Source organism: Tachyglossus aculeatus, chromosome 23 (assembly GCF_015852505.1).
Source record: "Tachyglossus aculeatus isolate mTacAcu1 chromosome 23, mTacAcu1.pri, whole genome shotgun sequence".
NCBI lineage: Eukaryota > Metazoa > Chordata > Mammalia > Monotremata > Tachyglossidae > Tachyglossus > Tachyglossus aculeatus.
The window spans coordinates 21703456-21775544 of record NC_052088.1 but is presented as its reverse complement, the minus strand read 5'-3'; positions in this window follow the sequence as shown (position 1 = coordinate 21775544).

Below are 72089 nucleotides of genomic sequence, written 5' to 3'. Positions count from 1 at the left end.
GTTTTGTGCTCTCCCAAGCACTAACCTCACTTTTCTGCCTACTGTAAGTGCTCAATAAATGTCATTGATTGATTGATTGATTGCCTCTAAGCCGCCACCCCCCCTCAGAGGGTGGCATGACTAGCCAAGTGCTTAAGAAGTGCTGAGGTGGTATTACGGGGGAAATATGGTAGGGAGATGAAAGATAAATCGGGGGAGATTTCTTGGAGGAGATGTGATTTCAGGAGGCCATTGAAGATGGGGAGAACAATGGTCTTCTGGATAGGAATGGGGAGGAAGTTCAGGCTGAAGGGAGGGTGTGAGCCAGATTCCGTGACGAGAGTGACCAGAATGAGGCACGGTGAGTATGTTGGTTTGAAAGGAGAAAAGCATGTGAGCTAGGATGTAGTGGGTAGAGGGATGAGGATAAGAAGCAAGAAGGGAGCTGAACGAGTGCCTTTAAACCAATAGTCAGGAGTTCCTGCACAGTCCAGAGAGAAATGGGCAGCCCCTGAAAGTTTATGAGAAAGAGTGTGAGCTCCTGGTGGACAGGGAACATGTCTACCAACCCTGTTGCGTTGTACTCTTCCAAGTGCTTAGTGCAGTGCTCTGAACACGGTAATTGCTCAGTGAATATTATTGATTAAATTATGTGAAAAATGATGGCAGAAAATTATCTGGGCAGCAGAGTGAAGTTTGGACTGGTGAGGAGAGAGAAAAGAGGCAGGGAGTTCTGAGGGGAGACTGACCCAGTAGTCGAGGCAGGATATGACAAGTGCTTGGACCACTGTAGTGGCAGTTCGAATAATCATTCAATCAATAGTGTTTATTGAGTACCTACTGTGTGCAGAGCACTGTACTAGGCGCCCAGGAGACTAAAACACAATAATATAACAAACACATTCCCTGTCCACGAGGAGTATACAGTATAAAGGTGGAGATGGTAGAGGGATAGAGAGGAAGGGGTGGATTCTGGAGATGTGAAGAAAGATTTGCAGGTTTTGGTAACTTACTGAAAATGAAAGTTTAAAGAAGAAGAAGAGTTAAGGATAATGCCACGGTTATGGGCTTGATAGATGTGGAGGATAGTGGCGTTGTTGACTGTGATAACATATTTAAGAGGATAAAAAGATATGGGAGGAAAAATGAGTTCAGTTTTGACCATGTTGAACTTGAGGTGCCAGTAAGGGATTTATTTAGAGATTGCTTGGAGACAGGAGGAGATGTGAGATTGCAGAGAATGAAAGGGAAGCAGTGTGACAGTGGGAAGAGCTGGGAATCGACGATCTGGGTTCTAATCCCAGCTCTGCCACTTGTCTGCTGTGTGACAGTAGGAAAGGCACTTAACTTCTCTGTGTCTCAGTTTCTGCAACTGTAAAATGGGGATTCAATACTTGTTGTTCCTCCTAATTAAACTGTGAGCTCCAAGTAATACAGGGACTGTGTCTAAACTGATTAACTTGCATCTAGTCCAGTGCTCGGAACACTGCTTGACACATAGTAAGTGCTTAACAAATAGCATTAAAATACCATTAAAAAAGGAATATGTCAGGGTTAGTGAGTCCTACTGAGAGGAGGAAGATGAAGACATGAGAGTGACTCTGGAACGCTGGCAGGAAGATAATATTTGTAGAGTTCTTGAATTTCCTGTCTTCAGTGCTCTGCACACAGTAAGCACTCAATAAATACGACTGAATGAATTGAATGAATGAATAACCTAAAAAAAGTCTGAGGACTAAGGAAAGAGCATTGCAGTGTGTTCAGATTTATCATTGGTGAATAGGAATTAATTAAAAAATCATTTGAATTTCTCCATATGGCACAAACCAAATGCTATTTCAGCTTTTCACTGACAAAGAGAAATAAATATGAAGATACAACTGACCAAAAAGATAGACAGATGGAGAATTTCAGGAAGTAACCAGAGCTAAAGTAGAAAAAGAGAGAACTAAATTTTTCCAGCTCTTTGGGAATGTGTGAGAATGAAAAACAAAAATTATGTAAAATGGGCTAGATTTTCACTTGCCTGGAATAGTTTAGGGCAAGAAGATTTTGCCTGATAGTAGGAAGCCAGACAACCTTTTATAAGGGTTTCAGACAGGAATTGAAAATGGGAGTGGAAGAAAGGTCTTTTTGAAACACTGTGGAAAAGAAAGGTACTCGCTAAAAATTTTCCCTCTATGTTGCATCATCTGGCTTCTGATGATCTTCAGTTATACTTTTATAGATCCACTAAAACAATCACCAACATCAGTAATACAGACTCACGCTCCCCAAAACAGGAACTAAAGAAGAGCAAGATAGACTGTTTCCATACATAGGTATTACAATAGAATTGCTAGATGACTTCTGACCTAAAGTCTTCATTGCTGGAGTTACTGTGTAAAGGAGAATGTAGTCTCAGTTTGTAGATATAATACTGAGTCTATAGTGTTTTTTATCTGATAAAATCAATAAAGTATATTGGCAGTTATTGAAAGAGGGTTGGAGGAATACTGTGTCAGAAGCCATTTTCACCATTCGGGGGCAAAAATTGGTTTTGAGAATGATATGAGGTGACATCCAGTGAAACCCTTTGAACCTCCAAAATGAAGGGTTTCACTCTTAGAGATCAAGTTTCCTTCTCTCCAAAATGTGATGCAAGTCCTTTCCCAATGTAGGAAGAATTGACATGTTTTAGGTCGCCTGTTGTAGTTAGGCACTGACAGCAGGAGTGACAGTCAAATGGTATTCTTATGTAGAGGAAGACATTTTATAACACAGATCTGGCGGGAGTGTTTTCTATAAAATAATACTGTTTCTCTCTAGGTTGCAGAAACTGTAAATGTTTTAGGTCTGGATTCTGATATTTCTTCAGCATATTTAACCTATGGGGAAATGTCATTACATACTTATGACACTAAAAAAAATAACAAGTCAATCATGATTCTCCCAGGGGAGGATACCATTTTAAAATACATACTTTTTCAGTGAGTAAATAAATAGGTGGATGTGAATAACCTCCAGGAGATGTTATTTATCTATGTTAGGTGGAACCGATTCTCCAGAGAAAGCCACTGAATAAATCTTTGTTGATTAAGATAATTTTAATGGCTCAGTTAGATGCTATCCTTTCAGACAGAAGTGTTCTATCCTCCCGGGGGTGAGAGATGGTGGCTGGATGCCTCCTCTATCCCCCTTGTTTCTCCCTTCTCTCCCATCCATTTCCCCTACTTAGCTGTTCATCTCTTTAGCCAGGACTTTGTCTGCCTTGTTAGTGGATCTTCTGGAAACCAGGTGGTAACCATTACACTAAATGCACAGTTGCCAAGAGGAGGTGACTTGGAGTAGAGAAAAAGGAAAATTGTCTGCTTCCTCCTCTACAAACACCTTATCGTAGCCCAGCCAAGGGAAAGTATTTTCCCTCTGACAATCCCAAAGTGTGTGTTTTAGGTGTCATCATGGTCAGTATCTTGATAAGGGAAGGGGAAAAGTGAACTCTCATTGCTACATGCCTTGCTGGTAGTAAAAGTGGGTATCCATACCCACTGCCTCCATTTTCTCTTCTCCCTTTGTCCGAGTGCTCCCTACAGCCTGGAATTTCCTCTCCTTTCATTTACAACAGACCACCACTCTCTCCACCTTCAAAGCCTTACTCAGGTCACCTCTCCTCTAAGAAGACTTCTTCCTCTTTCCTACTCCCTCTCCGCACGATCTGTGCACTGGATCTGTACCCTTTAAGCACTTGATATTCACTGCCCCCCTCAGCCCCAAAGCACTTATTAACATATCCATAATTTATTTATTTAGTTTAATGTCTGTCTCCCCCTCTAGACTGTAACTTCATTGTGGGCTGGGAAGTGTCTACCAACTCTTGTGCTTTCCCAAGGGCTAAGTACAATGCTCTGCACACAGTAAATGCCCAATAAATATCACTGATCAACTGATTGACTGATAGCAAAGAAAAATCTTTGCATGTACCCGTTAAGGGAGTGTCTTCTCAGTCTGCTTTACTGACCACATACACAAAGTTTCACATACATTGGCATCATTCTGAATCCTCGAGGCAGACAGGCATTCATGCACCTTTTGGCGGAGTGTAGCACAGGATATTTCTTTTTCGGCAGACTGACCTGAGGATTAGGGAAATGAATATATTTCCAGATGCATACCCTCTTGTCTGCAAGCTCATATTGGGCAGGGAATGTACCAACTCTGTTACAATGTTATATTGTATTTGCCCACATGTTTAGTACAGTGTGCTGCACGCAGTAATCGCTCAGTAAATAAAATGGATTGATTGATTGCTCGATCTGCATTTGTTTTATGTCTCCCTTCTTCCTACTGCTATTTCTTCTGCTTATCATGAGCGAGTGGCGATCAATGTACCCCAGTACTTTGAACCATCCAGACCACTGATATCCAGTGCTTAGAACAGTAAGCGCTTAATAAATGCCATCATTGCCTGCTACTGTTGCTGTAGTATTGAAACTCTTTTATTTTAATATCAATGACTGAAGACATTCTGTGAGAAGTAAATATGGTTTAGTTAGAAAAGATTTGAATTTTTTCCCTCTCTGTGAGGTCAACAATCAGAGAGAAAAGTCTCGTCATAACTACCAATCTTGAATGCCACATAAATGAAAACATTACCCCCCCAAAACTCTTTAAAGAGTCTTTTTTGAAGTTCATCGCTTCAAAATGGCTGAAATTCATTGTTTATGTAAAATTAGCATTCTAAGCAATAAGGAAGCAAAGAAATGCATTTACATTCAGACATAAGCATCTGATTTCTGTTTTTAAAAGACAGAAAGCCTGCCTGCAAGGCCAAACATTTTAATCAATTAATTCTCCAATTATTTCACGAATTATACCCGTAGCTACAAGTTGTCTTATTCTGAGATCTATTAATATTATACTCATCTCATCTACATTTCTCTTCTCTAATACTAAACATTTACTCTTTTTACTGATTTCATGTGACTGAACGCCCCCTATTGCTAGTTCTCTATTCAACAGGCTCTGCTCATTATTTACTGTACATTTCCAATTAACAGTCTTTTCCCAAGAATTTACCTCTTTTTAAGAACCAACAATTCTCCTCCACGTGTCACACACGCACAGAGTCCTCAAAAAATACACTAAATGTCTTAGAAGAATAAAAAAAAATCTATTCTCCATTAAGATGGTTATACTATCTCAAATTTTGTACTCTTAATGCTTTGGTAAAAACTGACTGAACCCATTTAAAACTCATGGGATGAAAAGGAATAAAACCAAATACCTGTTTTAAGGAATGGGACTCCTCCGTGGAAGAAGTGACAGGTGGCCTATTAATGCTCGGCAAATGACAAAAACAAAATTATTAACATTCCAGGCACTCTGGAGTTTCATCTTTGAACTGAAACCTTATTAGATTTAGTCTCACTCTATGGAGAAACTAGCACATCTCTAAGGTACAGAGAGAAGCTTAGAAGTGATTGCAAACAGACAAGCACTCAATCAATCAGCTTTCCCCTTGATTGGCTTCCTGATTTCCTATTACAACCCAGCCCACACATCTCGCTTTTCTAATGCCAACCTATTCACTGTACCTTGAACTTATCCGCCTCACTACCAACCCGATGCCCACGTCCAGCCTCTGACCTGGAACTCCTTCCCTCTTCACATCTGATGGACAATCACTCTCCCCACCTTTGAAGACCTAATAAAAGCTCATCTCCTCCAAGAGGCCTGCCCAGACTAAGCCCTCATTTCCTCTTCTCTAACTCCCTCCTGTGCCACTCTGGTACTAGTATTTTCACCCTTTATTCACCCCTCCCTCAGCCCCTTAACATTTACGTACATATCCATAATTGAATTCATTTATTTATAGTAACATCTGTCTTCCCCTCTAGACTGGAAGCTCACTGTGAGCACTCTGTTGTATTCATTCAAGCTTCACACAGTTTCCACTCAATAAGTATGTCTGACTGATGGATTGATTAATTGATCGATTGAAGTAACTATAGAATTACTCACTTCTACTAGTAAGGGATACTACTTAGCAATTATCTAATGTCTTCTACAGGGTCTGGAAAAAGTCATCAAACTACCCAACACTGCTGCTCACAAAAGACGGGAACGAATACACAATATTATTTTCAACACCATTAGTAAGGAGGCAGAAAGAGAGAGATAGAGAAAAATGTAAAAGCTTGGGGTTTAAAATTTGAAAGTCTTGCAAGTCCAGCAAGATGAAAAGCTCAGAAAAGCATATTGAACTGATCTTTTTCCTGGGAGTTTCTCTGATGTTCCATGGCTGACATCTCAGGCATCCAGCTGATGACTATAAAGAGTCAGAAGTGCCACCCCCTTTACTCCCCAGTACAACAACAGTCATTCAATGGCTAAAAAGAAGCCCTCTAAAACAAGATCCTTTTAAAAAAAATCTTAATAAGATTGAGAAAGTGTCACATGAAGAGGCAGAAAATAAGTAGCAAGTAACTGAAAGCACTTTTGGATAGTAATGTGTAAGAGCTCTGTGGAGACCCATTGAGGGGAAGCAAAGGAGGGGGTCAGGCTTTGAATGACTTGATTGGCTTCTCATGCTGTTCTTTTCCTTTGCATGGTGGGTACTAAGCTTTTATCTGTTCTGTATTCTTGTTGCTTTATGGAGAAATATTCAAAATATGAGTTTTAAATCTACATTTTTGCTCTCTTAAAAATATTCAGCCAGTTAGAATCATGGGTAGAATGGGGGCGGAATGCAATGCTTTCAAAAATAGATATTAAATAAGGGTTAAATTGGGCACTCTTGAGAAAAAGCGCTCACCAGTCAGAAATAACTTGCAGAAAATTTATCCTTCCTTGGCCTCTCTCTTTTACTCATGTTCTGAGGGTCAGCCACGTACTGGCTTTCTGCTGTGTGAGGGAACAGTAAGTGGAAGGTAAAGGATAAAGGCAAAAGCCAGACAACTTCTTATGTATTCTATGCCTAGGACCCCCAAAGGGTCTACCTGATTTTGTTCTCATCACACCGGTTCTTCCGCATTACAGGTGGTTCAGCCAAATAGCTACTAAGTCCATGGGGGCAGAGGAGGTCACTGTCCCCAGATTTTTGAGCTCAACTCAAAGTTTTGTACATCCGGAGACTCCGGCAAATCTGAGTTTCCAATCAGGGGCTTTGAAGACCGAGGATGTGACTTTCAGGTCCCTTCGCTTTTGGAATCAATCAATCAATTAATGATATTTATTAAGCACTTTGCGTTTGCAGGACACTGTACTAAGTTCTCGGGAGAGCACAATATAATGGAATTGGTAGCTCCTTGCCCACAAGAAGCTTACATTTGAAGGCTCTCACCTTCCAGGCCCCACCCCTCTAAAATCCTTACCCCAATTCTCTCCCCATCAGTGAAAGTGAAAAGTTGGTATCTTCACTTGGCCACCCCAGGAAGTTTATATCCCAGTTTTGGTTTCAGGGGTCACTGGGATATGTAGGACAAGAGAATGTCCCGTCAGGCTCCACAGATGATGCACACCTCTCTGATAATGATGTATCTGTAACCTGATTATAGAGTTAGATTCTCTCTGTTCTCCCTTTAGCCCATTTTCCCTCCATTCTATAAACATTTGTGACCACAGTTTCCAAATTCTCACTTTTCTATTCCTTCCAATATTTGCCCTCAGTGAAAAAAGCAAATTAATAGGACATTTTAAGAGCTATTCTAGTCAGGTTTGATTGGTGCTAACAGGATATCTTCTTACTAACAACAGCAAAGAATTTTTGTTTGTGGTGCTGTGTATTGACACCACAGGTGAGTTAGTAGGGTTTTTCTTCTTTGGAGCCTTTGCAAAAACGTCCATCAATTTGCCCTTGAAATGCCCTTGTTAAGCGCTTAGTACAGTGCTCTGCACACAGTAAGCGCTCAATAAATACGATTGATGATGATGATGATGAAGAGGTCTTTGGTTTGTACCGATTTCTAGATTACTCTCTGAGGTTCAGGTTCAGTGCACAGAGAAGTCGGGTCTCTGTCAAGTGCTTAGTACAGTGCTCTGCACACAGTAAGCACTCAATAAAAACGATTGAAAGAATGAATGCAAAACCAAACGAAGCATGGAATTGAGGCAATTATCCAGATAATTTGCTTTGACTGAGCAGACCTGACCACAGAATCTCTTGAAAAGCATTTACCATTGGAGTTCCCCATTTGCGGCGCCCGTGTCCAGACCTGCCGACCAATCTTCACATATCAACTTTTCCTCCGATTTGGACAAAAGATGAAGATTATTTTGTGGCACCGTACGAAACACTGCCTCCCCGTGATAAAAATAGTATCAAATTGCTCCGATGACCCAGAATTATTTGGCCTGGTCGGCCTGCTACTCTTGGGTTTGTGGGATTCAAGAGGCCAGTTATCGACCATTCAGTCAACCAGGAAATGTCATTATCTACAACAGCACACACTGGTGCAACACTAATTATAAAAACAATTACCAGGCAGGATTTAAAAATGGCAATTATTTTTCCTATTTTGAAACTGCTTTTATTTATAAAATTAAGCTGTGAAGGATAGCAGTTTATTAGGAACTTAATTGACAAAACAATTGATATGAAAAAGATGAAATAGTTTGTTCATGGAAGAACTAATATTAAAAGTTGGAAAGATGAGAAACTAATGTTAAGTTGCAAAGATAATGTTACAATAGTGAATACTAGTTGGCATTAGGGGAATTTTTTTGGTTGAAGTCCGTAATCAGTAGGGCTTGGAGATTCATTTAATAATAGATTTCAGCCGCTGCACTAAAATTAAAATATGAGAGGGTTGGAATGCAAAAGAACTGAAAAACAGAAATTTGAGTGTCAGAGAAAAACAAACGAAAATGATGGACGAATACTCTCAAGGAAATACAGCGTGGGCAGGTGACAATGGGCTGAATTTCACATTATTCACATGACATAGGGAAAAATAATTTCTCTAGGTTCTCTCAATTTTCCCTCCTTACAGGTATTCTTTCAGGACCTCGGTCTTTGGGAAATCATTTCTCCTTTCCCTAGCTTTGGTATAGCAAATGACATTTAACTCTTGCTGTATCACTAGTCTCATGTGTTATTGTCTTCTACGTTCCAGAACTTTATTTTTCCTTCAATCTTAACCATAATTTATCCATCCCAAAGTGCACCTTTGGCAAACCCTGGACAAGGTTATTTTCTCCCCTTGAAAGAAATACAGTAGGTCTTCGAGAAGAATTATTTTCCCTTTTTATGTTAGTGTGCTAGTTTAGTCATTAGCAGCTAAGATGGTCACTTCCTACTACAGATCTTTACTTAGTCTAAGTGAGACTCAAATGAAGAACAACAATAGCAAGGTTATTAGGTTTATTTCATTCTTATTTTTGAAAAATTCAAGCAACTGATGTAAATCTGTGCTATAAATGAAAGTCTGTCATTGCAACTCCCCTGTCCTGGGTTCCCTGAGATTTTCCCCTAAGCTGTTTTGCACCTGACTAGTTGCATGGTGTTAGTCCCATTAAAATAGGGCTGACACTTCAGCACAAAACAAATTGTGCCTGAAATTGGGACTATTAAAATTCTACAGTGCCATCAGGAAATCAGCATTGGTACTGCAGAGGACCCATAAAGAACAAAAAAATAAAAAAATAAAAACATGTAAAATGTGATGTTCCATTCATTGTGGCATATCTAACATTTTTAAGCTCCAGAAGCCTGGTTCATATCATTTTGTCAGGTTATAACTTAACACGCCAAGGTTAGAGCAAACTAGCTTCATGGCACTTACAAGGATTTCTTAGGGAGCCAAAAATTTTCAGCAGCAAATATAGTCTTCTCAGTACTAATCCGTATTCTTCTCGGGCTATTTACAAAGCAATTTGGCCTGGTGAAAGATAATAAACTTTTTCATCCTCTTAAAGTTATCAACCTCCAAAAAATAATCTGCAACAGCAGCTGCATTTTTGCCCAGACATTTCCTATTGGTTAGGGGAATCTTGGTCTTTGCTTCTGGACAAAAACACCCAAGTAGAATTAGTGTGGAATCTCACAGGAAGAAAGAGGCAGAGAAATTTAGGGCTTACCAAACTACCTTTCTTCCACCATTTTCATTAAAGCTGCCATCACTAATCATGTTCTTCAGAACTTCAAATGGCTCCCCGAATGTTCATAACCGATTTACTACTGCTCTTGGCTCTTTCTATGTCTATTATAAACACATTTTACAGCAGCCAACCCTGATCATCCTAACATGCAAAGACACTGACTTCCTGGTATTACCAGGGAAAATGTGTAGGTTATATTTGAAAATGGGAAATTTGATCAAGCTTAATAAACCTTAAATAGCAGATACCTCCGACTGGAAAAGGGTAAGAGTAAACTATTCTCTAGGAATGAAGTTTGCCTTGCTTGGATGAAAACAAACTTTGGGAGAGTCCATTTTTCAATCTGGTTCAACATGGAATTTGGCCAGAGTGAAGTAAACGCCATAGGAGAAGAAAGATCACCAGCAAGGGGCTTGTGAAGAGGAGAGAGAATCAGGAAATTCTGAACCCCAGGGCTGGGTTTATATTTCCACCTACCAATCTACCACCACCTACTTTGGAATCAACAATAAATTGTATTTCTTAGGATAGCTATCCTGGGGTTTGAAGACTCCCACTGCAGAAGGTGATGACCAAATGGGTACGATACAATGTCTGGAAAATTAAAAATCCCCCAGAAACTGAGTCTTCCCCACCTGATGCAATCAATCATTTATTAAGCGGAGAAGCAGCATAACCTAGTGGATAGAGCCCAGGCCTGGGTTCTGATCCCAGCTCTGTCACTTTCATTCATTCATTCATCTGTACCTATTGGGCACTTACTGTGTGCAAAACACTGTACTAAGTGTTTGGAAGAGTAAAATATAACAGACACATTTCTGCCCACAATGAGCTCACTGTCTAGAGGGGGAGATAGACATTAAATATAAATTTTTAAAAAATAAATAGATAAATAAGTAAATGAATAAATTATAGTTATATACAGATATATACGTATGTGCTATGGGGATGGGAGGGAGGATGAATTAAGGAGCAAGTAAGAGCAGCACAGAAAGGAGTGGGAGAAGAGGAGAGGAAGTATCAGGGGAGCCTTCTTGGAGGAGATGGGTCTTCAATAAGGTTTCAAAGTAGGGGAGAACAATTATCTGATATGAGGAGGGATTTGTCTGCGGTGTGACCTTTGGCAAGTCACTTAACTTCTCTTGGCCTCAGCTACCTCATCTGTAAAATGGGGATTAAGACTGTGAGCTCCATGTGGAACTCGCACTATGCCCAATATGATTAGCTTATGTCTACCCCAACGCTTAGTAAAGTGCTTAGCATGGAGTAAGTGCTTAACAAATGCCCTAAAAAATGAGCACCTACTGTGGAACTGAGCACCTACTATGGGCGAGCACTATGCTAAGTACAATGGCGGAGTAATAATAATAATAGTAATGATGGCATTTATTAAGCGCTTACTATGTGCAAAGCACTGTTCTAAGCACTGGGGAATTTACAAGGTGATCAGGTTGTCCCACGTGGGGCTCACAGTCTTAATCCCCATTTTACAGAGGAGGTAACTGGGGCCCAGAGAAGTGAAGTGACTTGCCCAAAGTCACACAGCTGACCAGTGGCAGAGCCGGGATTTGAACCGATGACCCCTGACTTCACAGCCCGGGCTCTTTCCGCTGAGCCACGCTGCTTCCCTACTTCCCAAGCGCTTAGTAGACAGGATTCTGGCCCTCAAGGAGTTTAGACTCTAACGGAGGTGACAGACCCTAAGGTAAATCCCAGACAACCTACACCTGACAAGGAGACTCGTGTGAGCTTCGCAGTCAATTTTCACCAAGCATTATATGATGCCACTGAGAGTTTTGAAGTTAACTACTTGAATTGCAAACTCTCCCTTTTTGAAAACCATCTTCCTCTGTAGTAAAAGCCCATTTGAAAGAGCTTCTGCCACTATAACAAGCTGTTTGATTATGGACAGAAGGAATCAGAGAGCCCGTCGCATTGCGTGTGTCGACAAGTTTCCTCTATCAGAGACTCAGATGGGAGTTGAGTTCTGTCTGCTTGTGAAGTGTCTGAGTTGAACTAGGCAGACCTCTCTGCTTAAGCCAATTTCAAGTCCCGGGCGGATGCGGCAAGGCTTCACACTTGCGCTGGGTAGCCCTGGGAATTGCTCTCCTCGGCAGAACAAACCAGTTGCCCCGGGGGAGAGAAGACCAGATCCTGTAACGGCATATCGTGCTGACTCAGGAATAAGAAGTGGCAGACAGTGATGTTTGGATAGCCCATAATTGCTCTCGTCTGTCCTTCCCAGCAAGTTCTGCCGCACGATATACCTCAGGGAGCTGTGCTCTGGGCTGATGGCTAAGGTGGAAAAGCTGGACAAGCAGTCCATTTTTGAAAAGCTGACTCTTTGTGTACGGATGGATTTAGGAGCTCATCTGGAGTGGAAGGAGGCCCGGGGGGAGGAGTTGACCCACCCAATGTGCAGCCAGAAGATTTCATGCTAAAAGAAGTATTCTGGAGTGATAGGCACCTGAAAAGAATTTGGAAACCCTCCTTTTATTTAACAGCTGAAAAAGGTGGCTGTCCTCAAGCCAAATGGAATTCAAGATTGGAATACTGTAGCTGCAAGATACATTCTCCCTACCTTTATTTTGCAAGTCTATTAGGTGCTGGCATATTTCTTATGCTTTTAATTATCTTCTGTACCTGCGGTATTACAATTCTGCAAACTTGGAGTTCCTGGGACTGTTCCATTAATGGGATGCTCATCCTCAATGGACTGTTATTGCAGGGCATTTCTGAATAAAAATGTGTTTTAAAACGTCTCTCCCTATATCCCACAGCTCATCGCTGTCAAGTCAGTCTTCTCGCTGCCAGGGTCTTCACTGAAGAAGCGCAATAACAATTAATCGATTATAAATTGCCACACAAACCTGTACTACAGTAAACTTATTACTTCTAACAATACAAATAAAGGCATTAGAGTCTTAAGAGAAGAGGCAGACAATGAGTTGGGTCTACCTTAAGTTGAAATCAATCAACTTATTAAACAGAAGTAATTAATACCAAGTCCTTGATGCCCTTTCACACACCATTTCCAGTGTGGTCCTAGGTCAAGATGCACTCCATCGGGATGAACTGATGTAAAGAATGGGCTAAATCTATTCAAAGTATACCGTACCTATATAATCAAAAGAAAACTATCCAATTGGAATGGCCATTTTTAAGGCTTAATGTGATTGTACTGCCGACTGCCGATACACCAAATTATCTGCTACTGAAAATTCCAATATTGGGTAGGAAAAGTTGCAAACAAATATGGAATACGGCCTGAGAAACTTAACATTTAAGGGGTCACATTTAACAACAATTGATTGGACCAGCTCATGGATGCTGATTTAGGTCTATGTCCATCATTTACCTTTGCTTTCTTAATTTTTCTCAAACTAAAAGAACCCATACATTTCTTTGTAAAGTGATTAAAGGGGCTGTAATTAGTAATTATACCTACTTCAAGAAGTGACTGACACATTTTCTACATAAACACTGTACGTACCACTTGAAGCGTGCTTGTTTATGATGCTTTATAGATGCATAATTATTTTCAAATAATTAGGTGATACCTGAGAGTTGGGAAAAATGCAAAAGTAACTCCTGACGAGAGTCAGGGCCCCAAATCCTTGTGAGACCTCCGCTATCTGAGCTAGGTCAATCAGTTCAAAGCCAAGCACACTTAATTCAGACAGCCTTTCAGGCCCCCATAACCACCCTGTTAGGGGGCATATATGCATCTTTTCATCATCAATGGCATGTATTAAGCACTTACTGTGTGCAGAGCACTGTACTATGTGTTTGTAAATTCCTTGAGGACAGGGATTATGTCTACCAACTCTACTGTGCATACAGAAAGCACTCAATAAATACCAGTGACTCATTGATTGACTGTGGGGTAGGCTAAAAAGAAATGCACCCTTTCCTCCCCACCCATATTGCTACCACATTAATCCAAGCACTTATCCTATCCCATCTTGATTACTGCATTAGCTTTCTTGCTGACCTCACTGCGTCCTGTCTTTCCCCACTACGGTCCATACTTCGCTCTGCTGCCCAGATCGTTTTTCTAAAAAAGCATTCCATCCATGTTTTCCCACTCCTCAAGAATCTCCAGTGATTGCCCAACCACCTCTGCATCAGAAATGTCTTACCGTTGGCTTCAAAGCACTCAATCACGTTGCCTCCTCCTCTATTACCTCCCTAACAGGTTCATAATGAAGTTTTAGAAGTAAATGTTAATAACAGTAGCAGTTACAAAATAATCATGAAGATGGATTCCTAGGAGCGAAACCATCACAATGGATCTTTGGTCGGTTACAGAATACTGTCTCAATGGGCCACTGCTATGATGGCAATATTGTTTATGTTTCTGGATTTCCAACATTAAGAAAATTCTTTTGAATGAGTCTCATTAGGGATTTCTTGACTTGTTCCAGAGGCACTTCTGAGCATTCCTGAAATGCTGCTCATGTGACCATTCTTTTTCCTCTTCTGGGCATGCAAACAGGCAATCCTATCCATTCAGCTGACTTGACTTATCTGGATCAGTCAATCAATGATATCTGTTGAGCACATACTGAGTGCAGAATACTGTAGGGAGTGCTTTTGAAAGTACATTAAGCTCATTTTTTTGTTTTTTTTAATGGTATTTTTAAAGCACTTACTATGTGCTAGGCACTGTATTCAGCACTGGGGCAGATACAAGTTAACGAGGTTGGACATGGTCCACGTTCCACATGGGGCTCATAGTCTTAATCCTCATTTCACTAATGAGGTAACTGAGGCACAGAAGTTCATTCATTCAATCGTATTTGAGTGCTTACGGTGTGCACAGCATTGTACTAAGCTCTTGGAAAGTACACATAGCAGACAAGTGGTAAAACCAGAATTAGAATCCAAGTGCTTTTACTTAGGCCCATGCTCTAGCCATTAGGTCATGCAGCTTTTCATTGTGGGCAGGGAACATGTCAACCAACTCTGCTCTACTGTACTCACCCAAGTGCTTAGTACAATGCTCTGCACACAGTAAGTGCTCCATAATACCACTGATTGATTGATTACAATACAAAAGAGGTAGTAGACAGGTTCCCACATCTGTCTGCCAAGTTGGCCCCAAAATAATAACATAGAGGTGAAGAAATCTGGAAGTTTGGCTCACTCAAAGGTCTAGTCATTCATTAAATCATATTTATTGAGCACTTACTGTGTCCAGAGCACTGTACTAAGTGCTTGGGAGAGTACAATACAACAATAAACAGACACATTTCCTGCCCATAACGACATTACAGTCTAGAGGCAGGGAAACAGACATTAATATAAACTACAGATATGTACATGAGTGCTGTGGGGCTGGGAAGGAGGATGAACAAAGGGAGCAAGTCAAGGTGATGCAGAAGGAAGTGGGAGAAGAGGAAAGGGGGGTTTAGTCAGGGAAGGTCTCGTGAAGGAGATGTGCCCTCAATAAGGCTTTGCAGGGAGGGAGAGTAATTGTCCATCAGATTTGAGGAGGGAAGGTCTTCCAGGCCAGAGGCAGAATGTGGGTGAGTGGTCTGTGGCGAGACAGACGAGATGGATGCACAGTGAGAAGAGTAGACTTAGGGGAGTGAAGTGTGCAGGCTGGTTTGTAGTAGGAGAGTAGCAAGGTATGGTTGGAGGGGACAAGGTGATTTAGTGCTTTAAAGCCAATGGTGAGGAGTTTTTGTCAGATGCAGAGGTGGATGGGCAACCACTGGAGTTTCTTGAGGCATGGGGAAAATGTCCTGAGAGTTTCTGTAGAAAAATGACCTGGGCAGGAGAGTGAAATATGGACTGGAGTATAGAGACATGAGGCTCTCCACTTTATAACTTTGCGCTTTCACCATGTTTCCTTATGCGACTTTTGATCACAATTAAGTACAGTTAAGTAAGTACAAAATTGTATGACCTTATATTGGCTCTGATTAGTGGGCGCCAATGGTTAGCTTGGAATGGGCAGAGCTGGTGTGGTTAAGTGGACAGAGCATGGGCCTGGAATCAGAAGGACCTGGTTTATGGTCCTGACTTTGTCACATGTCTGCCGTGTGACCTTGAGCAAATGACTTCACTCCTCTGTGCCTCAGTTACCTCATGTGTAAAATGGGGATAAGAGTGTGAGCCCCATGTGGGACAGGGACTGTGTCCCAGGTGTTTACCTTGTATTTACCCCTGTGCTTAGAACAGTGCTTGGCACATAGTAAGTGCTTAACAAGCACCATAATTATTATAATTATTAGCCCTAAAATGGGCAAATGGGAGCCCACAGCCCCAGTTGTTAATCTCAATACTGCTATTTCAGCTAAAGGTCCATTACAGCGCCGTACTGGGTGGCCTGAAACCGTCTTCATCCTTCATTCCCAATAGGAGATCCAGCACTATGAAATTTAAAACATATGTAATACTCTTTATCTCGGAATCAAAATCATTCATTCATTCAATCGTATTTATTGAGTGCTTACTGTGTGCAGAGCACTGTACTAAGTGCTTGAGCACTGTACTGAGCACTTATGACACATTTCATTGCACCTGCTTGCTATCTTAAGAATGTATTATTGCTCATGGATGCAAAGATATACCTAGTTCACCACACATGCTTGAAGAATCTTCTAAGAAAGTTTAACGTCACTTGGAAGATGGCTGCCTATTTTTATAAGCTATGGAACACACCAAATATATGGTTCTACAACCTTACGTGTGGCAGAATGGCATAGATAACCCTTGTTGGCTTGTTTTATAAAAAAGATTCCTAGTGTCGCGGTTTTCATAAGGAATGATAGCACGATACACCGGGTTTATATGGCCTCCAAAGCAGAACTGTGGCCTCTCCTCAGGAGAGCAGTACTTTTAATGACTCCAGAGACAAGCCAGTTATTTGGAAATCAGCAAGCCCAAGTGGAATTGACAATGTCCTCTTCGTGTTTTTACTGTTTAATATGAACTGCTTTTTTCTCCAATCCCTCATTTTTTCCACCCTACAAATACCGAGCGGGCTCTACTCCACCATCTCTCTGACAACACTGAGATACCAGAATATAGCAGAAATTCTGTACTTATTTGGTACAGGGAGGTCAAGAATATTCTTCACAGAATAAAAATGTCAAGCATCTTTCTTGAAAAGAAACAATAAAATATTTTGAGTGCCTCCTGGGAGAATATGGTAGTGTTAGAAGACACAGCGTCTTTCCTCAAATAGCTTACAGTATGAAGCACATGACCCCTTTGCTGCAACTAATAGGAAACGATGGGCTCATATAGCCATTTGCCTTTTCTGGCAAGAAAAGAAATAGTTTAGATGTTTCCGATCAGGACAATAACATTGAATGACACTGAATAAAGAACTCTGTGTGTCTGTGGCCATCTTGGAAGTATCACTGACAGGAATTTTTTTTCCACTTTGGACCTGTTTTCTCCAGTCTCTTGCTGAACATGGTCCTTGAGGTGGAAACCACTCAGCTGATAACAGACATGCCATCACACAACCATTTTAATCTGGATGGTTCTTTTAGGCACTCTCTATCCTTCTGACAGTCACTTAATTCTCCAGGCAGCACTGTTTCTCCTCCTTTCTTACCCATTGACATTTCTCAACTGCTAAGTTGGTACTGAAAAGGTTGTAAGTAGTGCTTAAGGGACAGAGCAACACTACAATAATATGTTCTAGCGGAACACCAAACTCTTAGGTCCACTAGTCCTCCAGTAAAGTATAAAGAGCTTAAGAGATAAGAGTACTCGTAGTTGGTGCAGCTAGTAAGACAGAACCCTTCCACCTGATAGGAAAACTTTGAAAAGCATATATCTTAAAGTCGTTTGTACTGAGCTCACTTTTAATGCTCTGAAATGACTGCAACCTATGGAGAGACGATCTAATTCATTTTACCTCAGGGTGACTGACCAAGTAGACGAACAGTCCTCATAGTTCAAAAAGCATCTTAGTTCATTTTGTTTCTTTTGGAAAATGTATCTCCAGCTGCATTGCCCTGGTTCTGCATTTAAAAAAAATCTTTGCTTGTACGTCCAGTGGTCTGCGTCCCCCCCCCCCCCAATGGGGAGCCCATGTGGCACAGGAATTGGTCTGTTCTGCCTGTATTGTGCTACCCAGTGCTTAGCACATAATGATACTTAATGAATATCTATTGATATGATTAATTGCACTCTTATTCCCCCATGGGAACATGATTGGCAGGGATGAGAAGAATGAGAGCGGCATTACCCAGCCCACTAGCACCAGAATCATTTCCTTCACACAGGTTCTCAGTTCTGAAGTCTAAGCCCTGAAACACATCCATCCTTCTCACTGAGAGATTCCTCCGTCCATCATCATTGCCTTATATTCACCTTGTTGATTGCTGTTTCATGGCCCAGTGGAAAGAGTCCGGGCTTTGGAGGCAGAGGGCGTGGGTTCGAATCCCGGCTCCACAACAAGTCTGCTGTGTGACCTTGGGCAAGTCACTTAACTTCTCTGAGCCTCAGTTACCTCATCTGTAAAAATGGGGATTAAGACTGTGAGCCCTACGTGGGACAACTTGATCACATTGTATCCCCCCAGCACTTAGAACAGTGCTTTGCACGTAGTAAGCGCTTAACAAATGCCATTATTATTATTATTATTACTAGACCATACAGAGAAGCAGCGTGGCTCAGTGGAAAGAGCACAGGCTTGGGAGGCATGGGCTTGGGAGTCAGAGGTCATGGGTTCGAATCCCGGCTCTGCCAATTGTCAGCTGTGTGACTTTGGGCAAGCCACTTCACTTCTCTGGGCCTCAGTGACCTCATCTGTAAAATGGGGATTTAGACTGCGAGCCCCATGTGGGGCAACCTGATCACCTTCTATCCTCTCCAGCGCTTAGTACAGTGCTTTGCACATGGTAAGCGCTTAACAAATGTCACTATTATTACTATTATTATTATACATATAAGATGATAAAATCTAGAGACTCCCAGGCATATATTTTAGATATTTAGGTAGATGCTTCAGATATGCCCCTTGATCCAAGAGGGCCAATGTCTTGACAGAGAATAATACATGATAGAAAGAAGGGAAATTTTAATTGGTCCCACCTTCCAAGAATTCCAGCTCTTCCACATTACCTACATTTTGAGTTTATAATGAAAAAGTACATATTTACAGATTTTAAGGGAGATCCAGACCTTATATGGAGCAATCTCCAGCTTGCCAACATAATCTAATGTCCCCCGGGATCTTTAAGGAAGAAATGGAAAATATGTGTCGATATAAGGAGAAAGAGTTATCCTCACAGAACTATATTCACCAGTCTGATTACAGTCTCTTGATTATGAGTAAAGAAATGTACTTCTTAATAATAGATTTCCTAATGCAAAACTCCTATTCCTCACATTTCCCCAGAATTGTTAAAATCTCCCATCACAGTAGCTTCTTCTTCTAAAAAAGTTAAGCAAAGGGTATTTGACTGGACTTTGAATGGAACCAGAAGGTGAGAAATCCTCAATATCACAAGCAGACAAGGGAAAATGGTATTTTGAATGAGCAGAAAACTTGTCAAGAACACTTTTTGTTAAATAACATCTCCCCAGCAGAACTGGACAATGCCCAAAGAAAGAAGATATGCATATCAGGAAGCACAATTGCCAGAACAATACAGAGTCCTGAATCTTTCCTTCAATATGTAACCTTCTAACTTTCTGCCTGGATGATGTTATAAAGGCCTTCACAATCAACAAATTTCACTGTTGCTGTGGGGAAGAGAAAGTCTGAACACATCAGCAATTTCTTAAGAACGCGCAAATGGCAAATAAATCAGTGATTCATTAACAAGATGATGCTGACATTTTCAAGGGACTCCTTCAGAATGGTGACACTAGTTTTAATCTAAGAAAATGGCTGTGCTTATGAAAAGTGATTTTCCTTCTCCTCCCCCCTCCATCCTCCCCGTCTTGCCTCCCCTTCCCCACAGCACCTGTATATATGTATATATGATTGTACATATTTATTACTCTATTATTTATTTTACTTGTACATATCTATTCTATTTATTTTATTTTGTTAATATGTTTGGTTTTGTTCTCTGTCTCCCCCTTCTAGACTGTGAGCCCACTGTTGGGTAGGGACCGTCTCTATATGTTGCCAATTTGTACTTCCCAAGCGCTTAGTACAGTGCTCTGCACACAGTAAGTGCTCAATAAATATGATTGATTGATTGATTTAGTTTAGCATTTTTGAACAGGATCAGGCATAGGACATTCAAATCCAGAGGTTCTGGTAGAATATTGGGCATGACTTGTAGCAGCTCAGCAGGTAACAGACTTTCCACATCTTAATCCCACGTCATACCCTTTGCTAATCTCTGGCTGGAGATTCCGACCTGACAGATTATCTGCTAAAACTTCCAGGGGCCCAAGCCACAATAAAACATGATTTTTTAACTCTCTTTACTTTTAGCTATAGATGAGCTGTGTCTTTTTTTCAAATTAGAGTGGTATGCATTCTACAATTTCCTCCTCTATTAGGACCGCTCCACGGAATCAAAGTCTACGCTAGCAATCTGTAAACAGCCAGGCTAAACAATAAGCAAGTGGCTACTGCTTTCTGTTTATCATATGAATAGATGGTATTCTGGCCACAGTAGGCGGCCTTAAAAAGAGGACAATGAGGATATAAAATGCACACACACAGACACACACACACACACACACACATTTTCTCTCTCTCTCTCTCTGTCTCTCTCTCTCTCTTTCTCTCTCAGCCAGTCAGCATGGGCTAAAGCAAGCAGGAAGAGATTGTGAATAACTGAGACCAGTCAGAACTATTTATTTTATTTTGTTAATATGTTTTGTTTTGTTGTCTGTCTCCCCCTCCTAGACTGTGAGCCCGCTGTTGGGTAGGGACCGTCTCTAGATGTTGCCAACTTGTACTTCCCAAGCGCTTAGTACAGTGCTCTGCAAATAGTAAGCACTCATAAATATGACTGAGTGAATGAATGAATGAATCAAATCCAGTAAGGATAGCTAAAAAAAAAAATCCCACTCTGGCTTTTGGGCAAATACATGGAAAATGTAAATGTTCATTTCACTGGACCAAATTATAAAAGATAGGCATAGTCCTTCTACCTAACACTCAGTGTGCAACAAATTCCCTCTTCTGGAGGACAGAATAGATGCACTTTAAAATTTGACTCAGTTGAGATTTTTAAGAATAGAATGAGGACCTACCTTCCTTAATGGTTGGACAGGGGAAAAGGTTGCATAACCTCTGTATAATCTCTTCTTTCTACCAATGCTAGACTCTTATTAAAAACTCCAAGTCTCAGTTCTTTGCTCTGATGGTAGTCACTCTTCTTTATGAAACTTGGACATCACCTGCAAAACGACAAAGTGCTTTGCGCACCTTTACAGGAGAACTATGGATCTATTCTGAGAAAAGACCAAATCCTCATCCTTTTTTCAACTGCTAGCTAAGTAGAGGAAACCTTATAAAAGCACAAACTAGCCAATTTCACCTGTGTGTTCATTAATTGGGACTTTCAATATGTGAGGAACTGTCATCCACCAAATTCAGGAAGGAGAAATTGTGTTTTAGGTCAGAAAGCAAAAGAGAGGTTCTTTATGAATGATCTAACCTCAAAATATGCAACAGTTAATGCAAAATTTTGATTTATGTCTATAATTTGACAGTAGATTTTTATTTGTAAAGATTTTTTTACAACAGAGACTTTTCTAAAAACGTTGAATACACCTAACGTGCTTGCTTTAGTCTCCCTTAATTTCACTGGACAGTCTTTAAAAAGAAGTATAAGTAAATATTAATACACTTCCTTTAAATAGTTTCTGACCTTGCCTACAACGTGTTTTCTATAAGCTATACTTTCATAACTAAGCCACAAAAATGCATTTAGAACTGGATGTATTTGGTATAGCTATGCATTATTTAATTACAACAAACAACTGAAATCACAGTGTAGTGTATGCCTAGTTCTGAATTTCAGATGTTATTTTTAAAATAAAATATTTTTAGGGCAATCCATTCAATATCCTTATCCATCTCATAGTAGTTACAGCCCCACCTGAGACAAATATAATCACTGAAAACTGAAAATCAGGATTATATCTGAGTATGGAGTTTAACAGTTTCTTAGAGTGTAATAGAACAGATATTTTTATTATTTATTTTACTTTGACACTGCTTACCTTTTCATAGGAGTATATGAGCTATCATCTCACAACATGGAAGAGCAGAGTAGTCATTTGGAATTTTAAAAAGAGTTACCTATGGCCACATGAAAGAATTCAATGGAGAATATACTGAATGAGCCTTTCTTCTATGTGCCAATAAAAGATTCCAATTTTTTTAATTTGCTGTCAAATGACTTTGGTTTTTAGAGGCTTGTGACAGATATAAGCATTGGAACTGTTGAATTAAAAACTGGCCTTGGTGGTAATAGTAATAATAATAATGATGATGGCATTTTAAGTGCTCACTATGTGCAGAGCACTAAGTGCTGGGGAGGTTACAAGGTGATTAGGTTGTCCCACGGGGGGCTCACAGTCTTCATCCCCATTTTACAGATGAGGTCACTGAGGCCCAGAGAAGTTAAGTGACTTGCCCAAAGTCACACAGCTGACAATTGGCAGAGCTGGATTTGAACCCATGACCTCTGACTCCAAAGCCAGTGCTCTTTCCACTGAGCCACGCTGCTTCTCTCAGGAGTTTCAGAAGTTCATTCATTTGTTCAGTCATGTTTATTGAGCGCTTACCATGTGCAGAGTACTATACTAAGTGCTTGGGAAGTACAAGTCGGCAACTTATAGAGACGGTCCCTACCCAACAACAGGCTCATAGTCTAGAAGGGGGAGACAGACAACAAGCAAAAGATGTAGACAGGTGTCAAAACCATCAGAATAAATAGAATTATAGCTATATGCACATCATTAACAAAATAAATAGAGTAGTTAAGCACCGTTCTCACCACCGGAGTAAATGCAAGCTACTCAGGTTGGACTTAGTCCTTGTCCCACATAGGGCTCGCAATCTTAATCCCCATTTTACATATGAGGGAACTGAGGCACAGAGAAGTTAAATGACTTGCCCAAGGTCACACAAAAGACAATTGGAAGAGCCAGGATTAGAACCCAGGTCCTTGTGACTCTGAGGCCCGTGCTCTATCTTCAGTAGGCCACGCGGCTTCTCCAGTGAATATGAGAGCTGAAAGGAATTTGGTAATAGAGGATGACGCCAAGAGGGCAGGCCTCTGGAACAGGGAGGATGCCGGTTAAAGGAAGTGAGGGTTTAGGAGAAAAAACGAGTAATTCAGTTTTAGACATATTGAGTTTGAGGTGCAGTCCAGTACATCCACCAAGAGATATGCTGGAGACGAGAGAACATAGAGGTGGAAAGAGATCAGAGTTTGAGAGATCGATTTAAGAGTTATCCACAGACTTGACGGCTGATGAGCACTGGGATAGTGAGTACAGGGAAAAGTGTAGTTGGCTCAGAACAGTCTTGTGGAACACCAATGGTCAGGAAATAAGAGGAGGAAGAGGAGCCAGTGATTGAAACTAATAGATAGCCACCTCGAAATATCCCCAGTTCCCCGTCCGCATCCAGGGAGACCCCAATATTGCCAGCTGATGGAATTTTCTTTCAGGAAGACCTCCCCGCTCTTTGCTAATATGAATTTGACATCTTGTTAATCAAATACTCCAATTAATTAGTGGCATTTATTGAGCCCTTACTATGTGCAGCACACTGTAATAATAATAAGAAGAAAAAGAATAATAATTATAGCATTTATTAAGCGCTTACTATGTGCAAAGCACTGTTCTAAGTGCTGGGGAGGTTACAAGGTGATCAGGTTGTCCCACATGGGGCTCACAGTCTTAATCCCCATTTTACAGATGAGGTAACTGAGGCACAGAAAAGTTAAGTGACTTGCCCAAAGTCACACAGCTGACAAGTGGGGGAGCTGGGATTTGAACCCATGACCTCTGACTCCAAAGCCCGGGTTCTTTCCACTGAGCCATGCTGCTTCTCAAGCACTGTACTAAGCGCTTGGGAGAGTACAACAGAGCTGGCAGAGACATTCCCTGCCCACAGTGAGCTTACAGGCTAGAGTCAGAGACGGGTAATAATAATAATAATACTTGTGGTATTTGTTAGGCACTCACCACGTTCCAGACACCGTACTAAGTGCTGAAGTGGATACAAGCAAGTCAACTTGGACAAAGTTCCTGTCCCATGTGAAGCTCATAGTCTCAATCCCCATTTTACAAATGAGGGAACTGAGGCATAGAGAAGTGAAGCAAAATGCCCAAGGTCACACAGCAGACAACTGGCAGAGCCAGGATTAGAACCCATGACCTCCTGAGTCCCAAGCCCGTGCTCTATCCAACACGCTCTGCTACTTTTCTAATAAATATAAATTCCAGTGGGAAACACATTGAGAACACTTTGACTAATCTACTACAGCCCAGTCCACACACTTTGCTCCTTTAGCTCCAGCATACTCCCTGTGCCCCGATCTTATCTATCTTAAGACCCACCCTTTTCCCACTTCCTCCCTCTGACTTGGAACTACCTCCCCCTCCATATACACCAGACCACCTTCAAGGTATTATTAAAATCACATCTCTTCCAAGAGGCGTTCCCCGGCTTTTCCCCGGCTCCCTTTCCCTTCTGAGTCATCTCTGCCCTTGGACTTGTACCCCTGGGACACTTAGTATTTGCCCCGCCTTCAAGTCCACAGCACCAATGTATATATTCATAAAATGATTTATTTACATTAATGTCTGATTCCCCTCTGATTCTAGAGACTGTAAACTCCTTGTGGAAACTCAAACTCAGTATGTCTAAATTTGACTTTCTCATTTTCTCTCCTAAACCCTCATTTCCTTTAACCATCATCCTCCACGTTCCAGAGGTCTGCCCCGTTGGTGTCATCCTCTATTCATTGTGTTACACTGTACTCTCCCAAATGCTTGGTACAGTTCTCTGCAACAGTAAGCGCTCAATAAATACCACTGATTGATTGACTGATTTTCAAGAACTAATGAACTAATACAGCAGTGCAAGAGAGTAGTCAATGTAAGAAAAATTAACAACAATAAACAACACAATACTACCCAGAAATGAAAGACATTAGGAAAATGGCTTTTCTTCTGCTAAAGCTGGACAGTTTGATGAAGATTTCCCCAGTTGGTCCCACTTCTGTGATTTTGGAATAACTGTGATGGCAGAAGAGGCTTTTCCCCAAAAGACTGGGCTGAGTTGTGTTTCCCCTTAAACCCGACCATGGGAGTAAAGCAAGAGAAAGATAGATTAAGAGAGCATCAAGGTGGCCAAACAGCTTGATTTACTCTCACATCTCAGAATCTTCCATTAAGATTTACATCATGATGCTGACCTAAGTGGCAAAGCAATTTTTTCATAGCTGAAGAAAAAAGCTAATGGTCTCTTGTTGGGTCAGGTAACCTTTTTCTTGCTCACAGCAAGTAATGGAGTTTGCTTCATGTGAATGAGACTGACCAAAAGACATGTATCCTTGCATTTTAGGGTGGGGAGAGGAGTGTTTTCCCTATGAGGAAATATCTCTACCCCACTTGAGATTGAAAAAAACCCTAAGACAAAACCCTGTTCTCACTGTACTCATTTGTCTTAGCGAAGTCAAACAAAAACTGAGTAAGTTTAAAGGTAAGGAAAGCTGATAAACTCTGGATGTGATTTTCAAAAGGCACCTAAAAATGAAAACAGTAGAACAGTGGCTCATGAGTCAAATTCCTTATTCCACCTGCAAAAAAGAGCTCCCTTTAAAAATAAACAAAATCGGATTTGAATGGACAGAACAAAAGACAGGCGCAAAATAATTTGCAGTATCATTCCTAATGATTGGCCTCAGAAAAACTGGTCCAAGCAGAAAGATTAATAGTATGCTTTTACAAGTGAGAGGGAAAGAAATCTCATCATATTAACTATGCTACGGCCAGAGCCCAAACTTTTAAGGCTGGTAATTATAATGAACCCTGGAACTAGCAGCTTATCATCCCAATAACCCCTTTGACAACAATGCTCTCTCATAAACCAACAGTGAATATAATTAGACATGTGCTAACCAGGATACACTGTGTTGTTCAAATCTAAGGGAAAATTGGCCCCAGGATAAATTATTTTCATGATTACAGCTCTATCTGTGATACCTGCAAAAAACACCACTCAACTAGTAAATGGGTTTCAAGTACTAAATGGAAACATCTTCTATTTGTCACTTGACTGGCGTAACTCCAAGGGTCTCCATACAAACATGACAGATAAATATCTTTTTGAAGTTTTATTACACCTGGAAAGCCATAAGAGACTAATTATCAATGTCTTTCTGCAGCCTGATATGCATTTCCGATGTTTAAAAGGTACACACCTGCCAAACTGGAATGTCAACAAAAAAGGGGGAAAAAAAAACCAAAAAATTTGGGCAAAAACTGCTACAAATTTGACACTCCCCAAATAAATGGGTTTTCGACATCTTAGGCATCAACCATGTCATCATGGTCTTTGCAAACAGCTCCAGTGGTTTCAAAATCTGTGATCTTTTGCATTTTTAGTCAGAAAATGAGCAGTCTTTGTAATCTTCCCAAGGCAGAACCAAGTTATTCATTACACTGCGTCCTAGAGGGTGCCATCCATCCAGTTTTTAAATACCTTAAGCACTCTCTTGGAAGACCTATCCACCAATTAATAAATCATTATTATTACTACTACTACTATTAATTGACATATTGTGGGCAGGGAATGTGTCTACCAACTCTGTTATATTTTACTCCCCCAAGCAGTCTGCACACATTAAATGCTTAATAAATATGACTGATTGAGTGATTGATAGACCTATTGACTTATAATGCTCAAACTGCTGCCTGGACATAAGAACTGGATCACAGGGGCCTCAAAATTCCCTTCTTCTCTTGCTTTTTTCCCCTTTTCCTACCCCTTCCCCTTATCTCTATTTTCCTTCTCTAGTCTTCCTTCCCAACATCTATCTCCCGTTCTCCTTACTTCATTTCTCCATCTTCTCACCTCTTCCCTTCTTCTCCACTCCCTCTTCTGCCCTACTCTCTTGCTTTTCCCATCCGTTTCTCTCCCCTTTCCCTTCTCACACCTCTGTCTCTTCCCTCCTCTCCACTTCTTCCTCTATCCTCTCTTTCCATCTCTCGCCCTCCCCACTTATTTCACTAAATTACCTATCTGATCCAGGTAACAAATACATGACTATATTTCAAGGCATTTCTCATCCCTCTCAGCAGTATACCCAGGGGCTATACACCGCTTAAAAATAAAAAAAACAATAAAATTAAAAAAGGTTTCAACTGAATACATCCTTTCTTCATAATCTTTTGTTTTCCTTAAAGAAAACAAGCCAGACAAGAAAATTCAGTACTTCAGCTACATGATCTTATTTATCAGGACTTCTGAATGAACCACGTAACACTGTCTCTGACAATAAAGCTCATGAGCTGACATGCTTGTGAAAGGAGATACAGTGAAAGAGCCGGAGTCAGACGATGGAGGAAGTATTTCAGCCAGCTTTCTTGGCTAGGCTTGTCAACAACGTGACCGGTTAAGTGCTCAGATAAAATATCCTGTCGGCTGGCACCTGTAGAAGAGGGTAATTTTGCCAAATTGACTTCTAAGAACTATAATGAGGAAAAATATGAAGGATTACTCCAGATGAAAAATCCCCGGTGGATCCCTTCTAGACTGTGAGCCCTGTTGTTGGGTAGGGACCGTCTCTATATGTTGACAATTTGTACTTCCCAAGTGCTTAGTACAGTGCTCTGCATACAGTAAGCGCTCAATAAATACGATTGAATGAATGAATCCCATTTGCATATCCCAAAAGAGAGCATGCAGCAACAGAAAATAGACTCGGCTATGTATTTCAGTGGATCCCTTGGCCTGGAGGTGATCAAGTCAACAAGGATTCTTCTGAATCCAGTGGTGAGGGGAGGGGAGGAGAACTTCCTGCTGGAGACCATCAGGATTTGATTGCCAGTGAATCGTTACATTTGTCTCCCTGTGATGCCTTGGTTTCCACCACGGTCACCCTCTTCTAGAGTGGTATTGCAGAAGAGACTGTAGGGCGTTAAGCCCTCCTCATAGAAGAAGGGCATATTAGTCTGCAATCTCCTTGTGCACAGGGAAAGTGTCTACCAACTCTGTTGTACTGTACTCTTCCAAGTGCTTAGTACAGTGCTCTTCACCCAGTAAGTGTTCAATAAATATCATAGATCAAATGCTTGATTGGACAGGTAAACCTTATGGAACAGAGAGAGAGGCGCGTAAAAGAGTGTGCATATGTTTGTGAGAATATGTATCAGAGTATGTATGAATGGTGATTTTGGCAATAATAATAATAATGGTATTTATTAAGCGCTTACTATGGCAAAGCACTGTTCTAAGCACTGGGGAGGTTACAAGGTGATCAGCTTGTCCCACGGGAGGTTCACAGTCTAATCCCCATTTGACAGATGAGGGAACTGAGGCACAGAGAAGTTAAGTGACTTGCCCAAAGTCACACAGCTGACAATTGGCAGAGCCGGGTTTTGACCCATGACTTCTGACTCCAAAGCCCGGGCTCTTTCCACTGAGCCACGCTGCTTCAAAAGATGAAATGTGTACTGTGTGGGTAAGGAAGAAGTGGGCAACATAGCTAGGACTTAGTGAGGTGACCAGATACATGAAAGCCCTCCCAGTGTGAGCATCCAAGGGGGAAAGCCACAGAGAACTTGTCTTGTCTTATGTTGTGGAATCGTGCCCGACCCATAGCGACGCCATGGATACATCTCTCCTAGAGGGCTCCGCCTCCATCTGCAATCATTCTGGTAGCGTCTCCATACGGTTTTCTTGGTAAAAATGCAGAAGTGGTTTACCACTGCCTCCTTCCGTGCAGTAAACCTGAGTCTCTGCCCTCGACTCTCTCCCACGCCACTACTGCCCAGCACAGTTGAGCTTTGGGTTGTAGCATTCATTCATTCAATCGTATTTAATGAACACTTACTATGTGCAGATCACAGTACTAAGCGCTTGGAAAGTACCAACCGGCAACATCTAGAGACGGTCCCTACCCAACAACGGGCTCACAGTCTAGAAGGGGGGACAGACAACAAAACAAAACAAGTAGACAGGTGACTTCCACTCCCTAGGCACTGCCCAAGCTACGACCGGAATGGATATACCTCTGCTTGACTCTCCGTCGCATAGTTGAGACTGGTAAATTATTGGAAATTCCACACGTGTGACCCTGAGACGGGAACAAAGAGATTAGAGGGAAGATAAGGAGAAAACAGACTGCAGAGCCCAGACAAGGTCCTTTTCCCCTTCCTCTCCCTTCTCCTCCACCTCAAGCACTGGGCCCTGACCGGATTCCTGCCCACCTTGGCTCGCAAGGAGACCACGGCAGTACTCAAGTGCTAGAGAAGCAGCGTGGCTTAGTGGAAAGAGCCCAGGCTTGGGAGTCAGAGGTCGTGAGTTCTTATCCCACCTCTGCCACTTGTCATCTGTGCCTCAGGTTCACTTCCCTGTGCCTCAGTTACCTCAACTGTAAAATGGGGATTATGACTGGGAGCCCCACGTGGGACAACCTGATTACCTTGGATCTACCCCAGTGCTTAGAACAGGGTTTGTCACATAGTAGGCACTTAACAAACATTGTTATTATTATTATTATTATTATTATTATTATTATCATTATTATTATTATTATTATATATAATTAAATCCCCTGGGCCTGGAATGCCCTCCCTCCGCACATCCGCCAAGCTAGCTCTCTTCCTCCCTTCAAGGCCCTACTGAGAGCTCACCTCCTCCAGGAGGCCTTCCCAGACTGAGCCTCCTCCTTCCTCTCCCCCTTGCCCCCCCATCCCCCCATCTTACCTCCTTCCCTTCCCCACAGCACCTGTATATATGTATATATGTTTGTACATATTTATTACTCTATTTATTTATTTTACTTGTACATATCTATTCTATTTATTTTATTTTGTTAATATGTTTTGTTTTGTTATCTGTCTCCCCCTTCTAGACTGTGAGCCCACTGTTGGGTAGGGACTGTCTCTATATGTTGCCAACTTGTACTTTCCAAGCGCTTAGTACGGTGTTCTGCACACAGTAAGCACTCAATAAATATGATCGATTCATTGATTATTATTGAGAAGCAGCATGGCACAGTGGATAGAGCATGGGCTGGGAGTCGGAAGGTCATGTGTTCTAATCCCAGCTCCACCATTTATCTACTGTGTGACCTTGGGCAAGTCACTTAACTTCTCTGTGCCTCAGTTCCCTCATCTGTAAAATGAGGATTAAGACTGTGAGCCCCATGTGGAACAGGGACTGCATCCAACCCAATTTGCTTTTTTAAAAAATAATAACAATAATGATGGCATCTACTAAGCGCTTACTATGTGCAAAGCATGGTTTTAAGCACTGTGGAGGTTACAGGGTGATCAGGTTGTCCCACGGGGGGCTCACAGTCTTCATCCTCATTTTCCAGATGAGGTAGCTGAGGCCCAGAGAAGTGAAGTGACTTGCCCAAAGTCACACAGCTGACAATTGGCAGAGCCAGGATTTGAACCCATGACCTCTGACTCCCAAGCCCGTGCTCTTTCCATTGAGCCACGCTGCTTGTATCCACCCCAGTCAGTACAGTGTCTGGCACATAGTAAGCACTTAACAAATACCATTATTATGATTATTTAATTAATTCCCACTGGACTGTTTCACAAGGTGACACTGCCAGCCCATTTTCCAGTCCCTAGTCCTGATCCCTGAGGGCTCACCTGGCAAGGAGCCCATGGCAGTCTCACACCCTTTGAGCCCATTCTGCAGGACATTCTCCCCGACCCACCCCTCCGGGCCTCTCCAGCCCCTCACCCACCCATCACTAACGGTATGCTATTTCTTCCAGGCCAGTGCCCCCCTGCCAACCCCTTCCTCTTCAACTTCTCTTTCTGCCATGGTTGGAGATGTCCAAAGTGAGAGAGAGGTGAAAGTAACACTAATTTTAGGAACTGTCTCCCTTAAATTGGGACATCTGGTCTCCTTCTCCCCATTTCCCCACCCTATCTCCTTTCCCTCCCCACCTCACCTGTATATATGTTTGTACAGATTTATTACTCTGTTTTACTTGTACATATTTAATATTCTATTTATTTTGTTAATGATGTGCATCTAGCTTGAATTCTATTTGTTCTGTCGACTTGACACCTGTCCACATGTTTTGTTTCGTTGTCTGTCTCCCCCTTCTAGACTGTGAGCCCGTTGTTGGGTAGGAACCGTCTCTATATGTTGCCAACTCGTACTTCCCAAGCGCTTAGTCCGGTGTTCTGCACACAGTAAGCGCTCTATAAATACGACTGACTGAATGAATGAATGAATTTAGGCATAGGGAACCCAGAGCCATAAGAAAAGGGAGAAGATTGAGTCAGTCAGTCAATCAACCATATTTACTGGGAGTTTACTGTGCACTGTACTAAGCGCTTGGGAGAGTACAATATAACAATAAATTCTCTGCCCACAATGAGGCCTGGAACCCACTTTCCTGTCAGCCCACCAATGTTGTGAGGAACAGAGGACAGTGAGAGAATCCCAAAGTAACAGCGTCACTGGGCCTACTCAGTTAAGCGTTCAATAAATACGATTGATTGATTGATTGATTCTCAACATGGGCCTAGAGTCTTAAAGACAAAACTCTGAGGACTAGAGTTCTTCTTTTCCCACACCCACCGGCTGCTGCCCCGAGGAAACTCTGCCAGAGCAGGCAGCAAGAAGAAGCAGGTCGTCACCCAATGCTAGTAAAAAAAAGGTGCTCCCATTCTCCTATGATCTTTTCAATTTTGAACTATTAATAGTTTCCTTTTTCTTGTGTTTTTACTCCCCGACATAGTTTTCGAGCCCTTTCTAGAGCAGGGTCTAACTCCTAAACTGCTTTAGTTCTATTTTCCCCAGCACACAGTAGGCACTTAAAAAACCATCTTAACGGACGAATTAACCATCAAGGGGCTTTCTGCTTGCAAAACCCCACACTAGGGCAAACTCATGCTTCTATCTTCATCTGTTCCAAAGCCAGTGCATGTACCCTGCATGTATCTTCTGATCAACAGGCTGGCATTGTAGCATAAATTTTCCCTAATTCCGTAAGTGCACTCTAGACAAATGCAGAGTGGAAAGATTTGTGGCCTAGTGAGAGGCAGTGGGGCCTAGTGGATAGAGCATAGGTCAGGGGGTCAGGTGGTCATGAGTCCTAATCCTGGATCCGCCACAAGTCTGCTGTGTGAACTTGGGCAAGTCACTTCACTTCTCTGGACCTCAGTTACCTCATTCGTAAAATGGGGATTAAGAGTGTAAGCCCTATGTGGGGCAGGGACTCTGCCCAATCTAACTTGAATCTACTCCAATGCTTAGAACAGTGCTTGGCACATAGTAAGTGCTTAACAAGTACCATTATCATTATTATTATTATTATTATTATTATTATTATTATGGCAAAACTGAGAATACATTCACTCAGGGCCCAGTGAGTCAACATGAGGGCCCCTGCTGCACTCTCTAGTATGTAGACATTTGCTTCCATTTTCTTGCTCTTATTTTTTCTCCCTGTTGAGATCAATTCTTAGAACAGTGTTTGACACGTAGTAATGTACAAATACAATAATGATAATGACGCTAATAATAATAATCATTCTGAACTTGGATTTCAGGACTTTAAATTTTCTAGGGAGCAGAGATAGGTCCAATTTGTTTCTTAAGGTACTTGGAAGTACTTACTAGGTGCCAGGTACTGTATTAAATGCTGGGGTAGAAACAACCTATTCAGGTTGGAAACAATCCATGTCCCATTGGGCTCACAGTCTTAATCTTTATTTTACAGATGAGGAAACTGAGGCACAGAGAAGTTAAGTGACTTGCCCATGGTCAGACAGCAGACAAGTGGCAGAGCCAGGATTAGAACCCCAGTCCTTCTGATTACCAGGTCTGTGCTCTATCCTCTAGGCCATCCTGTTTTTCTAGGCCTTGCTGCTTCCCTTATATTATTCCTTATATTTTCATCAAAATCAATGCTCTATAATTTTGTTCTTCTTACTTAGGCTTTGAACCCCATGTGGACCATGGACTTTTTCTAACCTGATGATTCTGTAGCTACCCCAGCGCCTAGTACAATGCCTGTAACACAGTAAGCTCTTAACAAATACCATAATCATTATAAAAGGGACTGACGTGGGATAGCCCTAATTCTTTTCCTGAAATACCTGCAAGGTTAAGTAAGAGATGACGATGAGCCAACGGAGTCTCTCACCGGAAGGACTCTCGAACCTGAAGCTGTGTGAAAGAATTGACTATAAATCTAGTGGGTTGTGAGGCACCATTCACACGCCCTTGTCCCTGCCAGCCAAGTTCCTGCCTGCTGGGAACTGGGGTTCATTGTGCAAGGAGGCAGACATCGATTTGCAGCCAAAGCGAAGGCAGGTTAGTGCCAATGTCCTACTGTCGTGCCAAGTTTTGCGAGCAGCTGCGGTCTTTATCGACCACATTGGCCAGGTACACTTCGGGATTCCGGCTAGGCCTGGGCACCTCACAGCAAACCCTTGGGGGTTATTTGACAAGAAACCTTTCCCACTGGTGACATAGTCCCCGCAGGCAGAACCAGGGCTAGAACTGGGTCTTTCTATTCAAAGAGAGGTGTTCTTTCCACTGGATCAGACCTGGGACTCTGTGAGTTAGAGAAGAAATAGTAGTGTAGGGACATAGTGCCCACACACTGAGTGCGATGCTCCATGCTAGGTGCTTTGGAAAAATACAACTATAATAATTATAATTGCAGTATTTGTAAAGTGTTTACTATGCTCCAAGCACTGTTCTAAGCCCTGAGGTAGAAAGGAGCTCATCTCATGGGACACAACCCCTGACCCACAGGGGGTTCACAGTCTAAGTACATACATATCTACATATCATACATGTGTACATTTACTTGTACATATCTATTCTATTTATTTTATTTTGTTAGTATGTTTGGTTTTGTTCTCTGTCTCCCCCTTTTAGACTGTGAGCCCACTGTTGGGTAGGGACTGTCTCTATATGTTGCCAACTTGTACTTCCCAAGTGCTTAGTACAGTGCTCTGCACACAGTAAGTGTTCAATAAATATGATTGATTGATTAAGTAGGAGAGAGAACAGGGATTGAATCCCCATTTTAAAGATGAAGAAACTGAGGCACACAGGAGCTAATTCACGCAAGCAAGCAAATGATGGAGTCAGATTAGAACCCTGGTCAACACTCATTTATTCAATTGTATCTATTGAGCACTCACTGTGTGCAGAGCACTGTACTAAGCACTTGGGAGGGTACAACACAACAATGAACAGACATATTCCTTGGCCACAATGAGCTTACGGTCAACAGAAGCATGAGTCACATCACTTACCCAAAAGGAGCTCACACTCTCATGGGGAAGACAGACTTACAAATATTTCAGAGAGAAGAAGTTCCGGTTCAACAAGTAGACTGATTGTCGACTAGGATCCTACAATTTGAGAAAATGCTTTAAACTCAACCTTGAACTCCTGATGTCCTATTCTGATCTTTGATCTTGGCACTCCTAAGTAAAAAAGTGGAAACTTTGCCTGGCTTTATCCCTTTTTGATATCTAATTAAACCTGATTTAGTAGGGAATTTATCAGTATGCCTTTTGCCTCATATTTCATTTATGGATATGGACTACCACCCATTTTACCATGCACCGTACGTTGAAAGATCAAATACATAAGCATAATTTAAATAAATCCTGAGCCCTATAAATTCCCACTGGATGCAAGACCACAAATGGAAACAAGAGCAAGGGCATGCTCAATGACATTAAAACACGACTAATTTAAAACAGAAAGGAAATACATTTCTATGGAGTGTCTAATAAATCTATGGTACTCACTTCCACCAGATTCTGGTGAGGCAAATAGCTCAGAAAGATTCAAGGAAAAATTATACATTCAAAGTTTGGGAACAGAAATAATATTTGTGGCTATGAAGAAATAACGAATAGCCATCTTACCGTTTTAGGTGAACATCTTAAAAGTCTATTCTGCACACACTAGCTGAAGATTAATCAATACCCAACAAAGTCAGAGTTGCTTCATCTGTAAGGCATCATGCACAATAAAATATTTTGGCTTGCAATTTTTTTTTTAATTTGGTAGGTTCTTGTTTGACTCTCCATCGACGGTTTTTACTGAGTGTGCACTGTTGGCAGAGTATTGTGCTAAATCTTGGATTTTATTTTAATTTCTTATTTAACTTGACACTCAACCAAAGCCAAGCTTGACACTGGGCTCATTCTGTGGCTTGGGAAATCAAATCAATACGCCCATGTTGGCAAATAGAGGAAATTCTTGAGGGCTGAAAGGAAGATTATTCTTCTGTTAAGAAGATGAAACAGATTTTGAATTAGAATTAGAATTATTGCTGGATGTTTAGGCTCTTGGAAGGGCTATCTTTGGATTGAGTATATATTTTCAAAATTGTTTTCATTGATTTATACCTGCTCACCTAGGTTTACCCAACCACGAAATTGGGTAGTACAGATACCAAAGTTACTGAAGTTACCTTCTCCTCAACACGCTATCCAACCTTGGCTTCACAGACTCCGTCCTCTCCTGGTTCTCCTCTTATCTCTTCAGCTGTTCATTCTCAGTCTCCTTTTCGGGCTCCTCCTCCCCGTCCCATCCCCTTACTGTAGGGGTTCCTCAAGGGTCAGTTCTTGGTCCCCTTCTGTTCTCTATCTGCACTCACTCCCTTGGTGAACTCATTCGCTCCCACGGCTTCAACTATCACCTCTACGCTGATGACACCCAAATCTACATCTCTGCCCCTGCTCTCCCTCCCTCCAGGCTCGTATCTCCTCCTGCCTTCAGAACATCTCCATCTGGATGTCTGCCCGCCATCTAAAACTCAACATGTCCAAGACTGAACTCCTTATCTTCCTTCCCAAACCCTGCCCTCTCCCTGACTTTCCCACCACTGTTGACGGCACTACCATCCTTCCCGTCTCACAAGCCCACAACCTTGGTGTCATCCTCGACTCCGCTCTCTCGTTCACCCCTCACACCCAATCCATTATCAAAACCTGCCGGTCTCACCTCTGCAACATTGCCAAGATCCACCCTTTCCTCTCCATCCAAACCGCTACCCTGCTCATTCAATCTCTCATCCTATCTTGACTGGATTACTGTATCAGCCTCCTCTCTGATCTCCCATCCTCCTGTCTCTCCCCTCTTCAATCCATACTTCACACCGCTGCCCGGATTGTCTTTGTGCGGAAACGCTCTGGGCATGTTACTCCCCTCCTCAAAAATCTCCAGTGGCTACCAATCAACCTATGCATCAGGCAAAAACTCCTCACCCTTGGCTTCAAGGCTCTCTATCACCTCGCCCCCGCTTACCTCACCTCCCTTCTCTCCTTCTCCAGCCCAGCCCGCACCCTCCACTCCTCTGCCACTAATCTCCTCACTGTGCCTCATTCTCGCCTGTCCCGCCGTCAACCCCTGGCTCATGTCCTCCCCCTGGCCTGGAATGCCCTCCCTCTGCACATCTGCCAAGATAGCTCTCTTCCTCCCTTCAAAGCCCTACTAAGAGCTCACCTCCTCCAGGAGGCTTTCCCAGAATGAGCCCCCTCCTGCCTCTTCTCCTCCTCCCCCTCCCCATCCCACCTGCCTTACCCCCTTCCCCTCCCCACAGCACCTGTATATATGTATATACATTTGTGCGTATTTATTACCCTATTTATTTATTTATTTTACTTGTACATATTTATTCTATTTATTTTATTTTTTTAATATGTTTTGTTTTGTTGTCTGTCTCTCCCTTCTAGACTGTGAGCCCGCTGTTGGGTAGGGACCGTCTCTATATGTTGCCAACTTGTACTTCCCAAGCACTTAGTCCAGTGCTCTGCACACATTAAGTGCTCAATAAATACGATTGAATGAATGAATGAATGAATGACACAGTGGGCAGAAAGAAAACGATCACTAATATGACATGAAGAAGAGGCTCAGAGTACACAATGAAGCACGATCAGTAAATTGATAGCATTCGTCAATCAATAATATCTGAGCACTATCTTGTGCAGAAATTCTAAGCACTTGCATTAAGCATTTACTCCAAACACTTGGGGAAAGTACAAGAGAAGTAGAAGACATGATACCAGACCACAAAGAAGCCTACACTCTAATGGGAGAGACAGCTACAAAAAAATTTACAGATGGGGAGAAGTGCTTAAAAAACAGAACGTGTAAATCGAGATGGACAAAAGTGCAATGGGAGGTTGTAAGTTCAAAAAGTTCTGAGTGGATACAAGTACTGGGATGTTACTTGGAAGACTGTAACCTGAGGAGAAGAACAATTAAGAGGGAGAAACTGGAAGGAGGAAGAACAGTGAAGAAGCTAAATCCTATTTTCTAGCTTTTGGGGTGGAGAAAAAATCATGGGGCAGGGAAATGTTTTGGAGGAAAACCAACAGAACTAGTGACAGATCGAGTGTGAGAGTTGAAAGAGTGAGGAATCAAGGATTATACCAAGGTTGCCGGCTTTGGAGGCATAGAGGATGGTGTTGTTACCTACTGTGAAGGGGAACTGAGGTTGAAGGTGAGGATTTGGGAGGGAAGTTTTCTATTTTTGAAATACTCATCTTACAGCAAGGTTCCCATGTGGAGATGTCCTGCAGGCAAGAGGAAATGTGAGATTGCAGACCAGGAGAAAGGTCAGGGCTATAATTGTAAGTCATCGAAAGAAAGGTGATAGCTAAAGCCATGGGAGAAAATGAACTACCTGAGTGAGTGAGTATGAAGTGAGAAGGTAGGGGACCAGAAACAGAGCTTAGAAGCACATCTATAGTTAGGGGCTGAGCGGTGGAAAGGAAACAGTGAAAGAGCCTGAGCAGGGGTGGTGGCCAGAGAACCAAAAAGAAAATCAGTTTAGGACTGTACTTGGGAAACAAGATGAGGTAGCATTTGGAGGAGGAAGGAGTGATTCAGGGTATCAGAGGTGCCTGATGGAATAAGGAAGATTAGGATTGAATAGAGACCATTAGATTTGACAAGGAGTCGGTCATTGGTGACTTTAGAGAGTACAAGTGCAGTGAAGTGAAGGGGGCAGAAACAACCGGAGAGACTGCTCCCAGGTGTAAGGGTAGGCCCGCCATTTGTCCGATTCTCAGCTGGTCTGTTCCCTGGCTGGTATATCCATATGGCACCAGGCACCATTACATTGAATATTTTTATTTTAACCTCCTCTCTTTCTTCCACCTTAGCTCCAGTCACGGAGTTATGGGGCTCAGAAGGGGCACCTAACATTCACAGGGATGCGGGAAGGGGATGCAAACCTATGAAAGAAGTGGAGGGACGTAGGGGAGGGTCACAGGGGCTCCCCTAGAGATAGGTCTGGGGGGTCTTGGATGGACTTCTCCATCATGATGTTTATGATGAAATGACGTTACCTTTCATGTCTGGCATAATTATTATCATCGGTGGTATTTATGGAGCGTTTACTGTGTGAAGAGCACTGTACTAGGTGCTTGGGAGAGTACAATACCACAGAGTTGGTAGACACATTACCTGTCTACAGTGAGCTTATTGTTTGGGCCGTCCCGTGCGTCAGTGTGTCCTGTATCAGCGACGATCTTTCCTGGCTTCCTCATCAATTAATCAGTCAACCAGATTCATCGATTATGTTAGAAGTAGGGGTAGAAGGGAACAATTAAGGGCCAGTGTTAGCAGGCTGCAGCGATGAGGGGGCTCCACTGGACTCTATCAATCAGTGGTATTTATTGAGCACTCACTGTGTGCCAAGCATGGTATGAAGCGCTTGGGAGAGTACAATACGAGAGTCGACAGATGTGATCCCTTCCAATAAAGAGCTTTCAATCTACAGAAGAGACAGGAATTGAAACAGATTGGGCATAGGAGAAATCATAGTATAGAAGAATATTTACATAAGTATTGTGTGGCTGGGCAGGGTATCAAAGTGCTTACGGGGTAAACAGACAAGTTCACAGTCAATGCAGAGATGAGGCCCAGTAGGGGAAATAGAGGACTTAGTCTGGGAAGGCATCCTGGAGGAGATGCGATTTTAGGAGGGTTTAAAGGTGGAGAGAATGCTGGATTGTCAAATATGAAGGGGAAGGGAGTTCTAGGCCTACGAGAGAACATGGGTGACATGCCGTTGATGATATAGATGAGATTGAGGTTTATAGAATATGTTGGTGTTAGAGGAGCAGGTTGTGTGCCTTGGATTGTAGTAGAAACTACTGTTTGGAATGCTATAAGGATAAAACAAAAAGAATGAATGTGCGCCTCTATGGAAGAATTAAAAGCAAAAAAACCCCCAAAATTCAATGGATGATTATCCGTTGCATTGATTTAAGAACACATTTACCATTTTTGCTCTATTGAGAAACGTAGTTCCTTTTATGGTGGATGGAAAACTTCAAGAAAAGAATTATGAATAACCTCATATGAGATTGAGCAGTCACATATCTCAAACAAAGGGAAGACATTATGTGTATACATTAATGCAGGAATATTCAATTTTACCTGAATAAACACAAATATACCTCCCAAAACGTCATATTTTCTAAGCGTCTACCCTATCAATGCCTCGGAATTACCCACTTTTTTCAAGTCTAATTGGGATATCCTATGAAAGCTAATGGTTAGTGCTTTATTTATAGCTGGGTGCTCACAGTTATGCAAATGGAGAACAAATCCTGAAGCATCCTTTTAAAAATAAATAAATAAAAGATCTGATTGAATCTACAAAAGCACAGTCGCAGACCCTTTAATACATTCTTCCTTGGGAAGCAAAAAACAGGAACAATAATCACAGGCAAAACTTGGCAACATCAATTGCCTTGAAAAGGAAACAAATATTTCTTACACACACAAGAAAAAATACTGTCCATTCCTGTCAGCCTTTTCAACCTCTTTTGTGTTCCAAGAAATTGCCAGTAATGAAAACAGGCCAGAGCCAATCAAATGGTTGTGTATACTACTGCACTGTGAGAGTTGAAAGCTCTGCATTTAAAATAAGGCTTATGCATAATTCATGCACCATGTATGTTTATGTAAATTATCAAAGGCGGAAGTCTATACCAAGCCAGAACCTGAGGTAGAATGACGATGTTATAATATGGTATCGGACTCATACCCCAACAGTTCAATATGCCCATCTTTGAAAATTACATCATATGACATTCTGCCTAAGGAAATCCAATATAATTTTCAAGACCTAAGAGGTGGCACGATTTTTCAAAATTCTCTCAGAGAAAATGCACGGAAGGGTTTCATTTTCAACCACACGCAATTTTAACTACCTGAGGATACAAACATAGGTACCCGGAGCCATTAACGGGGATTCTAGTGGGTTTGGGAAGGTGAACCATCTAGGGAGGTGGCTGATTTTATGGGAACGTTGAATTTTATCGAAGGAAGGCCTGGGGATTTCCAGCAAGTGCAAGCAAGACCCTTTCGCCTTGGCAGGAATTCCTCCCCCTCCTCCACCCACTCTCCATCTCCAGCATTTGAAAGGCAAGTCAGGGCATTTGGAAGGCAAGATTGCACATGAAGTGAAGAGTTGGAGAGACTCCCAGACTAGTAGAATTCAGGGCACAGACATACATGCGGTTAAGGCATTCCATCAACTCAGCCACTCTGGGCAGTAAGCGCTTAACAAATGCCATCATTATTATTATTATTTATATGAGCTCTCCAGCTCCTGGTCAGCTTTGCCAATCTTGGCAGCTAGCACCACAATCAGCGGAGTTATTATTATTATTATTATTTTTAATAAGGGCTTCCAAAGAAAACCTTTTCATTGAATTAAGCCCAAGGCACCTGAAATTCACTGCTCAATTATTTTTCAAATTGCTATAAATATAGCAAGTATTTTCAAGTCGTCGCTGTTCATTCCTTTCCTAATGTACTGTGGGCATCATTTTTCATGTATGTTAATGTACTATATGCAAATGGATTTCAACGTATTTATACACCGAATACATTTCCAAATTATTTTGTATGTCATTAAGTGCTTGCTTTTTCCTTCTCTTTGCATGTGGAGAGGAGAAGGAGTTGGTCTTTGCATTTAGAAAGTAGGGAGAAATTCAAAAGAGTAGCTGGGAGGAAGATGGGGAGATAAAGGGAGGCTCCGTGGATGCTATAACAGAAAATCCCTCCCAGATTTCCAATTCACCTGTTATAATTCCATTTCATCATTCTTACAGGCTCCAAAATTCTGGTTGTTCAATCCCTTCCCCCAGTATTTTAAGCACTTGTCATTTTGAAACAATTACCTTCCATTATGCTCTCAGTCCTCGAACACATGTATTGTTCATCCTACGTATCACAAGAAAATCAAAGCTCAGAAAATCAAACACTATTTTAAGTGAGGCAGAAAATGAATTTAAATATTTGTGCCACATTTAATCCTTCTGTAACTGAGAGTATTTCCTGACACTTATAATCATCTCTTACATATTATTCTTGGCATTAAGGGAAAAAAACACCTCAGGCTTTCCAAGAGGCCATTCTGAAAATTAGAAATAGTGACATTTAGAAAGATAGTCTGTAAATGTATCTGGGGTACTTGGGGACATGTGAGGTTACCATTCGGTGTCCTATAAAGTATTTATAAAATAAGGTATCAGTGCACTCTATACCCCCACACATATATCATCAACGCACTCTACACCCCCACACATATATCATTTATATGCAACACTAAATAAATGGACAGCATAATGCTTTATTTCTCCAGGATACTAAAGATGTAGGGTATCACTCTAATCATGAAAAAGTAGCATCTGACTACACCCAAAGCAGAGCTGTGCGGGTCTAGAAAATATAGATTTACAGAAATCATTCCTCAGATGGACTCACTCGCAAAAATCCTGGCAAACACTCTGTGAAGGGATCTTTGCCCTGGCATGAAGCTCTAACTGATTTGCATGAACTATTGTTGGGAATGAAGCCCTGTGACATACAGAACATCATCAATGTCAGGATTTCGCATTGCCAACTGTAGCAGTCCCACAAACGCACACTGCCACTTATGGATCACAGAGAGTGCTGCTACTGTAGCCCAGAACGCTGAAATCATACGAGCGCACTCTTCGAATTTTAACGATGGGATTAAACGTTGGACTTCTACAAACATCAGCATCACTTTATTAGGTGAACTAAGGAATCTGTTCATAACTGTATTACGAAGACATGTTTGTGTTTAGCTGGGCTGTCACATTTTTTTCTCCCCCTGGAGAGAAAACCATGGCATCAGGAAAAAATGCTTTGGTAGTTGACAGCTCCAGGAAACAACCTGGGGTCGATCGTGCAAGGTGCTGGCAGATTTTTTGAAAGGATTTTTTGTCTTTCATTTTTGACCTGAATCTGCATAGGGGTGAATCTAACCCTCAGGGCCAAACAAACATTTCATGGAATCATAGACAGAATATCGGGACTGGCAGGATCTCGAAAAATCAATCTCCTGCCCCTGGGACAGAGGGCTGTCTATTTTCATCTTGAAGATCATCACGGTTTGAAACTCTGATTCTTGCCTTAGTGGCCTGTAAAACCTTGGTGGTCAAGATGAGTCTTTCCTCTTCCCCAGCCAAAAGTTCTTTAATTGAAACCCATTCCTTCCTGCTTCCTCTGGAAACAGGTCAGCCTCCTCTTTCATGTACTTGGCTAGAAGACCTTTTTACCTGGGTTTTCTGTCCTCCATTCTCAATCTTCTTCCTTTTTCCCATCCTGTAATTCTCTCATTGCCTCCTGCCTGTCTCTCCTCTCCTAATAAGCCCCACAAGTCTTCTGTAGGTCTCACTGTCAGTTTCTCCCTCCTTTTATGTTTCTCTCTGACCTCTAAATCTGTCTTTCTGACTAAACTTGAGTTCCTCTCTCTGTCAAGCTGGTCTCCTCTCGGTGCTTCTCAATTCCTCCTTTGCATTGTCCTTTTTGCCAGTCTGCAATGCTCTTCTTGGGCTTTCCCTGATCCTGTATATTTTTTTAAATCTCTTTCAGATACCAGTTCTTCCCTGTTCTTGCAATCGTCTTGCAGTCTCTTCTCCCCACTTCCGTCCCTTTCTGTCACACTCCCCATATATCCTTGGTCCTTCAGGCTCCCTGTCACTATTTTCTCTGTCCTCTCAGCACCGCCTGTCTTTTCCCTCTTCCCATTATCCTCCCTGTCCCAGCAGTTTAGAACTTTGGTATTCTCCTTCTCATTTACTGTAAGCTCGCTGTGGGAAGGGAATGTGTCTACCAACTCTGCTGAATTGTACTCTCCCAATTGCTTAGTACAGTGCTGTGCACACAGTAAACGCTCAATAAATACCATCGATTGATTGATTGCTCCTGGATGGTCTAGTGCAGCAGCCTCCTCATGGTTATCCCTCCCTTCAGGCTCTTCCGTTTCCCCTCCACACTTCATTCTGCTGCACTAGTCAAAAGCCTCTAATCAAAGTCATTAACTTTCAGGCACTCCAGCACATCTCTCTTTCTCTCTCCCACTCTCCTTCTCCCTTTCTCTCCCTCCCACCCTCCCTCTTTTTCTTTGTCTTCCTGCTTGTCTCTCTCTCTCATATATTTCAATATATTTCAGTTCTCATCTCCCACTATAGCCCAGCTTGTACTCTTCATTCCTTCCAGGCTAAGTGTAACTTGCTCTTGACTCTCTGACCTATAATCCTTTGCTCAAACACCCACCCACAAATCTTTGAAGCCTAGGTCCACTGTCTCGTTTGCTATTTCCACCCCTAACCTGGATTATGTATATAATTCTACTTATTTATATTGATGCCTGTTTACTTGTTTTGATGTCTGTCTCCCCCCCTCTAGACTGTAAGCCTGTTGTGGGCAGGAATTGTCTCTATTGCTTTATTGTATGTTCCAAGCACTTAATACAGTGATCTGCACATAGTATGCACTTAATAAGTATGAATGAATGAATGATTGCCTGGCCTCCACCAATCCCCACCACTCTGCACACAGTAAGTGCTCAATAAATACAATTGAATAAATGTCTCTAGAAGACCTGCTGGCTGTTCTGGTTGTAGGGTTTTTTGGGGGTTTTTTTGGTCTACAGCTCTCAGACATTTTATATTTTTGGTCTGTGGCTCTTCAGTTCATAATAATAATAGTAATAATAATGATAATTATGGCATTTGTTAAGCGCTTACTATGTGCCAAGCACTGCTCTAAGCACTGGAAGGTTTGGCCACCCCTGCATTCTACCTCTTCTGGCCTTGTCTCAGTTTTCAAGCTGGCCTACTGATACACTCTACTTCTGGGAAGTCTTTCAATCAATCAATTGTATTTATTGAGTGCTTACTATGTGCAGAACACTGTACCAAGGGATTTTTGTTCAAGAGGTGTGCCCCTGCACTCTACCTGTTCTGGACTTGCCTCAGTTTTCAAGTCTATGGATACACTACTTCTGGGAAGTCTTTCAATCAACAAATTGTATTTATTGAGCGCTTACTATGTGCAGAACACTGTACTAAGGGATTTTTGTTCAAGAAGTGCGTATGCCTTTTCCCAACTGTTAACCATCAGTTTGGTTAGTCTGTCTTGGCATCACCCATCATATACCAGCAGCCTGGCCTATGCCAGCAGTTTGGCCTATCCCAACTGGAGTGTCAGGAGCCTAGCATGGGCTTCTAGTCCCTGTCTATTACTTGATCGTATTTCGTAAGTACCTACTATGTGTGGAGCCCTGAACTAAGAGCTTGGGTGATTATAATAGAGCTAGAAGACATGACTCCTGGCTTCAAAGATCTTACAGTCTAATTAACAGCCCTACAGTCTAGTTCCAGTACTCTACCTGCTTGCTGTGTGACCTTGGGTCAATCATTTAACCTCTCTGTGTGACTGTTTCTTCATCTGTAAGATAGGAATAAGGGGCCTGCTTTCCCTACCTCTTCGACCGTGAGCCATGTGTCGGGTGGGGTTGCTTACGATCTGATTATGATCGAGAAGCAGCGTGGCTCAGTGGAAAGAGCACGGGCTTGGGAGCCAGAGGTCATGGGTTCTAATCCCGACTCCACCACTTGCCAGCTGTGTGACTTTAGGCAAGCCACTTAACTTCTCTGGGCCTCAGTTACCTCATCTGTCAAATGGGGATTAAGACTGTGAGCCCCAAGTGGGACAACCTGATCACCTTGTATCCCCCCAGTGCTTAGAACAGTGCTTTGCACATAGTAAGCACTTAAAAAATACCATCATTATTATTATTATTATGTGTCTCTATCCCAGCATTTAGCACCAGGCTTAGCACAAGGTAAGTGTTTAATATCACAATTATTAGTATTATCCCTAATAGTCTCGGTAGTAATAAAATATCCTCCATTCCTTTAACCTTCACTTCTAGGACCTACTTTCAACTCCCTCAATGACCTTGGCCTCTCTTCTTCAGACTCTTTCTGTTTTTATTAATTGCACTCATCAAAACTGGGCACAGCAATCTAATAAAACTCTGAGCAATGCAGCACACACTGGAAAGATTGCTTTTTTGGCCCTCACACAGCAATTCTGCAGGGCATTTCTTTCCTAGACTTTCTTCCCTGATCTTTATTTTTTATTGCTATGGGCTCTTCACAGCTTCTGCGGCAGGAGTCTAAACTATTTCAATCCATTGGAGTTGTACTGTGAGTTTCTCTCCTTAGGGGAGGGATCATGTGTACTAATTCTATTTTCTAACCCAAGAGCTTAGTACAGTACACTACACAAAGTATTTATTCAATCGTATTTACTGAGCGCCTACTGTGTGCAAAGCCCTATACTAAGAGCTTGGGAAGTACAATTCGGCAACATATAGAGACGGCCCCTACCCAACAACGGGCTCACAGTGCTACTAATTGATGGATTGTTTTTCTTATAGAAAAACTATCCCTGACTCAGTTGACTCTTTATGGGGAGAGTACTGACCAGAGACACAGCAGCATGGCCTCGTGGAAAGGGTTCTGGACTGAAAGTCAGAGGATCTGGGTTCTAATCCCAGCTCTGCCACTTCCCTGTTGTGTGACCCTGGGTAAGTTGCTTAACTTCTCTGTGCCTCCGTTTCCTCAACTGCAAAATGGGGATTTAATTCCCGTTCTCCCTCCCTCCTCGTGTGCCTGGCCTGATTAACTGGTATCTACCTCAGAGTTTAGAACTGTGCTTGGCATGTAGCAAGCACATAACAAATATAATAACAGTAATAATAATGATAATGATAATACCAGACAGTGATTTGGGACTCATTGATCTCTGAAACTCCCTCCCTGGAAAACCCAATGGTAGTGGGTCTGCCGAAAGGAAAAAAGAATGGGGGAGCCTTTCTGTTCCCTAATATTGGTCCCCTCACCAAAGCACTTCTCTGAAGGCCCTGATGGTCAGTCTTCAGACCCCAGGAGGGCTTATGATGAAGGGAGGGGAAGAAGGAGAAGGGGCAGAGTTTTCAGCAACCCTCAGTAGCAATTTAAGGAAAGATGTTCTCAGACAATCAAGATGACAATTGCATGGTTAAGAAACAAAAAAAAAATAACCTCTTGACTGTAAGCTTGTAGGGAACGTGCCCACCAACTCCGTTATTTTGTATGTTCCAAACACTTAGTACCATGCTCTGAACACATTTAGCCCTCAATAAATATGATTGATTAATCTTTATGGCCTCAAACATCCAGCTTTAAGACAGTCTATACACATGATATAAAGTCTGTATATAAAGAAGCAGCTTGGCTTAGTGGAAAGAGCCCGGGCTTGGGAGTCAGAGGTCGCGGGTTCTAATCCTGGCTCTTCCACTTATGAGCTGTGTGACTTTGGGCAAGTCACTTGACTTCTCTGGGCCTCAGTGACCTCATCTATAAAATGGGGATTAAGACTGTGAGCCCCACGTGGGATGACCCGATTACCCTGCCCCAGCGCTTAGAACAGTGCTCAGCACATAGTAAGTGTTTAACAAATACCATTATTATTACATTATTATTATTATTATTAGTAGTAGTAGTAGTAGTAGTAGTACAGTGCTCTGCACACAGTAAATGCTCAATAAATATGATTGAATGAATGAATAGTAGTAGTAATATTTATCCAACTTGCACTTAAATATCCAATATTTTCCAACTTGTACTTCCCAAGCACTTAGTACAGTGCTCTGCACACAGTAAGCGCTCAATAAATATGATTGATTGATTGATTTATCATGTATAAAAACACCTAGTTACAAACTCCCCTTTTCTTTGATGGAAAATACATCTGAAAGCATTTGTGAATTGGGAAAAGTGTGTGTTTTTTTCAAACACTGATTGTGCTCCATGTAAATGAGGCCAGTTTATGATCTTCATTTAACCAAAAGGGAGAAGAGGATACTGACTAAAACTTGGAAGAGGGAGAGGAAAATCAAAACTTGGAAGTGACTGACTAAGAAGGAGGCTCAAGTTAACCAGAGTTCATGAAAATGGTCCATTTCTTGGCACTGTGCTGCACTTATTCACGTTTGTAAAATGGAAAAAAAATAATAGTAATGATCTGGTTATTTTAGGGAAAGATTACTGTATCTTCCCAACAACATACATAGGCACTGCTACTGAAATAAAGTTTATTAGATGTTAATCAAATGACCAGTTGGTTAGGTACTTTGATGAATTGAATGTTGACAAATCACAAAAGGGAAAAATTATTTTACCAAAATGAAAACTTAAAGAAAGAGAGGGAAAATGACAAGTGTGTAAAATTTATATCTGTCTAAGTGCCTTCCACCATCAGTGCTTAACTACTGGGGCATATAGAACAGGTATGCATGGAAGTATAATTTATAAAGTGTGCTTATAGAACAATATTTCTGTAATGGCAACCAGCCATTAGCCTAGTGTCCTCCAATTTTTGCCTGACTTCAGCATGCATCTCATTTTCTATTTAGTGGAGAAGCTGAGTGATAGGTTACGGTCGACAAGAGAAAAATCAGTCAATTGTGGACAAGGCTGGCCTGATATGACTGAAATGAAGTATGCTTTTCTGGTGTAATAATCTCCAGTGGTGTTCTAGTTTAAGAAAATGTCCAATGAGAAACTCCCAGTCAAATTCAGCCTTGTTTTTTATACAGTTAGTGTTGGAATCACTGTCTGCTTCATCTTCACAAACTACCAAAAATATGTGACCCACAAATTTTCTTTTCCAGTTCACCTCTCCTCGGGAGGTACACAGGTAACAAGTAAAATCAAATGAAATCAGCATTCTCGACTATTCTCCTGGCATAAATCACTCCCTACCCTTAACGATGCCCTTAATGTCAAATTTTTTAATATCAGCTATTATTAAGTACAGATAATCAGTCTAAGATAAAAACTACTTTTAAGAGTAAAAAAAAAAAACCTTTCAACAAAGAAAGTTCACCTTTCAACTAAGTACTTTAGACCCAAATAAAAACCTTAAAGGTTATTAATACAATAATATACAGGCTTGTAATGGAAAACTTTCTCCAACTTAGCTAGACTTGCCATATGAAATTCTGACTAAGGATAATAATAGGATATCAGTCATTAGCAAAAAGTCAACATTTTGTAATAAAGCTTTCAGTTATAACCTCTTCCAACTACTGGCATTTAACAACTTGAGTTTTCAGAGTCTCTTTGCTGCCAGAACAGCTCATTTTTCTGCAGTGTCCATTGTAGAAAGTCAATTCCTCTCAACCAAATCTTATCTCTCTGTTCTGTGTGAAAAACAACAACAGAAAAAAAAAACCCAAAATAAAACAAAAAGCATATAAGGGCAGGAGATAGTAAAGTATTTATAAGTCCTTCATCATTTTTAGAGATAAAGTACTTTCTGCAGACTATAAGGGATGAAGTATACAATTTATAAAAAGCCAGTTAGAGATAAACTGAGGCCTAGCTTTATGATTAATCCATTTCCAGGGTGAAGGTACAGAATCCAAACTCCAGTTTGTAGAAAAGGAAGAAGACAGCTCAAAGCCATACTCAAGGCAAGGTAATTGAAAGTCAAGAGGTTTTATTTCTTTTATCATCATCATTATCATTATGAGCCTTCTGGTGCCAATAACTCCACATTTAATGTATTGAGGAAGTCAGAAAAGATCGTCTAAAAAGTAAAGGAAGATGTATGGCATTGAAAACATTACCAAAGGCCAACGGATCCCCTTTAAGACTTTGGAGTGCTACCCCACAAGTAAGGTCAGAATAGCCCCTCCCTGGACTACCTCCATGTTCATTTTCAGTCCAGAGCTCCTGTCCCAGGAAAGACATAGGTTCACGGTGGATAATAATAATAATAATAATCATCATCATCATCATCATCATCATCATGGTATTGGTCAATCGCTTACCATGTGCCAAGCACTGTACGAAGTGCTGAGGTAAATACAGGGAAATCAGGTTGTCCCACATGGGGCTCGCATGGGGTTCTGATGACTTGACATCTGTCCACATGTTTTGTTTTGTTGTCTGTCTCCCCCTTCTAGGCTGTGAGCCCGTTGTTGGGTAGGGACCATCTCTATATGTTGCCAACTTGTACTTCCCAAGTGCTTAGTACAGTGATCTGCACACAGTAAGTGCTCAATAAATACGACTGAATGAATGAATGAATAATCCTCATTTTACAGATGAGGTAACAGGCACAGAGAAGTTAAGTGACTTGACCACTGCATCAGCCTTCTCTCTGATCTCCCATCCTCGTGTCTCTCCCCACTTCAATCCATACTTCATGCTGCTGCCTGGATTGTCTTTGTCCAGAAACGCTCTGGGCATGTTACTCCCCTCCTCAAAAATCTCCAGTGGCTACCAATCAATCTGCACATCAAGCAGAAACTCCTCACCCTCGGCTTCAAGGCTGTCCATCATCTCGCCCCCTCCTACCTCACCTCCCTTCTCTCCTTCTCCAGCCCACCCCACACCTTCCACTCCTCTGCCGCTAATCTTCTCACCGTGCCTCGTTCTTGCCTGTCATCATCATCATCAATCATATTTATTGAGCGCTTACTATGTGCAGAGCACTGTACTAAGCGCTTGGGAAGTACAAATTGGCAACATATAGAGACAGTCCCTACCCAACAGTGGGCTCACAGTCTAAAAGGGGGAGACAGAGAACAAAACCAAACATACTAACAAAATAAAATAAATAGAATAGATATGTACAAGTAAAATAAATAAATAAATAGGGTAATAAATATGTACAAACATATATACATATATACAGGTGCTGTGGGGAAGGGAAGGAGGTAAGATGGGGGGAAGGAGAAGGGGACAAGGGGGAGAGGAGGGAAGGGGCTCAGTCTGGAAAGGCCTCCTGGAGGAGGTGAGCTCTCAGCAGGGCCTTGAAGGGAGGAAGAGAGCTAGCTTGGCGGAGGGGCAGAGGGAGGGCATTCCAAGCCCAGGGGATGACGTGGGCCAGGGGTCGATGGCGGGACAGGCGAGAACGAGGTACGGTGAGGAGATTAGCGGCGGAGGAGCGGAGGGTGCGGGCTGGGCAGTAGAAGGAGAGAAGGGAGGTGAGGTAGGAGGGGGCGAGGGGATGGACAGCCTTGAAGCCCAGGGTGAGGAGTTTCCGCCTGATGTGCAGATTGATTGGTAGCCACTGGAGATTTTTGAGGAGGGGAGTAATATGCCCAGAGCGTTTCTGGACAAAGATAATCCGGGCAGCAGCATGAAGTATGGATTGAAGTGGAGAGAGACACGAGGATGGGAGGTCAGAGAGAAGGCTGATGCAGTAGTCCAGACAGGATAGGATGAGAGCTTGAATGAGCAGGGTAATGGTATGGATGGAGAGGAAAGGGCGGATCTTGGCAATGTTGCGGAGCTGAGACCGGCAGGTTTTGGTGACGGCTTGGATGTGAGGGGTGAATGAGAGAGCGGAGTCGAGGATGACACCAAGGTTGCGGGCTTGTGAGACGGGAAGGATGGTAGTGCCGTCAACAGAGATGGGAAAGTCAGGGAGAGGGCCAGGTTTGGGAGGGAAGACAAGGAGTTCTGTCCCGCCATCGACCCCCGGCCCACGTCCTCCCCCTGGCCTGGAATGCCCTCCCTCTGCCCATCCGCCAAGCTAGCTCTCTTCCGCCCTTCAAGGCCCTACTGAGAGCTCACCTCCTCCAGGAGGCCTTCCCAGACTGAGCCCCCTCCTTCCTCTCCCCCTCGTCCCCGTCTCCATCCCCCCCGACTTACCTCCTTCCCTTCCCCACAGCACCTGTATATATGTATATATGCTTGTACATATTACTCTATTTATTCATTTATTTATTTATATTACTTGTACGTATCTATTCTATTTATTTTATTTTGTTAATATGTTTGGTTTTGTTCTCTGTCTCCCCCTTCTAGACTGTGAGCCCACTGTTGGGTAGGGACTGTCTCTATATGTTGCCAACTTGTACTTCCCAAGTGCTTAGTACAGTGCTCTGCACACAGTAAGCACTCAATAAATACGATTGATTGATTGATTGACCAAGGTCACACAGCAGACAAGTGACAGAAGCGGGATAAGAACCCATGTCCGCTGACTCCCAAGCCCGAGTTCTTTCCACTAGGCCACGCCGCTCCTCGGGGCAGAGGGAAATGAGGTGAAGAGGGAGGATGAGAAGGGCTAGTTTTGGACACGCAGGAGTCCTGAAAATAGCCACTGGACCCTTTCCTAGTTGTCCTGATAAGAAGGAAAAATTATTATGCTATTTTTAAGTGCTTATTATACTTGTTCTAAGCATCAGAGGTAGATACAAGTTAATGAAGCTGGATACAGTCTCTGTCCCATGTAAGACTCACAATCTAAAGAGGAGTGAGAACAAGTGTTGAATCCCCATTTTACAGATGAGGGGACTGAGGCACAGAGAAGTGAAGTGACTTGCCCAAGGTCACTCAGCAGGCAAATGGCAGAGCTGGGATTAGAATCCACTAGGCCAGGCTGCTTCTCTACACCTCATGGTTAAAAATTTTAGGGAAAGATTATCATCTCTTTCCAAGAGCATACGCAGACACTGCTACTAAAATAAGGTTTATTAGGTGCTAACCAAATTCATTCATTCATTCAATCATCAATCGTATTTATTGAGCGCTTACTGTGTGCAGAGCACTGTACTAAGCGCTTGGGAAGTACAAGTTGGCAACACATAGAGACAGTCCCTACCCAACAGTGGGCAAAATTCAATCGCATTTATTGAGTGCTTACTGTGTGCAGAGCACTGGACTAAGCGCTTGGGAAGTACAAGTTGAGAAGCAGTGTGGCTAAGTGGACAGAGCATGGGCTTTGGAGTCAGAGGTCATGGGTTCAAATCCCAGCTCTGCCAGTTGTCAGCTATGTGACTTCGGGCAAGTCACTTAACTTCTCTGTGCCTCAGTTACCTCATCTGTAAAAATGGGGATTAAGACTGTGTGCCCCCACCGTGGGACAACCTGATTACCTTGTAATCTCCCCAGCGCTTAGAATAGTGCTTTGCACATAGTAAGCGCTTAATAAATGCCATCATTATTATTACAAGTTGGCAACATATAGAGACAGTCCCTATCCAACAACAGGCTCACAGTCTAGAAGGGGGAGACAGACAACAAAACAAAACGTGGTCAGATGTCAAGTCATCAGAACATCATCATCATCATCAATCATATTTATTGAGCGCTTACTGTGTGCAGAGAACTGTACTGAGCGCTTGGGAAGTACAAGTTGGCAACATATAGAGACAGTCCCTACCCAACAGTGGGCTCACAGTCTAAAAGGGAGAGACAGAGAACAAAACCAAACATACTAACAAAATAAAATAAATAGAATAGAACAAACAGAATTAAGGCTAAATGCACATCATTAACAAAATAAATAGAACAGTAAATATGTACAAGTAAAATAAATGGAGTAATAAATCTGTACAAACATATATACAGGTGCTGCGGGGAGGGGAAGGAGGTAGGGCCGGGGGGATGTGGAGGAGGAGAGGAAAAATGACAAGATGGTTAGATAACATGAAGAATAGAAAGTTGATGAATCTCAGAAGGGAACAATTATTTTACCAAAATGAAAACTTTAAGAAAGAGAGGGCAAATGACAAGAGTGTAAAATTTCTATCTGTCTGTGTGCCCTCCACCATCAGGGCTTACCTGCTGGGGCATATAGAACAGGGCAGGGCAGAGCAGCTGGTATGGCACACACCCAGGATGTCTCACACGATGGGCAGGTTCAACAGGGCTTCTGAAAATAGCTGGGTCATTTGAACGGCACAGACCCTGGTGACTCCCGCTGTCCACCAATCCATCGGTGATATTTCCTGAGCACTTACTATGAGCACAGCCCTTTATTGAGCACTTGGGAGAACGCGATAGAGTTGGTAGACATGTTCCCTGCCCACAAGAAGCTTGCAGTCTAAAGGGGGAGAAAGACACAAAAATAAATTCTGGCTATGTACGTAAGTGCCGTGGGGCTCAGGGTGGGGTGAATATCAAGGGGTACAAATCCAGGTGCAAGGGTGATGCCAAAGGGATAGGGAATACCGAGTGCTTATTGTGTGCACTGGGACTTTGACTGTAAATGTGCTCTGCAAGTAAAATTTCTGCATGCACTTTTCTGCACTCTTGCCCACCTACCCCCTTGTTGCATCCCAATATTCAGCAGGAACATATCCAGGAGGATGAGAGAATGCAAGTGCCACACAATAATAAATTATTTCACCCAGGACCTGAGTTCTCCATCAATGGGCCAAGGCCAAGGCTGATTGGCCATTGACTTCAGGAGTCTCCATCATCATCATCATTATCATCATCAATCAATCGTATTTATTGAACACTTATTGTGCACAGAGCATTGCACTAAGTACTTGGGAGAGTACAATACAACAGTTGGTAGACACTTTCCCTGCTCACAACAAGCTTACAGTTAGACTGTGAGCCCACAGTTGGATAGGGACTGTCTCTATATGTTGCCAACTTGTACTTCCCAAGCGCTTAGTACAGTGCTCTGCACACAGTAAGCGCTCAATAAATATGATTGATTGATAGAGGGGGATGCAGACATTAAGATAAATTAAGAATCAGCATGGTGTAGTGGATAGAGCATGGGCCCGGGAATCAGAAGGTCATGGGTTCTAATCCCAGCTCTACCACTTCTCTGTTGTGTGACCCTGGGCAAGTCATTTCACTTCCCTGGGATTCAGTTACCACCTCTGTAAAATGGGGATTCAGACTGTGAGCCCGACGTGGGACAGGGACTGTGTCCAACCTGATTTTGCTTGTATCCACCCCAGCACTTGGTACAGTGTCTGGCACATAGTAAGTGCTTGATAAATACCACAATTATTATTATTATTATTAAAGTGCATCATTATCATCATGCTATGTGAGGATTAAAGGGCAAAATGTGAAGGAGTCTAATACCTCCTGTCTTGTCTTATGCTGTTGAGTCATCTCCGACCTATAGCGACTCCACAGACATATCTCTCCCAAAACGCCCACCTCCATCTGCAATCATTCTGGTAGTGTATCCCATGTTTTTACCCAGAAAACTGTATGAAGTGGTTTACCATTGCTTTCTTCCACCCAATACTTTTAAGACTCCTTTATTTCAAAGCAGAAACGGGTCATATAAAACACCAGGTAGAACATGCCAGCTCATACTTTTATGTTAGTGTTTCTAGCAGGGGTAGTTATAAGCAAAGAGATTCACCAGGTTTGAACTAACTGCCTAATTTTTGACTTAAATATGAGCTAAATAAGCTAAATAAGTTATAAATAACCTATAGCCCAGGTTCTCAGCTCATATTTTAGTCCAGAGTTAGGCAGTAAGTTCAAACTTGGCACATTTCTTTTTATTCCCTTCTTATACTTTTATGCCCCATCCCACTCTCCATCTTTCCTCTCACAACTGCCAAGCAGGTAACTAATCTCTTTAAGAAAATAAAAGGACCCAAACAGCCCTCAGCTCCCCCTCCTCCTCCTAACCTCCATTCCTATAGATACACATAAACCAAAAGATTTGTAAAGGAAGTAAGCACAGGGAAAATGAACTCTTTATAAGACACTGAAAAGTCGACAAAATAACTTTCTTTCCCTCAAATGATCCAAGCAGGAAGTATGTGCATGACTTACATTTATGTCTGTCTCCCTCTCTAGACTGTAAGTTCATTGTGGGCAAGGAACCTGTCTACCAACTCTGTTGTAGTCTTCCAAGCACTTAGTACAGTGCTCCGCACACAGAAGGAGCTCAATAAATACTACTGATGAGGATGATTGAAAACTAAGGAAAATGTGACAGGTGCAGTCAGTGTGGCCACTACTCCAAAAGCTGTTGTCCCCGAATTACAGAAGATGGAGCTACCCTAAATATCAAATTACTTTACTGAATTTTGAGTCTTCTGAATTCCACAGCAAAGCTTAGAAGAAATTAGGCAAAGAAGCAGAGATTCATTGTCCACATTTCTGGATCAGAACAGAGGTCAAGTAACGGAAATCAATTAACAATAAATAATTGGTGAGGGGGAAAAAGAGACAAAGTCCCTCTACATTTTTTTTCTTTCAGTGGCATTTTTTAATACTACATTCATTCAATCAATCGTATTTACTGAGCGCTTACTGTGTGCAGAGCACTGTACTAAGTGCTTGAAAAGTAAAATTCGGCAACAAATGGAGATTATCTCTACCCACCAATGGGCTCACTATCTAGAAGGTTTACTATGTGCCAGGTCATGCTGATTCTCGTGTCTTATGCTGCCTTAGTCTTTTGTTTCATCTCTCCTTGTGCACCTGCTGCCAGTCCCGTCTTCCCTTTTTTCAAAATTTTTATATATTGATCCCCCCCCCAAGGTCCAGAGACCTTTCCAGGTCCTTGGCCATCCCTCTGCTCTTCCGCAATCCTCTAGTGAAAAGTCAGGTGCTTCTGCAAACTGGGAAGGGTTCTTCCCGCTTACCTGGGAAGCAACATGGCCAGGTTCTAGTCATGCTCTACCACCTACCTCCTTTGGGATCTTGGGCAAACCACTAACCCCCTCTGTCCCACATGGGGTTCACAATCAAAGTGGGGTGGGGGAGAAAAGCTATTTAAACATGATTTTACAGATGAGGAAGGGGAGGCTCGGAGAAATTAAATAACTTGTCCAAGATCGCAGATAATAACAATCGTGGTACTTGTTAAGCGCTTCGTATGTGCCATTCACTGTTCTAAGTTAAGGTCCGGGCTAGATACAAGTTAGTCAGGTTGGACACAGTCCCTGTCCCGCATGGGGCTCACATTCTTAATCCTCATTTTACAGATGAGGTATCTGAGGCACGGAGAAATCAAGTGACTTGCCCAAGGTCACATGGAAGACATATGAGGGAGAGACTGTGAACCTGCTGTTGGATAGCAACTGCCTCTATACGTTGCCAACTTGTACTTCCCAAGTGTTTAATACAGTGCTCTGCACACAGTAAGAGCTCAATAAATGGATTATTCATTCATTCAATAGTATTTATTGTGTGCTCTCCTCTCCCCCTGTCCCCCTCTCCATCCCCCCATCTTACCTCCCTCCCTTCCCCACAGCACCTGTATATATGTATATATGTTTGTACATATTTTTTTACTCTATTTATTTATTTATTTATTTAATTTATTTGTACATATCTATTCTATTTATTTTATTTTGTTAGTATGTTTGGTTTTGTTCTCTGTCTCCCCCTTTTAGACTGTGAGCCTACTGTTGGGTAGGGACTGTCTCTATATGTTGCCAATTTGTACTTCCCAAGCGCTTAGTACAGTGCTCTGCACATAGTAAGCGCTCAATAAATACGATTGATGATGATGATGATGCAGAGCACTGTACTAAGCGCTTGGAAAATACAGTTTAGCAATAGAGACAATCCCTGCCCACACCGGGCTTAGAGTCTAGAAAGGGGAGACAAACATAAAAACAGATGAACAGGCATCAATATGAATAAACAGAATTATAGATATATACACACTAAAACAAGTAAACAGGCATTAATATAAATAAATAAATAGAATTATAGATATGTACATACACAAGTGCTGTGGGACCGGGAGGGGGGTAGAGAAAAGGGAGCGAGTTGAGGTGACCTGGAAGGGAGGGGGGCTGAGGTACGGGGGGGCTTAGTCTGTGAAAACCTCGGAGTAGGTGAGCCTTCAGTAGGGCTCTGAAGGGGGGAAGTGTGTTTGTTAGTTTGGCGGTTGTGAGGAGGGAGAGCATTCCAGGCCAGAGGTAGGATGTGGACCAGGGGTTGACGGTCGGATAGGTGAAAACGAGGCACGGTGAGAAGGTTTGCACTAGAGGAGCAGAGTGAGTGGGCTCGGATGGAGAAGGAGAGAAGGGAGTTGAGGTAAGAGAGGGCAAGGTGATGGGAGAGCTCTGAAGCCAATAGTGAGGAGTTTTTGCTAGATACAGAGGCAATCACTGGAGATTTTTGAGGAGTGGGGTGACACGCCCAGAATGTTTCTGTAAAAAGATAATCCGGGCAGCAGAGTAAAGTATGGACTGAAGTGGGGAGAGGCAGGAGCTTGGGAGGTCAGAAAGGAGGCTGATTCAGTAATCCAGTCGGGATAGGATGAGTGACTATAATAATAATGATAGCATTTATTAAACGCTTACTATGTGCAAAGCACTATTCTAAGCGCTTGGGAGGTTACAAGGTGATCAGGTTGTCCCACGGGGGGCTCACAGTCTTAATCCCCATTTTACAGATGAGGTCACTGAGGCCCAGAGAAGTGAAGTGACTTGCCCAAGGTCACACAGCTGGCAATTGGCGGAGCCAGGATTTGAACCCATGACCTCTGACTCCAAAGCCCGGGCTCTTTCCACTGAGCCACGCTGCTTCTCTATACTATACTAACATGGTAGCGGTTTGGATGGAGAGGAAAGGGCGGATCTTGGTGATGTTGTGAAGGTGAGACCGGCAGGCTTTGGTGACGGGTTGGATATGTGGATTAGAATCCAGGTCCTTCTAACCCCCTGGCTCGTGCTTTCTCTAATAAGCCATGCTGCTTCCCAGATCAGACAAGGGCCAGAGCTAGGATTTACACCAGGCCCCTGCCTTCCACTCCCGTGGGTTTTCCACTACTCTACGCTTCTATTCTAGATAGGGCCGGACACCAGCAGGTGATACAAAAACTTCACCCTGGCAAAACTGCTGGAGTCAGAGCAGAGGATTGGCTGAGGATGGCAGGAAACCCAAAGGACACCAGTAACAAAACTAGTAAGTGCTCCATGCCTGCGTTTTTTTTTCTCTCTCTCCTACCTCTTCTTTCTATTTTCCCTACCTATCTCTTTAATAATAATAATAATGTTAGCATTTATTAAGCACTTACCATGTGCAAAGCACTGTTCTAAGCGCTGGGGAGGTTACAAGGTGATCAGGTTGTCCCCCGGGGGGCTCACAGTCTTCATCCTCATTTTACAGATGAGGCCACTGAGGCACAGAGAAGTGAAGTGACTTGCCCAAAGTCACACAGCTGGCAATTGGTGGAGTCAGGATTTGAACCCATGACCTCTGACTCCTAAAGCCTGTGCTCTCTCCACTGAGCCATGCTGCTTCTTTAGGCCCCTCTCCCTGCTTCAGGTGTCCATATTTCTGATCACCTTATTTCACAGAGCTCACAGTCCGGTGCAATAAACCACATAGACAACTGTAAACTATCTTCAGTGATAAATCCAAGGATTAGACGGTAAACTCTTTAAAGGAAGGGAATGTGATCTGCTAGTGTACACTCCCAAAGTGATCTTATCTCCACAAGAGCTCAGTAAATACCATTGTTCAATACAGTGAAAAGAAAGCCTTCAGGGAAGAGATAGGTATTCAAGAGGCCTCTCTTGGCCACCTTTTTCTCTTAACCTATGGACAGAATTCCTAGGCTAAATTTTCATAAATTGCTGCCTTGCTGGCATTAGAGCATTAAGAAGCAGGCTCAGAACAAGGTGCCTGCAGCATGGTAAGAAAAGAGAGGTGAGAGAGGCTCTCTTTTAAGTACTTAAAACCCATAAATAAAGGAGTTACATGTTGTTTAATAAACCAAACTGGGGTAACCCTAATCATCCATGTAGCAGTGTATGCTGCTCATGCTAGCAGGAGGGGATCGGCACCCTCATATAATAATTATGGTATTTGTTAAGCGCTTACTACGTGTCAAGCATTGTTCTAAGCGCCAGGGTAGATACAAGGTAATCAGGTTGGACAGCCCCTGTCCCACCTGGGCTCACAGACTCAATCCCCATTTTACAGATGAGGAAACTGAGGCACAGGGAAGTGAAATGACTTGCCCAGGGCCACACAGCAGACAAGTGGCAGAGCTGGGATTAGAACCCATGATCTCTGACTTCCAAGCCTGTGATCTTGCCACTAGGCCATGCAGCTTCTCTGCTTTTCATATGCATGGAGAGGATGGCCCTGAAATTCATGCCATCCTCATAATCAAAGGACCCCTAGTCCAACTCTATTGTACCCTCCCAGGCGCTTGGTAAAATGCTCCACATACAACAAGCACTCAATAAATACCATTGATTGACTGACCTACTCCTACTTACCAGGGAAAACACACAATAACTCCTTCCCAACTTGAAAATAGACTAGAGATGGCACCACTGGTCGGTCACCATCAGGCTGCTAATTCTGTGGTATTGGACTCTCCCAAGCATTTAGTTCAGCGCTCTGCAAATAGCTCTCAATAAATACCACTGATTGATAATAATAATAATAATAATAATAATGCCATTTATTAAGTGCTTACTGTGTGCAAAGCACTGTTCTAAGCACTGGGGAGGTTACAAGGTGATCAGGTTGTCCCATGGGGGGCTCACAGTCTTCATCCCCATTTTACAGATGAGGTAACTGAGGCCCAGAGGAGTTAAGTGACTCGTCCAAAGTCACACAGCTGACAATTGGCAGAGCCAGGATTTGAACCCATGACCTCTGACTCCAAAGCCCGTGCTCTTTCCACTGAGCCATGCTGCTTCTCTCTATATATAGATTGATATATGTATATATATAGGTAGATATAATATAATGTTGAAGGAGAACTAGACTGATTCATTTCATCTTATCCTGCATAGTTATATTCATACTAGTTGATCAGCAAAGTTTTCTTCCTCCCACACAACGGTTAATAATAATAATACCCTTCCCCACAGCACCTGTATATATGTATATATGTTTGTATGGATTTATTACTCTATTTATCTGTTTTACTTGTACGTATCTATGCTATTTATTTTATTTTGTTAATATGTTTTGTTCTGTTTTCTGTCTCCACCTTCTAGACTGTGAGCCCACTGTTGGGTAGGGACCGTCTCTATATGTTGCCAACTTGTACTTCCCAAGCGCTTAGTACAGTGCTCTGCCCACAGGAAGCGCTCAATAAATACAATTGATGATGGATAATAATACTGGTATTTGTTAAGCACTTACTACGTGCCAGGCACTGTACTAAGCGCTGAGGTGGATACAAGTAAATCAGGTTGGACAAAGTCTCTGTCCCATATGGGGCTCACAGTCTTGATCCCCATTTTACAGATGAGGTAACTGAGGCAGAGAGAAGTGAAGTGATTTGCCCAAGGTCACACAGCAGACAAGTGGTGGAGCAGGGATTAGAACCCATGTCCTTCCGGCTCCCAGGCCCGTGCTCTATTCACTACGCCATGCTGCTTTCCAGTTGTTTCTGTTATTTCAAACTTGGTATACTAAAAAGGCATCTAAAGGTATCTAGTATGCACAGAGCAATGAAATAGTTAAAAGTTTTAAATGATTACTAATGCGTTCTCTAAAGCAATTATTCTATCTGTCACTAAGAGATAAATGTACTATCACAAGAGAGATGAAAACACACAAAAGTGCTCTTCTGGACTCTAATACTAATTGCTACAAGACCACCCCACTTAAAATCTACTTCTTCTTTAATGATTTTCTTTAATATACACACTAGAAATCATCCAGGATGGGAGCTTTGGAGTTAAATGTATTTTTTAATGCTATAAATAGTCTATAAACCAGATTTTAGAAATTCTGTTCTACATAAAAAAATCACAGGAAACAGAATAATTAAGTGGGGGAGAGTCAGGTTATATGGGTGGAGTTTGCAATATCTGTTCTGGGTCATGGATGTATATGTCATTCATCCAATAAGATATGTCAAATCCAAATTCAAGAATCATAACAGTATCAGAGACAGAATCTAGATAGTAATAATAAGAATAATAATGACGTTTATTAAGCTCCCTTTGATAGCTCAGCTGGCAGAGTGTAAGGCTGTAGATGGTGATGTAATGGTGGTGATCCTTATGTCGCTGGTTCGATTCTGGCTCGAAGGAAGGGCTTTTTTTAAGCGCTTAGTACAGTGCTCTGCACATAGTAAGCGCTCAATAAATACGATTGATGATTTATTAAGCGCTTACTATGTGCAAGGCCCTGTTCTAAGCGCTGGGGGTATACCAGGTGATCAGGTTGTCCCACGTGGGGCTCACAATCTTCATCCTCATTTTACAGATGAGGGAACTGAGGCCCAGAGAAGTTAAGTGGCTTGCCCAAAGTCACACAGCTGACAAGTGGCAGAGGCAGGATTCGAACCCATGACCTCTGGCTCCAAAGTCTGTGCTCTTTCCACTGAGCCACGCTGCTTTATCCAGACACTTCAGTCAGATCAATCAATAATATTGACTCTGCTCTTTCCTTTATGCCAAGCAGAACATATGCATTGGTACATACATTCATATATGTATTTCCATGTCTGGCATCCATAAAACCACCAGTGGCCACTTTAATGCCAGTTCGGCCACTGGCCTTGTAATGTGACCTTGGGTAAATCATGATGATTATTTATAGGGGCTTATTCCCTATCTGTAAGATGGGGATGGCACCTGCTCTCTTTCCCTTTGAAATTGTGAACACCTTTTGAGACGGGGACTGGATCTAATATGATTCTCTAGACTGTAAGCTTGTTGTGGACAGGGAACAAGTCTACCAACACTGTTGTTTCCTACTTTCCCAAGCGCTTAGTACAGTTCTCCTCACCCAGTAAACACTCAATAAATCCCATTGATGATGCTTATATTTATATTTAACATGGGTCAGGTGAAGAGCTTGGGACACAGAAAGCACTTAATATATACCAGAACTACTAGGCACTAAAACTGAGTTCTGCCAAAATGCAGGTTTCAATCTAGGCATTTTGCATGTTTTTCTATTTTTATGGTATTAGTTAAGCACTGGTTAGGCACTGTACCAAACACTGGGGTACATACGAGCTAATCAGGTTGGAAACAGTCTGCGTCTAACATGGGATTCACAGTCTTAGTCTCCATTTTACAGATAAAATAATTGAGGCACAGACAAATCCCATTGATGATGCTTATATTTATATTTAACACGGGTCAGGTGAAGAGCTTGGGACACAGAAAGCACTTAATATATACCAGAACTACTAGGCACTCTAACTGAGTTCTGCCAAAATGCAGGTTTCAATTTATGCATTTTGCAGGTTTTTCTATTTTTATGGTATTAGTTAAGCACTGGTTAGGCACTATACTAAACACTGGGGTACATACGAGCTAATCAGGTTGGAAACAGTCTGCGTCTAACATAGGATTCACAATCAGTCTCCATTTTACAGATAAAGTAATTGAGGCACAGACAAATTAAGTGACCTGTCCAAGGTTACATAGCAGACAAGTGGCAGAGCAGAGATTATAACCCAATTCCTTCTTACTCCGAGGCTCGTGCTCTACCTGCTACTAATAATAATTGTGGTGTTAGTTAAGCACGTACTATGTGCTAGGCACTGTACTAAGCACTGGGATAGATAGAACCTAATCAGCAGCTCCCGGTCTCAATCCCTATTTTATAGATGAGGTAACTGAGGCCCAGAGAAGTGATTTGTCCAAGGTCCCGCAGCAGACAAATGGCGGAGCCGGGATTAGAACCCAGATCCTTTTGATTTCCAGACCCATGCTCTATCCACTAAGCAACACTGCTACTCACATTTGTCTGGATTAATGTGCTGCAGTACAACAGTAATGGTTTTGCACTTATACGGTTTATTTCACCCAGTGTTTTGGGGATCACCAGGTCTTCGGATACACAGCTCTTCAATTGTGACCACTGTTGGGTAGGGACTGTCTCTATATGTTGCCAATTTGTACTTCCAAGAGCTTAGTACAGTGCTCTGCACATAGTAAGCGCTCAATCAATACGATTGATGATGGTGATTCATTATTTTAATTAAACTCTCACCTGATCTGCCACAAAAGTCAGAATATTCTATTATCCATTGCCCCACAGTTTATTCGAAGACCACCTAACCGCCCTGGCCTGACGTTTCTTCCTCTGGAAACCGTCACCGTCCTCTAGGAATTCCTAATGAAATATAAATCCGATACCTTACTCTAGAGATTTTCTAGGAAAAGATGTTAACACGGAAAGGCCCAACACTCTAAGGCTGAGAGACTATGCTAACCAACTGAAGAACAATATGATTTTTGAGTGAGGAAAGGGGGTGGGTGGGGGCAGGAGGGAAGGGAAGGAGGTAAGAAGAGAGAGGTGGGGAGAGAACACACACAGCCTTAAAGCAGAGCCATCCTGAGATCAGTGAGCCGACATCTGGGGACTTTCTTGACCTCTATCACTCCCTCTAGTCTACCTGCTGCCTTTATGCCCCCAGAAGGGCCTTATTTGGAGCTTCACGGCGGGAGGACCCCTTTGAGGTCACTTCCCAGAGTCCTCCTGAGCGAAGCAACAGGCTAGTTTAAATAGGAAGAAAGCATCCTTCGATCCCTCTCCTCTTTTCATCAAAGCAGCCCACAAAGAGATCTCATCTGCGGCCCTGCTGCTCGGTCAGACCAGCTCCAGACCAGAACAAGTAAGAAGGGAGGGAAGATAAATGACTTTTGAAAGCAGAGTGGATCCAAATTCAACTCGGTGGGGGAATTCTGTTCACTTTTCTGAAAAACAAATGTTCTGAAAATTACCTTGTTTAAAGCTATAAACACATCAGGCATCCCCAAGGGTCCCAAACATTGAGTTTCATTTTAATCGAAGCAAATTGTACTGCTTACGTAGCTTGGGTTTTTCAACGTACGTCTGACGAACGGAAGTGTCCTATGCATCAAATTTTCTCCTTTGTCGTCATCGATGTAATTTATTGAGTGCTTACTGTGCATTAAGGGCTTGGGAGAGTGCAACAATAATGCCGATTCAGTTCTTAGCAAATAATATGCTTGTTACAAGATGGAACTTAAAATCCAAACCACTCACTTCTACGTGGCAAAGTTTTACATGAGAATATGAATGATAGTGTACTGGATCAAACCAATGAAGTATCCAGTCCGGGATTTTGCCTATAGTAGCCAAACCCAAGGATGGCTCTCTAAACTGTAAGCTCACTGTGGACAAGGAACACGTCCACCAACTCTGTTGTACTCTCCCAGGAGCTTAGTACACAATAAACATTCAATAAATACCACTGATTGATTGATTGAGCTTTATGTAAATTGTCCTTCTTATCTATGCTTTCCTGATGAACCACCTAACATCCTTTGCTTTTCCTCTAAAAAGCTCCCATGAACCTAGCGCTCATGAAATCATCTCAACCAGATTTAGGAAGACAAGGCATATGAGTCACGCAAAGCATGACCAACCAGAAATCTGAAAATGTAACACTCTATTCCAAGTAGAACATCAATTTTATTGAACAGTGCATTCACAGAGTGTAAACTTCTTGTGCGCAGATACCGTGTCACTTTGTATTTTGTATTTCCCAAACACCTAGTAAAGAGCACTGCCCCAAACGGAACCTCAATAAATGCTATTACTACTATTCTCAAGGCAGTGAAAGTGCAAGCCCCTGAGTTCAGTTTGCAATTCCAATATTACATTGTTTTCTAGAATGAGTTCCAAACCATGCCTTAGGCCCGCTGTTGGGTAGGAACCATCCCTATATGTTGCCAACTTGTTCTTCCCAAGCACTTAGTACGGTGCTCTGCACACAGTAAGCGCTCAATAAATACGATTGAATGAATGAATGAATGAACTGCTCAAGTCATGTTGTGTTATAGTAGCTTAGTACACGCTGATCTGAAGCCTTTATCTAACCTTCTAGGACTCCTAAATTTTCTAATAACTCATTATGGATAACTAGCCCCTGAATTCTTCTCAACCCTTGGAGATATTTGCTTCCTGGATAAATTCCGGTAGCGATGGATTCCACAAGCTATCACCTGCCAAGTGAAAATGTTTTCCTGTTTGTTTGGAACCTGTCACTTTCAAGCAGTGACAGATGCCCTCTAATTCTGGTGCTGAGGAACATGGTGAACGACAATTCTGTGTTCATCCTATCCACTCTATTCATGATCCTACAAACTTCAATAGGGACAACTGCCGCTCTCACTCTTCATCTTTCCAAAATGAACTGTCCTAATCCTATGAGTCTATCCTTGTACAGCAGCAGTAGTAGTAGGAATGGAGGAAGAGGAGGAGGAGGAAAAGGAGGAGGAGAAGTAAGGGGGGGTGAGAAGGAGAAGTACAAATAAAAGTAGACATAATAATAATGTTATGGGCAGGGATCATGCCTACCAAATCTGTTCCACTGTAATAATAATAATAATAATGGCATTTGTTAAGTGTTTAGTATGTGCCAAGCACTGTTCTAAGCACTGGGGAGGGGGCTACAAGGTAGTCAGGTTGTCCCACGTGAGACTCACACTTTTAATCCCCATTTTCCAGAAGAGGTAACTGAGGCACAGAGAAGTGAAGTGACTTGCCTAAAGTCACACAGTTAACAAGCGGTGGAGCCGGGATTAGAACCCACGACCTCCGACTCCCAAGCCCATGCTCTTCTCACTGAGCCACGCTGAGTGCTCTGCACACAGTAAGAGCTCAAAAAAGTAGCCCTGATTGATTGATACCTATTGAGCACCCCCTGGATGCGATGCAGCAGACAAAGTACCTGGGAATTATGTAACAGAAACCTGAGAGATGTTCTCGGCTCCAAAGGAGCTTGTACAAAAGCTGTTTCATCCCTATGAACAGTTTGAAAGCCTTTTTCCGTACTTTTTCCAGCTCCAGTATGCCATTCCAGAGATGCAGTAACCAGAACGCCTCTCAGTATTTCTCATGTGAATGTATCGTGTTTGTATATAATGGCAGAAAAATGACCTGCTTGTTTTCTTTCTTCCAGATGATACCCAAAGCCTTCACCTACTTTAGTAGGTGTATATATGCACTAGTACTGTGCATATTAATTAAAGTCTCCTCAATAAACAGATATCAAACACACATTTAGAGATTGTAAAATTAGTACTAGCTTACATATAGTGTCAATAGTGCATATAAATAAATATCTTGTTGTTCAAATTTTCTCCAAGGGAAATGCAAAGCCTCATTTATTTCTTGCCTAGAAAGAAATACGATAATAGAATGCAAATCATGTGAAACCTTAGAACAAACTTATTAGTCAGCAAAATCTACAGAAAATCATCAGAACCAATTACTGAAATTGGAATACTAACGGTCTTGCAAGCTAAACAACTGCATAGGTCAGTAGTTCTCAGATGGCTTCCATCATTCAGTTATTGACAACGAACGGTGTATTGGAAGGCCTCAGAGTGCTGTGTGTTGTCAGTGGACATACTTCAGCCCATCAGAATTCTTCCCTAACCACGGTTTATATCTCCTCATTTAAAGGACAAAGAGTTGAAGTTGTTTCTGCCTTGGTACACCACCCAAAATGCTCCTTTTTGCTGTTTAACAGTCCCCTTCCCCAAACCTAAAAGCTGTATTCTAGCATGCCCTGTACCTCTTGGTTTATAAAAGAATATTTGGTTAGTTCCAGACACTGAAAACAGATGAGAAGATGAACAGGATTATAGCCCACAAATACTGATCTTACAAGAACACAATTAAATTCATTCATTCATTCAATAGTATTTATTGAGCACTTACTGCGTGCAGGGCACTGTACTAAGCACTTGAGAAGTACAAATCGGCAACATATAGAGACGGTTCCTATCCAACAATGTGAGTGACATCTCATATGTCCAGCTATCAATCAATCCCTTGTAGACTGGAAGATTGATGTGGACAGGGAACGTGTCTACTGACCCTGTTATACTTTTATATTGTACTCTCCCAAGCTGCATTCTAGCATGCCCTGTACCTCTTAGTTTAGAAAAGAATATTTGGTAAGTCCCAGACACTGAAAACAGATAAGTAGATGAACAGGATTATAGCCCACACATACTGATCTTACAAGAATACAATTAAATTCATTCATTCATTCAATCGTATTTATTGAGCCCTTACTGTGTGCACAGCATCGTACTAAGCACTTGGAAAGTACAAGTCGGCAACATATAGAGAAGGTCCCTACCCAACAATGTGGTTGAAATCTCAGATGTCCAGCTATCAATCAATCCCCTGTAGAATGGAATATTGATGTGGACAGGGAACGTGTCTACTGACCCTTTTATACTGTTATATTGTACTCTCCCAAGAGCTTAGTACAGTGCTCTGACAATAAGCTCTCAATATGATTGATTGGTTGATTGAATCATCGTATTTACTGAACACTCACTGCATGCAAAACACTGTACTAGGTGCTTGAGAGGGTACAGTATAGCAGGCACATTTCCTGCCCCTAATGAGTTTACAGTCTAGAGGGGGAGACAGACATTAATATGAATAAATAAGTTATGGATATGAACATCAGTGCTTTGAGGCTGAGTGGTGGATGTTGGGGGGTGGTGAGTAAAGGAAACAAATCAGGGTGATGCAGAAAGGAGTGGGGGGGAAAAAGGAAATGGCTCTTGGAGGCGATGTGCCTTCAATAAGACTTTGATGGCGTGGAGAGAAATTGTCTGTTGGATATGAAGAGGGAGGATGTTCCAGGCCAGAGGCAGGTCGTGGGCGAGGGGTCGGCGATGAGATAGACGAGGTCGAGGTACAGTAATTAGGTTGGCATTAGGGGAGCAAAGTGTGCAGGCTAGGTTGTATTAGGAGAGCAGCAAAATGAGGTAAGAAAGGGCAAGGTGATGGAGTGTTTAAAGCCGACGGTAAGGAGTTTCTGTTGGATGAGGAGGTGGATGGCAACCACTGACGGTTTGTGAGGAGTGTAGAAACATGGACTGAACTCTTTCGTAGAAAAATGATCCGGGCGGAAGAGTGAAATATGGACTGGAGTGGGAAGAGACAGGAGCTAGGGAGGCGAGCAAGAAGACTGATACGGTAATCAAGGCAGGGTAGGATAAGCGCTTGGATGAACATGGTAGCGGTTTGGATGGAGAGGAAAGGGTGGATATTAAGGTTGTTGTGAAGGTTGAACTGACAGGATTTAGTGATAGATTGAATATGTGGGTTCAGTGACAGAGAAGAGTCATGGAAACTGCTTTGCCCAGTGGATAGAACACGGGGCCCAAGAGTCAGAAGGACCTGAGTTCTAATTCCAGCTCCGCTATTAGTCTTTTAAGTGACCTTGGGCAAGTCACTTCACTTCTCTCAGCGTGGCTCAGTGGAAAGAGCCTGGGCTTGGGAGTCAGAGGTCATGGGTTCAAATCCCAGCTCCGCCACTTGTCCGCTGTGTGACTTTGGGCAAGTCACTTCACTTCTCTGGGCTTCAGTTCCCTCTTCTATAAAATGAGGATGAAGACTGTGAGCCCCCTGTGGGACAACCTGATCATCTTTTGAGAAGCAGCGTGGCTTCTCAAAAGAGCCCGGGCTTTGGAGTCAGAGGTCATGGGTTCAAATCCCGACTCTGCCAATTGTCAGCTGTGTGACTTTGGGCAAGTCACTTAACTTCTCTAATCCTCAGTTACCTCATCTGTAAAATGGGGATTAAGACTGTGAGCCCCTGTGGGGCAACCTGATCACCTTGTAACCTCCCCAGCGCTTAGAACAGTGCTTTGCACATAGTAAGCGCTTAACAAGTGCCATCATCATTATTATTATTATTCTCTGTGCCTCAGTTACCTCATCTGGGAAATGGGGTTTAAGACTGTGAGCCCCCTGTGGGACAGAGACTGTGTCCAACCCGATTTGCTTGTATCAATCCCAGCACACATAGTAAGCACTTAAAAATTATTAAGGATAATGCCTAGGTTATGGGCTTGTGAGACAGGAAGGATGGTGCTGCTGTCTACGGTGATGGCAAAGTCAGGGGGGAGGACAAGGTTTGGGTGGGAAGATAAGGAGTTCTACATTGGACATGTTATGTTTGAGGTGACTGCAGGACATCCAAGTAGAGATGCCTTGAAGTCAGGGGGAAATAAGAAACTGCGGAGAGGAAGAGAGATCAGGGTTGGAGACAGAGATATGGGAATCGTTCTTTCATTCATTCAATCGTATTTATTGAGCATTTACTCTGGGCAAAGCACTGTACTGCATAAAGGGGGTAGTTAAAAGCCATGGGAGCCAATGAGCAGGTTTAGATGAAGAACTGAACTGAACCTTGAGGGTCACCCACAGTTAGGGGATGGGAGGCAGAGGAAGAGCCTGTGAAAGAGACTGAAGATGAATGTCTGGAGAAAAACAGAAGGAAAACAGGAGAGCACAGTGGCAGTGAGGCCAAGGTAGGATAATGTTTCCAGGACGTGGGAGTGTTCGACAGTGTAAGAGCCAGCTGGGAGGTCGAGGAGGATTAGGATAGAATAGAGATCATTGGATTTGGCTAGAAGGAGATCATTTGTGACCTTTGAGAGGGCTGGTTCTGAGGAGTGAAGGGGATGGAAGTCAGATTGGAGGGGGTCAAGGAGAGAATTGGAGGAGAGGAATTTGAGGCACCTGCTCAAGGAGGTTGGAGAGGGGAATGGTAGAAGGGAGATGGGTGATAACTGGAGGGAGCCATGAGGTAAAGGGAGGGTTTTTTAGGAGACGGGAGACATGAGCATGTTTGAAAGGAATGGGGAAGAAGCCACTGGAGAGCAAGCCGTTGAAGATGGTGGTCGGGGGGGGGGGAGAAGAAAAGGGGCAAGTACTTTGATAATGTGCGAAAGGATGGTATCAGATATGCAGGTAGAGGAGGTGGATTTTTGAGAGAAGGCAGCCTATATCCTCTAGAGATACTGCTGGGAAAGATGGGAGTGTTGAAGAAGGCGCAGGGGGAGAGAGGGACTGGAGAGGAGCAGGGCAGATCTGGGGGGGATTAAACCTGATAATTTCAATTTTCTCAATAAAATAGGTAGCCAGGTTATTAGGGGCAAAAGATGTGGCTTGGTGGAAAGAGCACGGGCTTTGGAGTCGGGGTCAGGGGTTCAAATTCCGGTTCCACCAGTTGTCAGCTGTGTGACTTTGGACAAGTCACTTAACTTCTCTGTGCCTCAGTTACCTCATCTGTAAAATGGGGATTAAGACTGGGAGCCCCCCATGGGACAACGTGATCACCTTGTAACCTCCCCAGCACTTAGAACAGTGCTTTGCACATAGTAAGCGCTTAATAAATGTCATCATCATTATTATTATGTGGGAGGAGGGGGGACAAAGGGTTTTAGGAAGGAGTTAAATGTCTGAAACAACTGGTGAGGCCAATGGACATGGATGCCAATAGGGATGGAGAAATCATTTTGCTGGGCAGAGTTAAAGTATGCAAGGTTGAATTTGAGGTGGACGGGGTCAGTCTCATCTAGATTTCCTCCAGCGGCACTTGGTGGCTCATGCACAGAAGAGGAGGAAAGAGACTGTGGAGGTGGATTCAGGGTTGAGGGTTAGTGGTGAGAGATCAGCGAAGGGCAAGGGGAGCATGAGAGTTAAAGTTCAGTAGAGAGAGTAGTGTTGAGGGTGTCAGTTTGGTCATCAAGCTAAGGTGGTTTGGGAATGGAGGCTAAATGGTTCACGATGATTTAAGAAAATTGGACAAAAAAGACTTTCCATTCAGCTAGGTCTATAATTTGCAAGTTCTAAAAGACAACTTTTTCACCTATAACAGCTTTAAGATTAGTAATAATGATGATGGTATTTGTTAAGCACTTACTATGTGCCAAGCACTGTTCTAAACGCTGATTAACTGTCATAGGTTTTCTCCACTTGAAAAATAAAATGATGGAACAGCAGATCCCAAATATATGGATTGCAGCCTGAGTTCTGCAACATTTTGTTAAATAAGTTGCATCTACAAGCCAAACTTGCCGCTGCCTCCTTTATGATCCCAACTCGATGTCATAGGTAGCCAAAAAGAATTCTTCATGCTAACTGAAGATAAGAAAGTTCAGCTTATTTATAAGAGGAAGATATTTTATGGCTCATGTTTTCCGCACTGAAGCAAACTGATAAGCTTTAAAACAGGAATCTCTCTCATTCTAGGAATATGACAGAGAAATGATCTTCAGAAATAACCTTCTGCCTTGGTATAGGGATAAAAGCCTAAATATGAAAACTGTGCTCTTGTAGCATGACTAAGGGTTGACATTTAGGTATAAAAGTATACTTTCAATCTCCCAAGCAAAAATTTTAATTTTTAATCTCCCTAGCATATTAAAAAATGTATTCAAACCGAAAGAAATAAAGAATTCCTAGTAACTGGGAATCAAGGTGATGCGGAATCAAATCGCCGCATTGATAATGAGAATACTAATGATAATATTTGTTCAGTCGAATCCTATTTATTAAGTGCTTACTGTGTGCAGGGCACTGTACTAAGCACTTGGGAAAGTGCAATGCAACAATATAATAGACATATTCATATAACAGAGAAGCAGCGTGGCTCAGTAGAAAGAGCAGGGGCTTTGGGGTCAGAGGTCATGGGTTCAAATCCCGGCTCCGCCAATTGTCAGCTGTGTGAGTTTGGGCAAGTCACTTCACTTCTCTGGACCTCAGTTACCTCATCTGTAAAATGGGGATTAAGACTGTGAGCGCCACGTGGGACAACCTGATCAACTTGTATCCTCCCCAGCGCTTCGAACAGTGCTTTGCACATAGAAAGCACTTAGCAAATGCCATCATTATTATTATTATTATATTCCCTGCCCACAATAAGCTCACCATCTTTTGAGCACTTCCTATGTGCCAAGCCCTGAACTAAGCACTGGAGTAGATGCAACCTAATCAGACCCAGTCCCTGCCCG